Raw genomic sequence first — 72,089 nt, forward strand, 5'->3', positions numbered from 1 at the left:
CACAGGAAATTTATTATTCACCTCCACTAGGGAGATAACCTAATCCCAACCAACCAATATAGAAGCACAATGTCCAAGAAGTTCAATCATTTTCTCTATCCAGTCCATGTGTGGCTCCTTGTTGCCTAGCAACTTATGCACTAAAAAGAAAACTTAGCTTGTTCCACATTCATACCCAATAAATAATGTTGGGTCTGAGTAAAGATAACCAGGGGAAAAGAAGCCTCCATTCAGAACATGCAGTAATGGAAGACCAATAGGATTTCAGTTTAGAAACCTTATGGAATTGACATTACCAAGGCCCCTGATCCTGGTGATGGGATTTATTTCTCTGTGAGACCCTGATTTTTTTTTTTTTCTGGAGGAAACTCCATTATCCACTGTTTTCCTCAATACCTGGTCCAATATCTTAAGTGTTTTTTTTTTTTCTTTTCCATTATTTTTTCTTACCATTTCTGAAGTACATCAAGGAAAAAAAAAGTATGTCCAATGCAATACTAACAAAGAAGTTTTCTTCATAAACTGCTTTGGTTAAAAAGAATTATCATATTTTTTTCTGTATTTTGGATACCTGGATCTGTTACAAAATTAAAGAGATAAATAATATTAGAGTAAATTTTATGTTTTAATACCCTATATGGCCATGAACATTGAGTTATGGCATAGAGTAGATCTAAGTGGGATAAAGTAACTTTTGTGGATTCTACATCACTAAAAGACTAAACCTAGAGAATATTTTGCCCTCTCAACAACCTTCTTGATAGCATTCTTGACCTCTTTGTTCCTCAAGCTGTAGACCACAGGGTTCAGCATGGGGATGACCATAGTATAGAACACAGATGCGATTTTGTCTGTATCCATGGAATGACTTGAACTTGGCTGTACATACATGATGATGACTGTCCCATAAAATATGGAAACTGCAACAAGATGAGAAGCACAGGTAGATAAAGCCTTTTGGTATCCCTCACCTGACTGTATCTTCAAAACGGTAATAAATATGAACATGTAGGAAATCAAGATAACTAGAACTGCAAAAAAGATATTAAAGCTTGAAATAAGAACAAGAATCAGCTCATTAGTGTCTTTATCTGAGCAAGCCAGGGTCATGACTGCTGGAATATCACAGAAAAAGTGATGGACTACATTGGACATACAGAAAGAGAGATAGAATGTGTCTCCAATGTCAATAGCAGCAGTTAGAAAAGCAAAGACATAGGAGCCTATGGCCAGACGAGCACACACACTCATTGTCATGGTGGTGGTGTAATGCAGGGGTTTGCACACTGCTGCGTAGCGATCATAGGCCATTGAAGCTAAGAGGTAACTTTCCACAGTCGCAAAGAGAACAAAAAAGAACATCTGGGCGGCACACGCATTGTAGGAGATGACCTTGTCTCCTATAAGTAATCCAGCCATGACCTTAGGAGTGATTGTTGAGGAGTAACAAAAGTCTACCAGGGACAGGTTACTGAGAAAGAAGTACATGGGAATGTGGAGACGAGAGTCGAACAGGATCAGCACGATCATCCCCAGGTTCCCAATCAGAGTGACGAGGTAGATGAGGGTGAACATTAGAAAGAGAGGAACTTGCAGCTCTGTGTTATTGGTTAGTCCCAGCAGGACGAATCCTTTCACCTCTGTATTATTCTTCATGGATGTGATTTGCATATCACAAGATGCTCTGTGGCTCTGTGGCAAAGAAAAGTAAAGGAACACAGTGATGAACAAAAACCAGTTGCACAATAATCGAAATGTACAAGCATTTTTTTTTATTAGAGCAATATTTTTGTTCTTCAACATTCTTCATTTCTAAAGCATGGGCATGGCAACACAATTTAGTGATAACTTATCTCTAGAGTAATACACTTTTGGATAGGATGGGTCCTTACAGATCATCTCCAACTTCTAGATTTTATAGATGAGTAAACTAAGTTACAGGAAAGGCTAACGAGTTGTCAAAGTTCATATGCCTGGAATCTCCTATTTCATATCTTTTAAAAAATGTTTAGGGGCGCCTGGGTGGCGCAGTCGGTTAAGCGTCTGACTTCAGCCAGGTCACGATCTTGCGGTCCGTGAGTTCAAGCCCCGCGTCAGGCTCTGGGCTGATGGCTCAGAGCCTGGAGCCTGTTTCCGATTCTGTGTCTCCCTCTCTCTCTGCCCCTCCCCCGTTCATGCTCTGTCTCTCTCTGTCTCAAAAATAAATGAACGTTGAAAAAAAAATAAAAAAAAAATGTTTAATGTTTATTCAATTTTGACAGAGAATGAGAGAGAGCAAGTGGGGGAGGGACAGAGAGAGGGGGACAAAGGATCCAAAGTGGGCTCTGTGCTGACAGCAGCGAACCTGACCTGGGGCTTGAACTCACAAACCACGAGATCATGACCTGAGCTGAAGTTGCATAATTCACAAATAAATACATAGTAACACAGTGGACTAAATACAGCATTAGAAGCATGTACAGTCAACAAAGCCAATTCTGAACAGAAGGTATAGCATTGGATGTAAAGTATTCGACTCTGAGAAGCATGTGTGTGCAATCACATATCACCTCTACCATTTACTGGGAGACATTTGTCCTAACTTAACTTTTCTAAATCTCTGTCCACCAGCAAAATGGCATTGGTAACCGCCTCAAGGGATTATTGTAAGAGTTAAAAGAAATGATGTATAAACAGAGTTAGCACAATGTGGGTGCTCAAGCCTGATGAGTACTAGCTATAATATTAGCATAGAACAATCATCTCCATGTTGGTTTAGGAAAGTCAAGTGGCAGATGTCGGGGCTGGGTTTTAAAATCTGGTGGCCTTAACCTTTGATTTGCCATTTTTGCACATTCTGTCTATGAAAATATTTTGTTTCCTCCACATTTCTCACTCCGTGCTCATGGCTGGGTCAATCATTTTGTGTGAGAACCTGGGGATCTTCAAGTTTTCTTTTTCTTAATGTCTTTCTTGAGATCCACGTTTTACCTTGTGGTGAAGTACTCCCCTTTAACTTAGACTCATTCTTACCATCATTACTATCAACACTTAGCTGGATCACAGACACGGAAGGGTGAAAATTCGTGGCACGGGGGTTAATACTAATCTGTAGATCTATTCATGAAGAAGCACAAATCTTTGTATTTTTAGTTGCAGCTTTGTGAAAGACATTCATTCTTTGGTAACCACTATTCTCTACCATCTTCCTCGTGGCTCCTAAACATATTCTTTTACAGATCTTCACCTTAAAGTATTTGTGTTTGTCAACACCTCATCCACATAGTAATATAATAGATTGTCATGATATCACACCTATATCTGTGGTCTATGATGACTAATAGTTCTCCTGAGGTTAGTAACAGCTTAAATTTCCCGCTTACATGTAGTGTATCTCATAGATCAAGAGACAAATATATGGATAATAGATGATACTGATGATGATGATGATGATGATGATAGGAAAATAGAAATAGAAGAAGAGGAAGGGATATAATCGTGTAGGCATACTCACACACCATATACCTATAACTTTACATTTAAGAAAATGGAAGATTCAAGAAGTCATGTGTCTTCTTAAAATTCTACAGCTAGTATGCGATATTTAAGATACAGACCCATGTCTAACTGATCTTAATGCCGGTAGCTTTCACCGCTGCCTTGTCAGATTTTCTAGATGAACAAATAGTAACAGAGTAAGTTGTAGGGAAATAATAGTGAAGAATGTGTAAGGGTTTTGGTAGCTTCCTGATGATCTTTCTGGAGTCTAAAGAAGTATCATTTCACCTTATCTGGTTAGTTATCCCTTCAGTGACAAGTCAACACATTACCACCTACTCAATCAGAATACCATCTATCACAGTTTTTTGCTATCCTCTTAAGAAATTACAATGCTGATGACAATGTTTTGCCTTTGATGCCTACACTTATGCCAATGTTCAGAAATAGTGTCCAAGCAACCAGATAAGAGATCAATAACTCACAGAAGATGTAGCCACCCTGCTATTTCTGCATCAATCACATATTTCACTGCAAATGTATATTGAATCTAGAAGCTTACCTTGCTCTTGAAAAGAAGGGAAAGACAGTTCTGAATTGTGAGTCTGCAATCAGGAACTCAGCCCTAGAAGAATGTTATAAATAATGTAGGAGAAATTCTGTCTCATGTTCTGGTGAAGACATTCCAAGTTTCCTGAAGCATGAAGACATGCAGAAAGGATCATTAATGTGAGTCTCCTAGGAAGCCTGCATTTAACAATTGCATTTACCATGGATTTCTCTGGGTATGTGGAAATTATTTACCTTCTGCTCATCTCAGTTTCCTTCTTTATGATAAAGAGATAATAAAGTGATCTCTCCCACATACTTTACAGAATTGTATCTGTGACCAGCAAGTGAGGGTGGGTGCATGAAAGACCTTAGTAAAGGCTTAACTTTTCAACATGAATCAATTTTGTTTTTATTTCAGGGTGTTCTCCCTGTCTGTCATTGCAGACTCACTGAAACTACCCAGTTGGGGCAGAAGCTGGTATCGCCAACAGTTGTAGCTTTCAGTTCAATAAATTATGACCAAGTAGGCTCTGCTCAGAATCTGGTCCTTTTAAATAAGGGCTGGCAGAATCATGATGGGATTCCAGCATCTAATGAACAAGAACAAGTAGAAAATTATACAGGGATGGAACTCTTGGGGGAACAGAATCCCCATGAGGGCAATCACTTCTTTTCATTGTTCTTACTAAGGAGGAAACAACTGAACTGTGTGTAGGGACATAATTTGATATGTTGAGTAGCATATATGTTTATTGGCAGTCTTGCTGCCCTTTCTTCCTCTACCCCATTTAAAAAATTCAAGTGCCTTTTACACACGTCGAGTAGCTTTGTTTAATCCATTTATAATTATTTTGATTTTTGATGTTTGACATGTATTTTTTTATTGAAGTATAATTGATAGACAATGTTAATTAGTTTCAGGTATACAACATAATGATTAACAACCCTACACATTATACTATGCTCACCACAAGTGTAGCTACAATGTGTCACCATACAACTATTACGAAACCATCAACTACATTTCCTCTGATGTACCTTTTATCCCCTTTTCTGAAAATTACTTTTGTTTTTTATCTGCCACATTTTGTATTATGTTTTTCGCCTTTCTGTTTTTGAGATGCGACAACTAAGTCTTAGAAATTGTAAATATTGATAAATAGCATCCAGGTTTTGTCCTTCTTGAGTTCACAAGGAACAAATATGGCACATGGGTCAAAGAGATGGAGATTAAATTCTGCCTTAATTCTGGGTGGTCAATTTGAAAGTTTGGTTCAAACCTGTAGGAAGATGGGTTGCTCTTCTCCAATTTACCCTTCTGTAGTCAGTGCTGATGGTGCTCTGCCCACATACCCTTGGTGCTCCTCACCGCTGTACAGGCCAACACTTACTGTGGGAAAAAAATGAATCTGACACTTGTATCTTTTTAAAGATTTATTTATTTAAATTCAAGTTAGTTAACATACAATGTAGTATTGGTTTGAGGAGTAGAACCCAATGATTCATACTTACATATAACACCCAGTGCTCATCCCAACAAGTGCCCTCCTTAATGCCTATCACCCAGTTAGCCCATAACCCTACTCATCTGCCCTCCAGAAACCCTCAGTTTGTTCTCTGCATTTAAGAGTCTCTTCTGGTTTGCCTCCCTCTCTGTTTTTATCTTATTTTTCATTCCCTTCCCCCATGTTCATCTGTTTTATTTCTTAAATTCCACATATGAGTAAATTCATTTGATATTTGTGTTTCCCTGACTGACTTATTTTGCTTAGTATAATACACTCTAGTTCCATCCACATTGTTGTCAATTGTAAGATTTCATTCCTTTAGATTGCTAAGTAGCATTCCACAGTATATATACACCACATCTTCTTTGTTCACTTGTCAGTCAATGGACATTTGGGCTTTTTCCATAATTTAGCTATCATGATAGCACTGCTATAAACATTGGGGTTCAGGGGCCACCTGGGTGGCTCAGTTGGTTGAGCATCCTGCTTTGGTTCAGGTCATGATCTCGTGGTTCACGAGTTTGAGCCCCACATCTGGCTCACTGCTGTCAGCCTGTCAGTGCAGAGCCCACTTCAGATCCTCTGTCTTCCTCTCTCTGCCCCCCCCCCCCCACTTGCACTTGCCCCAAAATAAGTAAATAAATACAAATTTAAGAAAAACATTGGGGTGCATGTGCCCCTTCAAATCAGCGGTCTTGTATTCTTTGGATAAAAACCTACTAGTGCAATTGCTGGGTCATAGGGTAGTTCTATTTTTAATTTTTCGAGGATCATCCATAACTGTTTTCCAGAGTAGTTGCACCAGTTTGTATTCCCACCAGCAATGCAGAAGGGTCTTTTACTGCATCCTCACCAACATCTATTGTTGCCTGAGTTGTTAACTTTAGCCATTCTGACAGGTGTGAGGTGATATCTCATTTTGGTTTTGATTTGTATTTCCCTGATAAGGAGTGAAGTTGGGCATTTTTGCATGTGCCAGTTAGCTATCTGGATGTCTTCTTTGGAGAAGTGTCTATTCATGTCTTTTGCCCATTCTTCACTGGATTATTTGTTTTTTGGGTGTTGAGTTTGATAAGGTCTTTATAGATTTTGGATACTAACCCTTTATCTGAAATGTCACTTGCAAATATCTTCTCCCATTCTGTCAGTTGCCTTTTAGTTTTGTTGATTGTTTCTTTTGCTGTGCAGATGCTTTTTATCTTGATGAGGCCCCAACAGTTCATTTTTGCTTTTGTTTTCCTTGCCTCTGGATACATGTCTAGTAAGAGGTTGCTGTGGCTGAGGTCAAAAGGTTGCTGCCTGTTTTCTCTGTAGGATTTGGATAGTTTCCTGTCTCACATTTAGGTCTTTCATCCATTTTGAATTTATATTTGTGTATGGTATAAGTAAGTGATCCAGTTTCATTCATCTAAATGTTGCTGTCCAGTTTTCCCAGCACAATTTGCTTACATGACTCTTTTTTCCATTGGATCCTTTTTCCTGCTTTGTCGAAGATTAGTTGGCCATACGTTTATGGGTCCATTTCTGGGTTTTGTATTCTATTCCATTGATGTTTCTTTTTGTACTGGTACCATACTGTCTAGATGATTACAGCTTTGTAGTATACATACCTTGAAGTCTGAAACTGTGGTGCCTCCAACTTTGGTTTTCTTTTTCAACATTACTTTGGCTATTCAGGGTCTCTTGTGGTTCCATACATTTTTTAGAATAGTTTGTTCTAGCTCTGAGAAGAATGCTGGTGTTATTTTGATAGGGATTGCATTGAATGTGTAGATTGCTTTGAGTAGTATCAATAAGAATAATATTTATTCTTCCAATCCATGAACATGGAATATTTTTCCATTTCTTTGTGTCTTCTTCAATTTCTTTCATAAGGTTTCTATATTTTTCAGTGTACAGAACTTTTACCTCTTCGGTTAGGTTTATTCCTAGGTATCTTATGGGGTTTGGTGCAATTATAAATGGGATTGATTCCTTGATTTCTCTTTCTGCTGCTTCATTATTGGTATACAGAAATGCAACCAATTTCTGTATGTTGATTTTTATATTCTGCGACTTTGCTGAATTCCCATATCAGTTCTAGCAGTTTTCTGGTCGAGTCTTTCCAGTTTTCCATGTAGAGTATCATATCATCTGTGAAGAGTGAAAGTTTGACTTCTTTGCCAATTTATATGCCTTTTATCTCTTTTTGTTGTCTGATTGCTGAGGCTAGGACTTCCAGTACTATGTTGAACAACAGGGGTGAGAGTGGACATCCTTGTCATTCTCCTGAACTTAGGGGGAAAGCTTTCAGTTTTTCCCCATCAGGATGATATTAGCTGTGGACCTTTCATATACGGCCTTTATGATGTTGAGGTAGGTACATTTGTCCCTACTTTGTTGAGAGTTTTTATCAAGAATGGATGCTGTATTTTGTCAAATGCTTTTTCTGCATCTATTGAGAGGATCATGTGGTTCTTATCCTTTCTTTTATTAATGTGGCGTATCACATTGATTGATTTGCAAATATTGAACCAGACCTGCATCCCAGGCATAAATCCCACTTGATTGTGGAGAATAATTCTTTTAATATACTGTTGAAATCAATTTGCTAGTATCTGGTTGAGAATTTTTGCATCAGTGTTCATCAGGGATATTGGCCTGTAATTCTCCTTTGGTCTTGGAATCAAGGTAATGCTGGCTTTGTAGAATGAGTTTGGAAGCTTTCCTTTCATTTCTATTTTTTGGAACAATTTGAGGAGAATAGGTATTAGCACTTCTTTAAATGTCTAGTTGAATTCCCCTGGGAAGCCATCTAACCCAGGTCTCTAGTTTGCTGGGAGATTTTAGATTACTGATTCAATTTCTTTGCTGGTTATGGGCCTATTCAAAATTTCTATTTCTTACTGTTTCAGTTTTGGCAGTGCATGAATTTCTAGGAATTTGTCCATTTCTTTCAGATTTCCCAGTTTGTCAGCATATAATTTTTCATAGTACTCTCTTATAATTGTTTATATTTCTGTGGTGTTGGTTGTGATATGTTCTCTTTCATTCATAATTTTATCTATTTGGGTCCTCTCCCTTGTCTTTTTGATAAGTCTGACAAAAGGGTTTATTGGTTTTGTTTATTCTTTCAGAGAAGCAGCACTTAGTTTCATTGATCTGTTCTACTGGGTTTTTTGTTTGTTTGTTTCTATATCATTTATTTCTGCTCTAATTCTGATCTAATCTTTATTATTTCCCTTCCCTTATTATTATTTGCTGTTCCTTTTCTAGCTCCTTTATGTTAGGTTGTACATTTGAGACCTTTCTTACTTCTGGAGATAGGACTGAATTGCAATACACTTTCCTCTTAGGATTGCCTTTGCTGCATTCCAAAGGGTTTGGACTGCCTTTTTTTCTTTCATTTTCCTTTGCTTCCATATATATATTTTTAAGTTTATTTATTTATTTTGGAGAGAAAGATAGACACCTCACAGGAATGGCACAGAGAGAGAGAGAGAGAGAGAGAGAGGAGACTGATGTGGGGTAGAACTCCCAAACTGTGAGATCACGACATGAGCTGAAATCAAAAGCTGGATACTTAACTGACTGAGCCACCCAGGCACCCTGACTAATATTTCTTTGTCTGGTGTACCAGTTTAATAACCATTCATCCAATGAAGGACATCTTCATCACTTCAAGACTTACCCATTATGAATAAAGCAGCTATAAATATCTATGTGCAGATTTTGAGTAGATGGAAGTTTTCAGCTCTTTTGACTAAAGAACAAAGAGAAATTGCAAGATAATATGGTAAAAGTATGTTTACTGTTTTTTAAAATGTTTATTTTTTATTTTTGAGAGACAGCAAGAGAGACTGTGGGAGGTGCGGGGGGCGGGGGGGAGGGGACAGAGTATCCAAAGCGGGCTCTGTGCTGACAACAGAGAGCCCGATGCAGGGCTCGAATTCACAAACTGTGATATAATGACCTGAGCCAAAGTCAGACACTTAACCGGCTGAGCTACCCAGGGGTCTCATATGTCTGGTTTTGTAAGAAACTGACAAACAGTCTTCCAAAGTAGCTGTACCATTTTGCTTTCCCACCAGCAGTGAATAAGAGTTTCTGTTGCTCTATATCCTCCCCAGCATTTGGTATTGTCAGGGTTCCAGATTCGGGCCATTCTGATAGGTGTGTGGTGGTATTTCACTGATTTTTTTTTTAATGAGGTATAATTCACATACAACTTTAGCTTTAGGCATAGAACCTAATGATTCGATATCTGCATACATTGTAAAATGAGCATTACTAAAAATCTAGTGAACCTCCATCATTAAACACAGTTACAGATTTTTTTTCTTGTTTTAAGTTATATTCCCTCATGACATATGCTGTGGATCATCTTCCCATATGCTTATTTGTCTTCTGTATGTCTTGTTTGGTGAGGTGTTTGTTACGGTCTTTGTCTTTTAATCAGCTTGTGTTTTTTTGTTTTGTTTTTTTTTACTTATTGTTAAGTTTTAAGAGTTCTTTGTATGTGTGGGTAACAGTCTTTTATCAGATGTGGTTTTTGCAAATATTTCCCCCAGTCTGTGGTTTGTCTTGTCATTCTCTTGAAGATATCTTTCATAAGCAGAAGTTTTAAATTTTTATGAAGTCCAGGTACTCAATTGTTTTCGTTCATGGATCATGCCTTTGGTGTCATCTCTAAAAAGTCATTGCCAAACCCAAGGTCATCTAGGCTTTCTTCTGTTATCTTTCAGGAGTTTTAAAATTTTGTATTTTATATTCAGGTCTATGATCCATTTTGAGTTAATTTTTGTGTAGGAGGTAAGATTTGTGTGTAGATTCACGTTTTTCCATGAGGATGTCCAGTTATTCCAGCATCATTTGTTGAAAACGTTATCTTTGCTCTTCATTGGATTGCCTTTGTTCCTTTATTACAAATTAGTTGAATATATTTATGTAAGTCTATTTCTGGGCTCTCTATTTTGTTCCACTGATCTATTAGTCTATTCTTTTGCCGATACCTCACTGTCTTTTTTTTTTTTTTTTAATCATGATAAGTGTACTGTTTAATCCCCATCACCTATTTCACCCACTCTCCCCCCAACCTCATCTCTGGTAACCATCAGTTTGTTCTCTGTACTTAAGTGTCTGTTTCTTGGTTTGTTTCTCTACCTTTTTTCCCTTTGCTCATTTGTTTTGTTTCTTAAATTGCACATAAGAGTAAAAGCATATATTTGTTTTTCTCTGACTGACTTATTTCACTTAGCATAATACTTTTTAACTCCATACATGTTGTTGCAAGTGGGAAGTTTTCATTCTTTTCTATGGCTGAATATATATATATATATATATATGTATATATATATACCACTTTGTTGTTAACCACTCATCAGTCAATGAACATTTGGGTTGTTTCTATAATTTGGCTATTGTAAATAAAGCTGTAATACCTCATCATCTTGATTATTAAAATTTTATAGTAAGTCTTGAAATTCAGTAGTGTCAATTTCTAATTTTGTTCTTTCCCTTTAATGTTGTGTTAGCTCTTCTGGGTCTCTTACCTTTCTCTATAAACATTAGAATCAATTTGTTGATATTCACAAAATAACTTACTGGGATTTTGTTTGAGACTGCAATGAATCTATAGATAATATTGGGAGAAATGACATCTTGACAATGTTGTGTCTTCTTATCCATGAAAATGGAATATCTTTCCATTTACTTAGTTATTCTTTGGATTTACTCAACAACATCAGAGTTTCGTAGTTTTCTTCATTAGATTATGCATATATTTTCTGAGATTTATAACTAAGTATATCCTTTTTGGGGTGCTAATATAAAAGGTTTTGTATTTTTTATTTCAACTTCTGCTTGTTCCTTGTCAGTATATAGGAAAGTGATAGAATTTTGGGTATTAACTTGGCAGCATACAACCCTGCTATAATCAATTAGTACCAAGAGGGTTTTTTATTTGTCTATTATTTCAGATTTTTCTGCATAGACAATCATATCACCTGTGAACAAAGACAATATTTATTTCTTCCTTCCCAAAGCCTCCATATTGTGTGATTCCATCCATATAACATAGGGTTGGAAAACAAAAAAGCTCAGTGATTTCCAAGGGTTGGAGGAGTAAGAGTGGCTGTCTATAAAAGGAATGGAAATGGAAATTTTAGGATGATAATATATTCTTTAGGGTACTGAGCTGATGAACACATGACTCTGTACTTGTTAAAACTCATAGAACTGTACATAGCAAAGGTAAAATTTAATATATGTAAATCAAGAGAATCAGCCAGGAGCACAGGAGAATCCCAGAAGTGAATATAGACTGTGAAAAAAAAATCTAAATGTACTACAAATGTATGAGTTAACCTCACTGAAGGGAGACAAGGAAAGAAATGCATTAACTTAAGTAATGCTGGAAATCAGTGTGCTGATCAGAAACTGCAAGGCTAAAAATAAAAGAAACTATTTTAAAATGTTGTACTTTACTTACTATTGTATATGTGCATTTAGTAAAGTATATGTTTCTCATGGGGGGGGATGGGTTAACAATTATGGAACTGCTCTACTTGTTAATTTGTCACACAAATAAATGGATAATGAGATTGTTGAGACCCAAGTTTCTCACTATTATAAATGGAAATTATAGATAATACAGGGGGAATGTTGGATAAACAGATTAGAATCAGAGGCATCAGTATGCACTAATGTTCAGTTTAATATAGATACGAATGATAGGTAGGGGAAATAGTATAATTATGAATGTATACAGACTAATATGCTGCCTACTTCTGTCAACAAAAAGACCTAGAAGAAGTGGAACTCCAGTATCAGCAAGCACACTCAGCATCCAAGTCTTGGCTTTTAAATACCATTCTCTAGTAAAATAATTAAGGGGTCTTAATAGAAATCGTCAATTCTGTGTTAGGGGCAGAGAAAATACAAGATGAGCACAGAGCATCATGTAATACCATAAAGTAAAGACGTGCTCAAAACACAAAAGAATGAACCAATGTCAAAGGGACACAGGAGTTAACTGAAAGAGTCTTGGATGGTGAAAGTGGAACAATTTGAACAAAAATAAGTAACCTTGTATTGGTTGTTATGTAACATATAAAGCCAATAAATGAGCACACATTCAGATAAATAAATGATTGGGTAAGTAAATAATTGAGGGAAAAGAAGCAAATATTGTTTTTTTTTTAATTTTTAAAAAATGTTTATTTATTTTTGAGACAGAGAGACAGAGCATGAATGGGGGAGGGCCAGAGAGAGAGGGAAACACAGAATCCGAAACAGGCTCCAGGCTCTGAGCTGTCAGCACAGAGCCTGACGAGGGGCTCAAACTCACAGACCATGAGATCATGACCTGAGCTGAAGTCGGACGCCCAACCGACTGAGCCACCCAGGGACCCTGCAAATATTGTTAACAGAAGAACTTCAAATAAGTTATTTAAATATTGCCCTCTCCAGAATGTGGAGCTTGCTTCTCCAACACCTGGAGTGTGAGCTGAACTTTGTGACTTATTTCTTTAAAATAGACCTCAGAAAAAGGGAGGAAAAGTAACTCCACAAAGGAGAAACCTTGCAATCTTCATGGATGACATGTGATCAAGGTTAATGTTATCAGGGATAAATAATCTTGATAGCATGTACCCTTGATACGATGTGATGAGAAGAACATTTCACCTTAGTGGTAGTACTCTATGAAAACTATAATCCCGATCTCATCATGAGAAAACATCAGAAAATCACTACTGAAGGACATTTTATGATATACCTGATGAGTACTCTTCAAAGCTGTCAAAACCATCGAAAACAGGGACAGAGAGTTTGTCATAGACCAGAAGAGACTAACGAGGTATGACAGCTAAATATAAGAAGAGGAAAAGGATGCTACTAATGAAATCTGAATAAAGTCTGAAATTTCAAAAATAATATGGTGTCATGCTTGGTTTCCTAGTTTTACAAATTTTCCAGGTAATATAAGATTACATTGCAGGGGAAACCAGCCAAGAGCTGTATTAGTTGCCTATGGTTGCTATAACAAATGACTGCAAACTTGGAGGCTTAAATAATATGTATTCATTCTTTCACAGTCTAGAATCCAGAAATCCAAAACCAGTTTTCCTGGACAAAAGTCAGTGTATTAGAAGAGCCATGCTCCCTCCATAGGCTCTAAGACAAAATCTAGTTCTTGCGTCTCCCATTTTCTGGGGACCACTGTCGTCCACGGTTTGTGGTCACATTACTTCAATCTGTTTTCAAGGTCACATTGTCTACTCCTCTTTTACCTGTGGTCACATCTCTCTGACTCCCTACATATACATGGCATTTCCTCTATGGTCCACACAGAAAATCTGGGATAAAATCCTTAAGTTAACCACATATGCACAGTCCTTTTAGAGCATATAAGGTAACTTTTGGAAGGTTCTAGGAATTAGGTTGTGAAATGTCTTTGCAGGCCATTATCCAGACTGTCACAGAGTTATACTGAACATTCTACACTGTTTTGAAAAATTTCTGTAACTCTGAAATAGTTCTAAAATTAAATAATTATTCAAAATAATAATTAGAAATGTTTTCAATAGGAGAAGCCTCACCATAAACATAGAAGTGAATGTTTGTGTTATACTACACTGCCCCCCCCATAGTAGCTTGAGAATATTAGTATATTCAAGCACAGTCTTACAAATACCAAAATAATAAAGCTTCCTAGGAGTCTTAGAGCATAATTCAAACAAAGAGGTGAAAAATATTGGACATAAATTTCTATTCTAATACATAAATTAAAATTTTAAATCATTATTATTAAAACCTAGCAACATTCCATTTAATTCTGGGAAATTTCCTACTCCAATGTGTGTGTATCCTCATGGGCACATGCATGCACTTCTGTTCATGGTCTCATTTGTGCCCCTATTTTATGTGTTTCTGCATTAATGTGGTAGAAAAAAAATGCATGTAGAGTAAATGAATAAACCCATATCTTTACTAAGTTTTTGACAAGGAGGCCCCAAGGCATCTTAACCATTCTTGTTCAGTATTGTATTTCTGTATATATATTTTCTTTTTTCAGGACAAGAGATATTGAATAAGTAAGGATACAATTTCAGACTCTTAATTTCACTGTGGTCTTAACAAAACTAGATTCATTTACATTGTACAATGTTAAAAATCACAATCCTAAAGATAATTTTGCCTCTGAAACGACCTTCATGAATGCATTCTTAACCTCTTTGTTCCTCAGGCTATAGACCACAGGGTTCAGCATGGGGATGACCATGGTGTAGAACACAGATGCCATTTTGTCTGTGTCCATGGAATGGCTGGAACTGGGCTGTAAGTACATAAAAATGAGTGTCCCATAGAAGATGGAGACTGCAGAGAGGTGAGAAGCACAGGTAGATAAAGCCTTCTGATATCCTGTAGATGAGTGCATCTTTAGGATGGTGATAAATATGAATATGTAGGAAATCAAGATGACCGTGAGAGCAAAAAAGCTGTTGAAGCCCACTACATAAACAAGAACCAGCTCACTGACACGTCTATCAGAGCAAGAAAGAACCATGACTGCAGGAACATCACAGAAAAAATGATGAATCACATTGGACATACAAAAGGAGAGTCTGAACGTGTCTCCAGTGTGGATAGAGGCATTCAGGAAACCACAGGTGTAGGAACCTATGGCCAGACATGCACACACACCTGTCGTCATGGTGGTGGTGTAATGGAGGGGTTTGCACACTGCTGCATAGCGGTCATAGGCCATTGAAGCCAACAGGTAACTCTCCACAGTGGCAAAGGCTGCAAAAAAGAACATCTGAGCAGCACACGCACTGTAGGAGATGACCTTGTCTCTTATAAGTAATCCAGCCATGACCTTGGGAGTGACAGCTGTAGAGTAACAAAGGTCCACCAGAGACAGGTTACTGAGGAAAAAGTACATGGGAGTGTGGAGACGAGAGTCCAACAGAATCAACACTATTATCCCCAGGTTTCCAACCAGAGTGATGAGGTAGATGAGGGTGAACACGATAAAGAGGGGAACCTGCAGTTCTGGATCACTGCTTAGTCCCAGCAAGATGAACTGCATCACTTCTGTCCTGTTATCCATCAGTATTGAGAACCACAAATGCTATGACAACGAGAAGAAAGAAATGAGTGATAAACCAAGGACTTATATTGAAAAGTGTATACATACAGTATGTGTTATTTCATTAGAGCAGTAGCTTGTATATCAAGTTTCTCCAGATAAAAAAAAATTAGCTTGACAACAAAAGTTAGCGCATTAATGATGTGTAGATTTGCAAACTGTTGAATCTGAAGTATGGAGCATCTCCTCAATTCTAAAGTTTTAGAAATCTGTAAACTGAGACGTAGAGAATTAAATAACTTGATCAAGATGGCTCGTCCAGAAGGAATGTCTGGCCGTTCACTTCCCCCAAGCCTAGTGAAAGCAGGTACTTGCCCATGACTCACCCACCAGGAACTGCTGCAGACTCTGTAGAGGTACAGACGGTCCCCAACCTACGATGATTCGATTTAATGATTCTTCCACTTTACGATGGTGAAACAGTGACACACGTGCGATAGAAGCCATACTTCAGATGGTTATTTTTCCAGGTTAGCGATACCTGGTACAATCTCTCCTGGCATAGGGTAGGGGCAGTGAGCCAAGCTCCAGGTCGGCCAGGCAATCATGAGGGTCAACAACTGATGCATCTCCAACCATCCTGTACCGACACAGGCATTCCGTGTTTCACTTTCAGTACCGTATTCAATAAATTACACGAGATATTCAATGCTTCATTATTCAATAGGCTTTGTGTGAGATCATTTTTGCCCATCGGTGCACTAATGCAAGTGCCAGGAACATGTTTAAGGTAGAAAAGGCTAAGCTATAATGTTCAGTGGGTCAGATGTAGTAAATGAATTTTCTCTCTTTTTTTTTAAAGGACTAAGTGTTGTGTGATCCCATCTTTTTAGTTTTATCTATTTAAGTAATCTCCACACCCAACATGGGAACTCACAATCCCGAGATCAGGAATCTCATGGTCTTACAACCGAGCCTTCCAGGCGCCCCAGTGAATTTTCATCTTATGATATTTTCAATGTGCACTGGGTTTATTGGCATATCAGCAATTGGGACATAACGCCATTGTAAGTACAAGAAGTTCTGTGTATTCATTACATCTTCTCAAGAACATTATGAGTTTTATTTGTTATTTCTTGCATTTGACTTATGATACACAGAGGGGTGTCTGGCCGGCTCAGTCAGTAGAGCCTGTGACTCTTTCTCTCAGGGAGTAAGTTCGAGCCCCTGGGTGTAGAGACTATTTAAAAAAAAATCTTAAAACAAGTGGAAGGAAAGTAAATTATGATGCACAGAGGTTGAGTAACTTTTTATATTTAAAATGAGTATTAATTGACAAGCCGTGCTTTGGACCCCAGCCAATTTTTGAACCCACACTATTCTTGAGGTGATAGTCTAAATCATGTTTAAATCAAGTTGAATTGAACTCAATGCAATTGCTCATTGTCTCCATTCGTCCAAATTCATTGTTTGAGGTTCCCCAGTGAAGTATCAAGAGACACATGCATAGTGCATGAGGTGGTCTACCTGCAGCCCGAAGGGCCAGGACAGCCATCAGAGGCAACCTGAGGGGAAGGCACAGAATCACATGGACCTTGGGCTCTAGGATGAGGTGCATATCAGCCCTTGTCAAACTTACTGACTCATGACTCCCAACTTACCTGAGCCTCCTATTTCCACCTGCAAACAAATAAGACAATAATGAGACCACATTATAAGAATTAGGAGCATTAATCCTTATGAGAATTAAATGAGGTAATGCCTAAAAATAGAGTGAAATCAGGCATGCATGATGTAAGAAGTCTCTTCAATTTGCCTTTTCTCACACATGAGGGCCTCGAAGATTTTCTGCGATCTCCAGGGTTTCTGTCTTTCCTTCATCCATGTGATTGGCTGCCCCAACAGTTCCACGCAAACCTTCTCGTGCCTCATCTCTTCCTTGAGATCCATACAGTACCTTGGATGAGAGTCCCTGCGTCTGTCACTCCGTCTCTCATGCCTGCCATCTCATAGCAGAATCAGAGATCAAGGGTTAGTGGTTCCTTGTTTGTGGTCTCTCTTCAACCTGCAGATCTGTTTTGGTGGCAAGTACCACGTTGTAAAATATTTCATTTGAATCTGTTCTTCCATAAGAACAGTACTGTAAATCTGTTCACTTGACTTTGAAGCCTTGAAAGGGCGTCTCTCCTCTGCTAACTATTAACATCTTCCTCCTAAACTTTGGCAATTTCCCTGTACAAGCCTGTGTCATGTGGACATCGTTTGCCAACCTTAACACACGTACCTACTTGGAGCCTGTACTACATTCTATAAGCAATAATAAAGGCTTTATATGTCAGATGTGTGTGCATACAGGAGGTAGTATTATTATGCCTCCTTCACCATTGTGGAGCGTGAGGATTTGAGAAGTTATGCGATGCTCTAAAATACACAGCTAGCATGGGAAAGAGTCAAGATTCGAGAGTTAAATCCACTTTCTGTGTAATCAAAAGGCTCTGCTTTTAGCCATTCGCTGTCAACATCTGTGGTTGTACTGCTGACGATAAGCTTGAAATTATAGGGGAAAGTTATAGGGAAATTATCGGGGATCTTGTTAATTCATATGAGGGATTTTGTAGTTTAAAGGTTATTTCACTCTTGCTCTTCCTTGTTTGTGTCCAATGAGAGGCCAGCATTGAGTGACCAGGATGAAATCACCACTCGATCAATTAGAGAATCATCTGTGGCTGTTTTGTTCATATCTTTAGCAAAGCAGGACAATGTTCCTTAAGTATCAATAAACTCCCTTCTGAAGGAAGTTTTGACATGTATATGCCAGTCTCACCTCCGTAGTTTGGAAAAACATTGAAAAGATCGATTTCTGTTCTCAAATAACTCGAAATAAGCAGAGCTGCCCTACTGCTTTGCATGGATTACACTTCTCATTAAAAATGTTTACGGGGGGGCGCCTGGGTGGCGCAGTCGGTTAAGCGTCCGACTTCAGCCAGGTCACGATCTCGCGGTCCGTGAGTTCGAGCCCCGTGTCGGGCTCTGGGCTGATGGCTCAGAGCCTGGAGCCTGTTTCCGATTCTGTGTCTCCCTCTCTCTCTGCCCCTCCCCCGTTCATGCTCTGTCTCTCTCTGTCCCAAAAATAAATAAACGTTGAAAAAAAAAAATGTTTACGGAATATGGATGCTTGCCGTGAGCAGGAAGAGCCAATGTTGCATAGTGGGTCTGAATCAGAATCTCAGCTGTAGAATAATGCATAAATCCTACTACAGGAGCTCTCTCAGGACATGGTCACAAGGCTCCAAGGTCTCCGAGGCAGGGAAAAATGGAGGAAAGCATATTAATATGGTTCAATTTCTGAACCTACCATGCATTCCTTCTGTGTCCTTAGAGGAATCACTGGCTTCCTCCTTATTTGTAAAATAAAGATGATATGATTCCCTCTGACATAATTCAGACTTATGTCTGTAAATAACAAGCAGGGAGGGTCTGTAAAGCTTCTGAGTAAGAAATTATCATTATTAAAGTCAATCGATGTGATTTTTCTCTTGGGGTGTTTCCCCTGAATGTGGTTGCAGGCTGATAGAGAATCCACGATAAGACTTCTGTGCACTAGCAAGTTTAACATTCACATGAATAAATGATCACCAAATGGGTTCAGCATGCAGACTGGTGCCTCTACAATGATGTCATGTGGAGTCATCTTGGGATTTCATTGGCTGATGCATGGGGACATGGAAAGAATTATAGAGACACAGGGACTTCTGGGAATTTCCCCTGGGAGAACATTTCTGGCACCTCATCCCGCTTTCCCAGGACAGAAGTAATTCAACTGCCTGTGGGGGCCATGCAGGTAATTTTCACTGAACACACATATTTTTGTATTACTTGGTAGTCCCTATTATTTTTGTCAGTTTATAATTATGTATTATTTTTCATGCAATAATATCCATAATCCCAGTGGGTAGTTGTAAGATCCTGTCAAATTTACAAGTGAGCACTAGCACCTAAAGAAATTCATAGGAACTGCTTTTGGTAAGCCCATTCTCCTATCCACTGTCCCAGGCAACCTATAAACTGTTTTGTCTAAATAAATTTGCCTTGGCAAGAGTATCCTAACTGTAATTCTAAACTATGTACTCTTTGAGTCTATAATCCTTCACTTAGCATTTGAGACCCATCTACATTGCTACCTGTGACAAAGGGCAATATTTTTACTGTAGAGTAGTATTTAACTGTACGGTCATTACCGATTGTTTATCCCTCTCTTCAACTGAGGAACATCTGTGTTGTTTCTAGTGTTTGGTGATTATGAATAAAGACGATCTCTGAGTAGGCATTTTTCCAAAGAAGACCCATAGATGGCCAACAGACACAGGAGAAGATGTTCAACGTCACTTTTCATCAGGGAAACACAAGTCAAAACCACAAGGAGATACCACCTCACACCCGTCAGAATGGCTAAAAGTGACGACACAGAAAACAACAGGTGTTAGAGAGGATGCAGAGAAAGGGAAACCCTCTTACACTGCTGGTGGGAAGGCAAACTGGCTCAGCCACTCTGGAAAACATTAGGGAGTTTCCTCAAAAAGTTAAAAAATAGAACTACCCTATGATTCAGCAATTGTACTACTAGACACTTACCCAAAGATTACAAAGATACGGACTCGAAGGGGCACAGGCACACCAATGTTTACAGCAGCCTTATCAACAATAGCCAAATTATGAAAAGAGCCCAAATGTCCATCGACTGGTGAATGGATAAAGAAGATGTGGCACATATATACGATAGGACATTGCTCAGCCGCGTCAAAAAGAATGAAATCTTGCCATTTTCAATGATGTGGGTGGAGCTGGAGCGTATTAGGCTAAGCGAAATAAGTCAGAGAAAGACAAATACCGTACGATTTCATTTATATGTGGAACTTAAGAAACAAAATATATGAACATAGGAGAAAAAAAGAGAGAGACAAACCATAAAACAGATTCTTAACGCTAGAGAACAACCGGGGGCTGCCGGAGGGAGGTGGGTGAGGGATGGGCTGAACGGGTGATGGGTATTAAGGAGGGCACGTGTTGGGATGAGCCCTGGATGTTCTATACAAGTGACGAATCACTAAATCCTACTCCTGAAACTAATATCACACTGTAGGTGAACTAACTGGAATTTAAATAACTACTCAAAACAAAAACAAACAAGAAACATGATCTAAACCTTTACCTAACGTTTTTTTCTTTCAATGAAGAAACACTCGTTTTATTTTTTATTGAAGCATAGGTGGTACCCAATGATACACTGGTTTCAGACCTACAATATTGTGATTTGACTGTTGTACACGTTATGCTCTGCCACAACTCTAGCTCCCATCCATCACCACGCCACCCTTGTAACACTGTTTACAATACCACTGACTGTATTCCCTACGTTGTAGCTTCCTTCTCCTGGTTTATTCATTTCCTAAGTGGAAGTCTATATCTCCCATTTCCCCTTTGCTCACTTTGCCCTTCCCCCACATGTGTCCCCCGCAGGCAACCACCGGTGTGTTCTCTGGATTTATGGGCCTGTTTCAGCTTTTTGTTTGTATGTAACCTCTCTCTGGTGGACCCCATTTACTTCCTAACTGTTACTACCAAGGTGACGGCTGGGTTTCTCACAGAGGACAAAGTCAACTCCTCTGGTGACTGTGTTGCTCATGTGTTCTTCTGTGCGGCTTTTGCCAGTGTAGAGTGTTTCTTGCTAGCGGTCATGACTTTCGATCGGCCTGCAGCGGTATGTAAGCCCTTACATTATACCACCGCTGTGACCACCAGCTTGTGTGCTCAAATGGCAGTAGGCTGCTATGTCTGGGGTCACCCACTCTGGATTCACCTTCTGCCTCTTCTGCCATTCCAATGTGGTCCATCAATTTTTCTGTGATATCGCCCCAATCTAGGCTCCTTCCTGTTGTGACAACTACATAAATGAGATCGTGCTCTTTATCTTAGTAGATTTCTAAGTTTGTTTTGCCCTGATAGTAATCTTGACCTCCTATCTGTTCATATTCATTGCCCTCCTGCGGATGCGCTCAGCCAACGGACAGAAGAAAGCCTTCTCCACCTGTGCCTCACACCTCACTGCAGTCACCCTCTTCTATGGAACTGTCACGTTCGTGTACTTACAACCCAGTTCTAGTGATTCCACAGACAATGACCAAATGGCATTTGTGTTCTGTGTAATTAGAGTCCTCATGTTGAGCCCTACTGTCTACAATCTAAGGAATAAAGAAGTGAATAATGCTTTCAGGAAATCCACTAAGAAGATGAAGATTCCATTCAGCCCACAGATTAATTAGAGAGATTATAAAACTGAATAGATAACCAGTTCTCTATTGTTGTGTAGCAAAATATCACAATGCCTAGTGACTTAAAACAACAGTTTATTATTTCTCATAATTCTGTGGTTGGCAGGGCAGTTCCTTTGCTGCTTCCACACAGGCTCATTCACGTCTTCTGCATAGTCAGCTGGGCTGAAAGGTTCAAGATGGCCTTCCTCACGTTTCTAACTGTTGATTCTGGTTATGCCCTACCTCTTCTCCACAGAAGGATGGACATTTCTTTCATCCTCCAGAGGATGCACCAGCTTTCTTACATAATATTCTCATTGTAAAAATAAAAGAGAATGTTTCTCAAAACACAGACTCCTCTATCATATTATACTAATTAATGGTATCAAAATGTTGGCCCCAATGCAAGCATGAAGAAAGACTACACTTCTAGAAGAAAACAGCTGCAAAGGATTTGTGCCCAGAGTTAACCTACCACAATTAAAAATTAGGCTAAAGTACTGTAACAAAGAAAGCCAAACTACAGTGGCTTAAATACAAGAGCAACTTATTCTCAACTAGTGGATGAGAATTCAGCAGGATATATATGAATTATCTGGACATGATGTGTCTTGATCATTCTGGGGCCAAGTTCAGTCCACATAGTCTCTATCTACCATCTCCCAGAATATTGAAAGTCTTTCCTCATCATAACTATTTTATCTGCAGGAAAAGAGGAAGAGACGGATTGAAGGAAAAACAATTTCTTTTCAAGAAAGTGATATCGTAGCTGTATGCAATACTTCTGAGTACATCCCATTGGCAAGAATTCAGTCATAAGGCCACAAAAATGACCTGGAAAGCTAACTTCAAAATTTAATCTTTAGCTGAAAGTTAATGTACTTAGCTGAAATTCCCATACTTTTGAAGAAGAAAAGAATGTTTTTGGAGGAAAACCAGCATCCCACCACACAACTTGTACCTGAATCTGAATGGCTAGCCTTGTCTCCAAAATTGGGTCTCTGGCTTGTGTTTGCCCTTAGTGAAAGGTCTTTTCCTAGACCTCACATTGCTTTATCAAGAGCCCTTTTCTTGACCACACCATCTAAGATAGCTTTTTATCTCTTATCGACTCTTACGTTTTTCATAATTTAAAATAAGTCTATGAAATTAATATTTTATTTGTTTGATGGCTTTTTTTTGTTTCTTCCAAATCACATAAGGTATTTTATATTGATCCAAGCTGGCCGGGTTGTTTTTATTATGTTTAAAATAATGAGATGACATGATATGATGGTGTACTGGATGTGGAGTGGGAGGAAAATGGTGGCCTAGCTACCTAAGCGCTAGAAGGACTACTATGTGAGGTGTGCCAGGCATGAAAGCAAGAAGTTTGGGTGAGAAGAGGGCATGGATTTCACTTGGGGCATACAAGACTTGAGATGCCTCTCAGATACCACAGGGAAGGTTTGGGACTGGAATCGTATAAATTTAGAGTTTTCAGCATGAGAATGAGAGCATAGGTAAGAGAATGTAGGTAGAGAGAAGCTAAATGTTTTCAAGGACTGGCATCTGGAACTTTCTTAAAATATCACCAAGATGAGGAGCCAGTGGAGGTGTCCTGGGAACCTAGTGGTGGGAAAAGCATCAAGAGGGAACGGCTGTGTCAAAGCTGTTGGTAGGTCAAGCAATATCAACACTTAGAACTGGCAATATGTCATAGTGATATGAAGTTGGTGGATGACTTTGAGTGGTTTTGGTGGGATGGTGGGGTTACAAATCTCATAAATGTTTACTCAACAATCTATTCCATGATTATTCTTTGCTTTACATAGTTTCTAAGTATTTTCCCAACCTGAATGATGGAGGAAATGTATGTTGTCTTTTCCCAGAGCATCTAGAAAGACAGGGTCTTGAGACTTTAAACTTTGAGAAGAGAGAAGATGGGTGGAACCTAACAACATGGTGGGAACAGAGGGTTTTAGGAGAGAGCTGGCTGGGAAGAGATGTTTGACAGTAGATGATGCTTCATGAACCTGAGGCTAAGTTATATCAAATTCTTACTTTGCATCAATTCATCATTCTGGGCTTCACTTCCTGTCCATTTTGTCTGAGTACCAGGTTACTGTGTATTTTGTTCTCTGGAAGAATTAAGGAGAGTGGGTGGTTTATGTCACCCTGGGAAAAACAGTGTAGAGACAGGGAGAGAGGAGGCACAAGAAGTGGTGTCGTGCTTGAAGTGAGGAACAAGTGAGACAAAGGCAAGGACTTGGAACAGGAACTGAGAGACTAAAAGAGAACTTATGTGCACACAGTCTCTACTCACAGATGCTTCAAAAACCATTTAGGAAGGTCCTCAGCCTCCTGTAGCTAGTTGTTATTTCATTTACCAGTTATAGGAAAGAAGGCTGGAGGGTTTGGGGTCATTTGAGTTCCAATGGAGAGTGAACTGGGCTCTTTGGAGAAAGGGCTGATGACTGGGTTGGGACCGGAATAGCACAACAGGAGCCCGGAGTGCCTTACAGTTCCAGCAAGTAAGGAGGAGTTCAGAAAACAGAAGGGTTGAGCATCTCACAAGGAAATGAAAGTAAAACTGGAAGAGCCCCCAATGGCCAAAGACGGAGCGATCTGAACAATAAAATAAATAATACAGTACAAATTGTACCCCAAAGCACAAAGCAGGTATATGTAAGTCCACATAGATGTAAATAATAAACAAACAAAAAATTTTTTTTCTTATAGAAAAATTCTAAATTACATGTTGAGGCTTCCCCTAAGAGATGGGCAATCCACATTGATTGTGGCCTGAACTTAGTGACGTGATTCTAAAGTATAGAACTTGCTGGTGGAAAACGATAGCATTATACTGAAGAACCTGGAAAACATATCTTGTTTTGGTGATTAAGGTTACTATCCCCAGTGACAAGTCACAGTAATATGTGTCCCCTGATAAGGTGTGATGACAATGGCAATTCTTATTTTTCTGAAAACCTATAATCCTGACCACACACACACAAAAATCAGACAAACACCAATTGGAAAACCTTCTAAAAAACAAACATTGGAAGACCTTCTACTTCTGAGCTGTTAAGGTCGTGAAAATCCAAGAAGGACTGAGACACTGTGACCAATCAAAGGAGATTAAGGAAATGGGACAATATATTCAGTGCTGTACTCTGAATCTGTAAGAGTAAAATGACATGAGTTGAAAAATAATAATCTCAATGAATTTTTTAAGTTTAGATAACAGAACTGTATCAATGTTGGTTTCTTAGTTTTGACTAATGTATTATGATAAAATAAGATGTTAACAATAGGAGAAACTGGGTGAGAGGTATAAAGGACATATATTATACAATACCCCAGCTAATATTTTGAAATCTAAAATCATTTTCAAATTTCAGATATATTTAAAGTAATTATTAAGAAATGGTTCCAATGGGGCGCCTGGGTGGCTCAGTCGGTTGAGCGTCCGACTTTGGCTCTCGCGATTTGTGAGTTGGGGCCCTGCATGGGGCTCTGTGCTGACAGCTCAGAGCCTGCAGCCTGCTTGAAATTCTTTGTCTCCCTCTCTCTCTGCCCCTCCCCTGCTCATACTCTGTCTCTCTCTGTCTCTCAAAATTAAATAAATGTTTAAAAGAAAAATTTTTAAAGAAATGGTTCCAGAAGAGAAACTATTTTCATAGACTTCAGAGCAGATACTTGTGTTGCCCCGCACAGACCCCACTAATGTCAACATATCCCTCTTCGGACATTTATGCACCGTTTTGCAAATCTTGGGAAGTTGGATGCTTTTAAAATTATAGAGATGGGAAAGGAAGATGGGTAAAAATTCCTTTGGAAGGCTTTATTATAAAATTCAGCTCACTTCTAATTCAAATAAAATATGCACTGACCATAGATTATATTAGCATATTGAGGTAGGTTATGTTAATTGTAAAATATTGTCATGCTTACATTTTCTATGGATGTTTAGAATCATTGGAGTTGATTGAGTAATCATTATTTATGAAGGAATTTTACAAATTGAACAGTTAGGAAACTTTGCAGACTCATATTTTGTGTTATTATAATTTATTAAAAACAATTTATTTCATGCATTTTCATTTAATGAGAAACTCCTAATAGAAAAGAATTAAAGTAGTTTTATATGATCTATTTGATAATGTGGTTTTCAAAAGGTTATTTGTGCAAAAGAGTGAAATGCAAATAGTCAGTGAAAGAATATAGAAAAAAAAAAAAAGCAAGCACATCTCCTAAAATGCTCTCAAATTCTTTTTTAAAGAATTACATAATGCATTATCAAGCTAAAATTAACAATTCAGGGAACAACAGATGCTGACAAGGATGTGGAGAAACAGGAACCCTCTTGCACTGCTGGTGGGAATGCAAACTGGTGCAGCCACTCTGGAAAACAGTGTGGAGTTTCCTCAAAAAATTAAAAATAGAACTACCCTATGACCCAGCAATTATACAACTAGGAAATTATCCAAAGGATATAGGAGTGCTGATTCATAGAGGCACTTGTACCCCAATGTTTATAGCAGCACTTTCAACAATAGCCAAATTATGGAAAGAGCCTAAAGGTCCATCAACTGATGAATGGATAAAGAAGATGTGGTTTTCATATACAATGGAATACTACTTGGCAATGAGAAAGAATGAAATCTGGCCATTTGTAGCAACGTGGATGGAACTGGAAGGTATTATGCTAAAGGAAATAGGTCAGTCAGAGAAAGACAAATAACATATGTTTTCACTCATATGTGGAACTTGAGAAACTTAACAGAAGACCATGGGGTAAAGGAAAGGGAAAAAAATAGTTACAAACAGAGAGGGAGTGAGGCAAACTATAAGAGACTCTTAAATACAGAGAATAAACTGAGGGTTGATGGGGTGGGAGGAGAAAAGGGGAAAAAGGATGATGGACATTGAGGGCACTTGGAATGAGCACTGGGTGTTGTATGTAAGTGATATATCATGGGAATCTACCCACCAAAACCAAGAGCACACTGTATACACTGTATTTTAGCCAACTTGACAATAAATTATATTTAAAAAAGAATTACATAATGTATTTTTATCTATAATTATCAGTGGCTCAACTATATTGATTTCTGGGCTCAAAGCTTAATTAATTTATTTATTCATTAATTTAACAAATGTTTACTGAGAAATTATTATGACCAATTTAAGTATTGGGGATAACGTTGTTAATAAAGAAGATTCGCTGTCTTGTGTGGTGTGTGTCCTAGCTGGACCAGTAAACAAGTAAACAAGCTAACAAACAAATAAATAGAAATTGTTGTATGGAAACCAATTTGACAATAAATTTCATATATTTCAAAAAAAAAAAAAGAAATTGTTGAGTACTGATCGGGACTATGAAGAATAGAGCAAGTTGAGAACAGTGTCCATAGGAGGTGGGAGGGCTGTGATATGCTAATATTTAAACAAAGACCTGAGGGAAGTGAGGAAGCTTTTTGAACCTCAGCAAGTATAGCAAATACAAAGGCCCTGAGGCAGGAGGGAGGTTGGGTTTTCCAGGAACAGCAGGGAACTCAGTGTGAGGGGAGAGGAGGCAGGGTATAGGAGAGGGGCAAGACATGACGTAGCTCATCTGAAACTAAAGTATCCCTGCCTGAGTGTCATTAGCCATCTCATAGTATTTTCAGCAGGAAGATAGATAACATTATCCTTACTCAGTGCCTTTATTGTTTTACAAAATATAAGAAAAGATAAACAGAAAAATTGGAAAAATCTCTTGTAATATACAGACTGACTTTTCTTTTTCTGGCCTTCTTGCTTTTGAAAATTGCCCTGTGACAAATCTGTTTCTAACAAACACTAAAGACAGAAGTATTGATTCCTTTAAAATAGTGTATGCATGTAGCTCTGAATAAAATGTGCCACAAAAGTATATATTTTTATTTAAAAATTTATGTCATGTCTTACTTCATTTGGGACCTCTGTTTTGCCACCTTCGGTCATTTTTCTTCTTATTCAAGTATAATTAACATACAGTGTTATATTAGTTTCAAGTGTACAATGTAATGATTTGACACTTTTATACATTTCTCGGTGCTCATCAAGGTAAGTGTACTCTTAATCCCCATTTTGGACTCTTGAAAAAATTTCAACTACAGAAATAAATAACGTCAGACATAAATTCATATTCTAATATTTAAATTGACTATTTTAACTTTTCTATTAAAAACTAGCTACACTACATTTAACTCCTTTAACTAATTCCCCACTCCTGTGTGCATCTGCACATATGGGATTCTTCCATATGCTTCTATTCATGGATTTTTGTGTGCCATGGTTTACATATAGAGATGCATTGTTATATGGTAAGGAAAATAATGAACATATAATTAATAAGTTTTACTACAAGCAGGGCCCCCAAAATTTTAAGGTTCCCATTGGCCATCCTCATTTGGATATCGTGTATTTGGACATACACTTCTTTTTCCAGATGATAGACTTTTGAACAAGAGATCGTATTGCCTCAGTAATTTAGGTGGAGTGGGGGGCATTAAAATGTGACTAACTGCATGTTGGAAATCTGAGAGGATTTACACAGATCATTGTGCATGCTATGACTTTAGTAGAAAGCCTAGAGACAGTTTTGCCTTCTCACCCACCTTCTTGAAAGCAGTTTTAACCTCCTTGTTTCTTAAGCTATAGACCAGGGGGTTCAGCATGGGAATAACCATAGTGTAGAACATGGATGCGATTTTGTCTGAGTCCATGGAATGGCTGGAGGTGGGCCGGGAGTACATAAATATGGCTGTCCCATAGAAGATGGAGACTGTAGTGAGGTGGGAAGTGCACGTGGATAAAGCCTTCTGATAACCCTGAGTTGAGTGCATCTTCAGGATGGTGATAAATATGAGCAGGTAGGAAATCAAGATAACAAAGACAGCAAAAAAGATGTTGAAGCTTGCTACCACAATAAGAATAAGTTCACTGACATGTCTATCAGAACAAGATAGAGCCATGACAGCTGGAACATCACAGAAAAAGTGATGGATCAGATTGGACTTGCAGAATGAGAGACTGAACGTGTTCTGAATGTGGATGGAAGCATTCAAGAAACCATAGATGTAGGAACCTATCGCCAGACATGCACACACCCTTGTCGTCATGGTGGTGGTGTAATGGAGGGGTTTGCACACTGCTGTGTAGCGGTCATAGGCCATTGAGGCCAAAAGGAAATTTTCCACAGTGGCCAAGGCTCCAAAAAAGAACATCTGGGCAGCACATGCATTGTAAGAGATGACTTTGTCTCCCATAAGGAGCCCAGCCATAACTTTGGGAGTGACAGCTGTAGAGTAACCAAAGTCCACCAGAGACAGGTTACTGAGGAAAAAGTACATGGGAGTGTGGAGATGAGAGTCTAAGAGAATCAAAACAATCATCCCCATGTTTCCAAACAGCGTGATGAGGTAAATGAGGGTGAACATGATAAATAGAAGGATCTGTAGCTTTGGGTCATTGGTTAGTCCCAGCAGGATGAATTCAGCCACTTCCGTGTTGTTCTTCATGATGTTGTTTGGGAACTGCAATATGCCCTGTAGTGATGAAAATAAAGGGAGAGTCATAAACAACAAAGCAAGTGAAGTGAAATTGAAACAGATACATAGAAAGATAGATACACAGAAAGATAGATAATAGATGATAGATAGATAATCTAGATAGATATCTCAATGATAGATTGGTAGGTAGATAGATGATAGATAGATGTGCATTATTTCTTTTTTTTTTTTTTTTTTTTAAATTTTTTTCAACGTTTATTTATTTTTGGGACAGAGAGAGACAGAGCATGAACGGGGGAGGGGCAGAGAGAGAGGGAGACACAGAATCGGAAACAGGCTCCAGGCTCCGAGCCATCAGCCCAGAGCCTGACGCGGGGCTCGAACTCCCGGACCGCGAGATCGTGACCTGGCTGAAGTCGGACACTCAACCGACTGCGCCACCCAGGCGCCCCTAGATGTGCATTATTTCTTTACAGCAGTAATTCTTCATATTATTCAGATCTCAGGTGTGAGCTTGACAATGAAATGTAATGCATGAATTCTCTATACAGTCACACATTGCTAAAACTGAAGGATCTTCATGGATCAAGTTTCATTTTCTAAATTTTGTAAATTTGTTAACTGAGATGTGAAGAGTAATGTCTTGATCAAGATGGCAAGTCTGAAATCAAATATATCTGTCATTTCAGTTCCATGGATCATTAAATGTTTATACTTGTATGTTGGTCTAGAAAGAAACTACTCTAGACACTTTGTGTGTATTCATTCATGTTTTTCAACAACCCTATGGGATTGACTAGTTCTTTATTACCCCCATTTAACTTGTGAAGCACAGAGATTAAATCACGTATTTAAGTTTACAAAATTATTACTGCCAAAGCCAAGTTTTGCACCCACGACTGGTTCTTCAGTCCACTGGTCTTAATTTAAGTAAAATTGAACTTAACTCAATTTACACATACTCATTGACTTCATTGTTCCAAACTCAGTGTTCGTGGCTTTCTACTTAAGTAACTGAGACATACAAGCATTATGGATGTAGTGGGATAACTTGAGCAGTAGGGCATGTATAGCCAGAAGAGGCAATTCTGAGGGCAAGGCACAATGTCAGGTGTAGAGCTGAGGCTCTAGGAAGTGGTGCCTATCAACCCTATCATTTACCACCCAAGAAACATTGATTCCAACCTCAGTACCAGGACCTGATTTCTTCCATACACACAGTGCAGATTGTAACGAGATCTACTCCAAGATATTGTTGAGTGATACAAATGAGATAGTGCATTATAAACAAGGGGTAAAATGTTGGATGTTTAGCATGGCCTGACCAATGTTACTGTAGTAATATTTCTAGGACGGAATGATAACCTTTCTGTTTGGGAAAGGTGGGTGGTGATTTGAGGGATTCAGGTGTGGATGAGTTCTGAGGCCTTGTAGCCTCTCCTTGGTTTCCTTTTTCTCACACACTTGGTCCACTGATTATTTTGTTCCTTCCAGTGTTCCTCAGTCTGTCCTCTGCCAGCTCAAGTTCTGTTCTAGTCATTCCAAATGAGCCATTCTTTTGCTTAATTTCTTTCTTAAAATCCATATTTTAGCAAGAGTCAAAAGAGTGTCTTTTCTTGAACTCACTCTTCCTTCCATTACTATCATCTCATAGTTGAATCACCAAGATCAAGGGTTGAAAGGTCCCAGTTTTTGACTGCCTTGAGCCTGCAGGTCTGTTTTGGTGGGGCGCTCCACGTTTTTAATTTATGTGATATGTTCTTGTGTAGGAACTGTCTCTTAAATCTTTTAACTTTGAATTTGAAGCCTTTAGAAAGACATCTGTCCTCAACTAATCACTCTCTACCATGCCCTCCTGATTCTGTCACATCCTCCCTCACCAAACCTAGACCCTGAGGTCGTTGTGTCTTACAAGCTTTGACAATCATAACATCTCAGAATAAGACATGTTCTACAAACAGTAAGAGCTATATACATATACATTTCTATTCATGCATGTGGACATATATTTATGCATGTGTTTGTATATATGTGTAAAAATGTATCATTACATTTAAATTCACTGAGATGTTGTGAGGTCAGTGTAATTGTTATTCCCCCTTTATCGTTTGAGAGGTTATGTAAAGCTCTACAATTACATAGCTTGAATGAGGAAGATTCAAGATTCAAATGACCCTGTGACCAAGTCAAAAGCCTGTGCTTTTAGCGACCTTATCATTGGCCTCTGTAGATGTGCTAGCAATATTAATAAGGACCAGATAATGCTGGAGAGATTACAGTGGAGTACTAATCTTGTTAATTGAATTATAACACTTTGTAGTTTATAGAGAGGTTATTTCACTGTCTTCTGTTTTTTTTTAACCTCCAGTGACAGGACAGAGATAGTAAATAAGATGAATTTAAAAGTTACTGAATCAGGGCATCACTTAACTTTTTTGTTTGGCTGATCTTTTTAAAGAAAGCAGTTGATGTTATTCCATAGACATCACTAAACTCGCCATTGATGGAAATTTTGATACTAAAATCCCAGCCTCAGCTCACTGCTTTAGGAGTAATGTTCAAATCATCTATTTCGGTGCTCAAATATAACTCATAGTAGGTAGAGCACCCCGTGGATTTTGCATGAATTATACTTCTTACTAAAAAAAAAAAAATACACGCAACATAGAAGCTTACCTCGCTGGCAGAAAAGAAGAGAGAGGCAATCCTGAATAGTGAGTCTGAAATCAGACTTTTTGCTATGAAATAATGCATATATCCTGTTGGAGATGTTCTCTATCAGGTACTAGTGAAAATTCCAAGACTTCTAAGACAGGTAAAATTAGAAGAAAGATCCCAACATGGAGTCACAAACATGATCCAAGTCCTAAACCCACCCTTAGTTCTGACTACGCTTTTGGAGTAGCCGCTTGTTTTCTCCCTATTTGTAAAATAAAGGAAAAAATCACCTCTCCTACACAATTCACAGAATTGTGTCGTGATGAGCAAAGGAGAGAAGCTCTAGAAAACACCTTGCTGAGGGGTTCTCATCTGGAACTCAATCAATATTTCCATGTGGAGATGTTTTCCCTGGCCATGATCGCAGGCTGGAAACAAATTCTCAGGTCCAAGGTCAGGGAGGAAGGTCTGCATGTACCAGCAACGATAGCAGTCAGCTGAATAAATGATGGCCAGAGGGGCGTGGCACATGGCCTGGTCCCTCTGAAATGATGTCATGTTGAGTCCTACTGGGATTTCAGGGGCTATCTCATGGAATCAGGAGGGAGATAGACACGGAGTTCTCTCCTGCATGTCCCCCAGGAGGGCATCTGTAGCTCTCATCCATCTTCTCAGGGAGAAGCAGTTAAACAGCCTGTGGGGACCTAACTGGATCTGATCAGGGTGCACACATGGTTTTATATCACATGTTCTTTCTTATATTTCACCCATTTTCTAACTGAAGTAGAATTTAGAAACAACAATGATACCCCTAGGTTTGATTGTATAAATCTAAGAGTTTGGCCATATTTACAAGGTCACATAGCCACCAGCACCATTGTGATATAGAAGAGTTCCATTGTCTACACCAAACCCCAAGCTTCTTTGTGCTCAACCCCTTCTCCCACCGGCTGTCCCTAGAAACCACGTAACGGCTTTTGTCCATGTAATTTTGCCTTTGCAATAATGTCCTGTAAGTTGAGTCCTAGTGTGTGTAGCCTTTGTGTCTGGATTCCTTCACGTAAGATGTATCTGAGATTCATCCATATTGTTGCCTATATTAATTTCCTAAGACTGCTCTTAAAAACTACCACAAAGAAGGTGGCATTAACAGAAATGTATCGTCTCACATTTCTGGATACTAGAAATCTGAGGTCCATGTGTCGATGGGGTTGGTTCCGTTGGTTACTTGTGAGTTCTGTAAGGGAGAATTTGTCTCATATCTGTCCCCGAGCATCAGGGTGATGTCCTGGCGTTCGTTTTCATTCCTTGGTCTGCTGACCATTCTGACCTCTGTCTTCCTCTTTACTTGGTGTTCCCCCCCTTTTGCCTGCATCTGTCTAAATATTCCATTTTTTAAAGGGGCACGAGTCCTATTAGATTTGGGGCCTACTTTACCCCAGTGGGACCTCATCTTAAGTATGTAAATCTGCAACAATCCTATTTCTATACAAGATCACATTTCGGAGTACTGAAGGTTAGGAATTCAACAGATGAGACACTGAACTGGACTTCGGACTTCTCAGAAGGGTATTTTGTTACTTAAATTGTTAAACCTATGTTTCTATCAGGGGATGTAGATTTGGACTTTCTATTCCTTCTTCCTGCTAATCTTACTCTGCTCATTTATTTTTTGTATTTTGTTCATAAATACAGTAGATACTTGGTTTGTGAGTATAATTCGTTCCAGAAACATGCTTGTAATCCAAAGCACTTGTCTGTCAAAGCAAATTTCCCCATAGGTAATAATGGAAACTCAGATAATTAGTTCTACAACCCAAAAATATTCACGTAAAACTGATTACTATACCATAATATAATACAAAATAATTTTAAAAAATACAAAATACAAGGATAAATAAACAAATTAACCTGTGCTTACCTTTGAAAACCTTCGTGGCTGAGGGAGACATGAACGAGGAGGATTATTGTATAGGACGACTTTCACTATCACTAACTGATGTTGACTACAGTACAGTATTAATAAACTCTTGTCATATACTGTATTTAATATAACTGGCAATAAGACAGCAGAGGAAAGGGTTTATACCTTCAAGCAGCCTGACCAAAACCAAGCAAAGCATTCCTAAGCTTACTCTTGTATGGAAAATCAAAGAACTGTCCATAGGTGCTTTGAAGCGACAAAAATTACATCAGTTTGGGGCACCTTCCAAAGTTCTGAAAAATAAATAATTTTTGCCAAACACCACAGCATGGGACCCAGCATCCAAGCATGAGAGACGATAACTCACAATCTCACAGCGGCGAGCGAGAGAGAGAGAGAGAAGAATCATTGGCTCGGTTGTGATCATGACGTCATTCATTTATCAAGTTAAAATTTATTAGAAATGTTTGCTCGTCTTGCAGAACACTTGGAGAACAAGTTACTTGCAATCCAAGGTTTTACTGTAGTATACTTTTTTACACCGAACAATAGTTGACACACAATGTTACACTAGTTTCAGGCATGCAACCAAGTGACTAGAAAAGTCTGTATGTTATGTGCTCATCACGAGTGTAGCTACCATCTGACCCCATACAATTCTATCACAACACCTTTGACTATATTCCCTATGCTGTAACTTTATTCCTTATGCTGTACCTTTTATACATTCCATAACTGGAAGCCTATATCTCCCACTCCCCCTCACCCCTTTTTCCCATCCTTGCCTACCCCTTCCTTCTGGAAACCGTCTATTTGTTTCTTGTATTTATGGGTCTGCTTCTTTTTTTGTTTGTTCATTTGTTTCTTTAGATTTCACATATAAGTGAAATTGTATGGTATTTGTCTTTCTTTGACTAACTTATTTCACTGAGTGTAATACCCTCTAGGTCAATCCATGTTGTCACAATGGCGAGATCCCATCTTTTTTTATGGATGAATAATATATATATATATATATATATATATATATATATATATACACATATATACAGATATATATATATATCACTTCTTCTTTATCCATTACTCTATCAGTGGACACCTGGATTGCTTTCAGATCTTGGCTATCATAAGCAATGCCACAACAAACATTTTTTTGAGGAAGTGCTATAGTTCCTGGAAGTGGGTGCACTAATTTACATTCCCACAAATGGTATATGAGGGTCCTTTATCTCCACATTCTTGCCAATACTTATTTCCTGTCTTTTTTTTTAAATGAAAAATATTATTTATTGAGTTATAAAGGGCATATAATATATTAGTTTCAGGTGTATAACATAGTGACTTGACATTTGTATATATTGCAAACTGATTGCCACAATAAGGCTAGATATTGTCTGTCACCATACAACGCTAATACAATATTATTGACTATATCCCCCATGTTGTAAATTATATTCCTATGACCTATTTATTTTATAACTGGAAATTGTTTTTCTTGATCCCCTTCACCCTTTCCCCACTGATGCCCCCTAAGTCTTCTTTCTCTCTGTCATCCCCAATGTATTCTCTGTATGAGTCTGGGTTTTTTGTTGTTGTTTTACTTGTTTTGTTTTTAAAATTCCACATATAGGAGGATCCTGGGAAGATGGTGACGTAGGAGGACGCTGGGCTCACCACATCCTGCTGATCACGTAGATTCCACCCACATCTGCCTAACTAACCCAGAAAACTGCCAGAAGACTAGCAGAATGGAGTCTCTGGAGCCAAGCACAGACGAGAGGCCCACGGAAGAGGGTAGGAAGGGCGGCGAGGCGGTGCGCGCTCCACGGACTGGCGGGAGGGAGCCAGGGCGGAGGGGCAGCCTGCTGGCCAAGCAGAGCCTCTGAGTCTGGCTTGCAAAAGCGGAGGGGCTGGATGGAGTGTGTTCCGACAGCAAGAGGGACTTGACATCTGGAAGGTTATAAGCTAACCACTCTGCTCAGAGAGTGGGAGGGCTGGAGGACAACGGGAGAGAGAGTTGTTGAGCCCCGGATGACAGAGCTCAGCTTGGCGGGGAACACAGACGCTCGCCAGCGCCATCTCCCTCTCCCATCCCCCAGCCAAAATCCCAAAGGGAACCGGTTCCTGCCAGGGAACTTGCTTGAACCGCGCAAACACCCAAGGCAGTGCTTCTGCGGATCCATCCCTCCAGCGGGTCTGACTCCCTCCCGGTGCCGCAGGGCCCCTCCCCAAGCGGATCACTGAAGGAAAAGCGAGCTGAGCCTACTCCTCCCACCGCCGTGCACCTTGCCCATCCACCCCAGCTAATATGCCAGATCCCCAGCACCACAAGTGTGGCAGTGTGCAAGTACCCCAGATGGGCCACGCCACCCCACAGTGAATCCTGCCCCTAGGAGAGGGGAAGAGAAGGCACACACCAGTCTGACTGTGGCCCCAGCGGTGGGCTGGGGGCAGACATCAGGTCTGACTGCGCCCCGCCCACCAACATCAGTTATACACCACAGCACAGGGGAAGTGCCCCGCAGTCCCGCACCACTCCAGGGACTATCCAAAATGACCAAACGGAAGAATTCCCCTCAAAAAAACCTCCAGGAAATAACGACAGCTAACGAACTGATCAAAAACGATTTAAACAATATAACAGAAAGTGAATTTAGAATAATAGTCACAAAATTAATCGCTGGGCTTGAAAACAGTATAAAGGACAGCAGAGAATCTATAGCTACAGAGATCAAGGGACTAAGGAACAGCCAGGAGGAGCTAAAAAATGCTATCAATGAGCTGCAAAATAAAATGGAGACAACCACAGCTTGGATTGAAGAGGCAGAGGAGAGAATAGGTGAACTAGAAGATAAAATTATGGAAAAAGAAGAAGCTGAGAAAAAAAGAGATAAAAAAATCCAGAAGTATGAGGGGAAAATTAGAGAACTAAGTGATGCACTAAAGAAAAATAATATATGCATAATTGGTATTCCAGAGGAGGAAGAGAGAGGGAAAGGTGCTGAAGGTGTACTTGAAGAAATAATAGCTGAGAACTTCCCTGATCTGGGGAAGGAAAAAAGCATTGAAATCCAAGAGGCACAGAGAACTCCCTTCAGATGTAACTTGAATCGATCTTCTGCATGACATATCATAGTGAAACTGGCAAAATACAAGGATAAAGAGAAAATTCTGAAAGCAGCTAGAGATAAACGTGCTCTAACATATAAAGGGAGACCTATAAGACTCGTGACCGATCTCTCTACTGAAACTTGGCAGGCCAGAAAGGAATGGCAGGAGATCTTCAATGTGATGAACAGAAAAAATATGCAGCTGAGAATCCTTTATCCAGCAAGTCTGTCATTTAGAATAGAAGGAGATATAAAGGTCTTCCCAAACAAACAAAAACTGAAGGAATTCGTCACCACTAAACCAGCCCTACAAGAGATCCTAAGGGGGATCCTGTGAGACAAAGTACCAGAGACATCACTACAAGCATGAAACCTATGGACATCACAATGACTCTAAACCCATATCTTTCAATAATAACACTGAATGTAAATGTACTAAATGCGCCAACCAAAAGACATAGGGTATCAGAATGGATAAAAAACAAGACCCATCTATTTGCTCTCTACAAGAGGCTCATTTTAGACCTGAGGACACCTTCAGATTGAGAGTGAGGGGATGGAGAACTATTTATCATGCCACTGGAAGTCAAAAGAAAGCTGGAGTAGCCATACTTATATCAGACAAACTAACTTTAAATTAAAGGCTGTAACAAGAGATGAAGAAGGGCATTATATAATAATTACAGGGTCTATCCATCAGGAAGAGCTAACAATTATAAATGTCTATGTGCCGAATACGGGAGCCCCCAAATATATAAAACAATTACTCACAAATATAAGCAACCTTATTGATAAGAATGTGGTAATTGCAGGGGACTTTAACACTCCACTTACAGAAATGGATAGATCATCTAGACACATGGTCAATAAAGAAACAAGGGCCCCGAATGATACATTGGATCAGATGGACTTGACAGATATATTTAGAACTCTGCATCCCAAAGCAACAGAATATACTTTCTTCTCGAGTGCACATGGAACATTCTCCAAGATAGATCATATACTGGTCACAAAACAGCCCTTCATAAGTTTACAACAATTGAAATTATACCATGCATACTTTCAGACCACAATGCTATGAAGCTTGAAATCAACCACAGGAAAAAGTCTGGAAAACCTCAAAAAGCATGGAGGTTAAAGAACACCCTACTAAAGAATGAATGGGTCAACTAGGCAATTAGAGAAGAAACTAAGAAATATATGGAAACAAATGAAAATGAAAATAGAACAGTCCAAAAGCTTTGGGATGCAGCAAAGACAGTCCTGAGAGGAAAATACATTGTAATCCAGGCCTATCTCAAGAAACAAGAAAAATCCCAAATACAAAATCTAACAGCACACCTAAAGGAAATAGAAGCAGAACAGCAAAGACAGCCTAAACCCAGCAGAAGAAGAGAAATAATAAAGATCAGAGCAGAAATAAACAATATAGAATCTAAAAAAACTGTAGAGGAGATCAACAAAACCAAGAGTTGGTTTTTTGAAAAAATAAACAAAATTGATAAACCTATAGCCAGGCTTCTCAAAAAGAAAAGGGAGATGACCCAAAGAGATAAAATCATGAATGAAAATGGAATTATTACAACCAATCCCTCAGAGATACAAGCAATTATCAGGGAATACTCTGAAAAATTATATGCCAACAAACTGGACAACCTGGAAGCAATGGACAAATTTGTAAACACCCACACGCTTCCAAAACTCAATCAGGAGGAAATAGAAAGCTTGAACAGACCCATAACCAGCGAAGAAATTGAATCAGTTATTCAAAGATCTCCCAACAAATAAGAGTCCAGGACCAGATGGCTTCCCAGGGGAGTTCTACCAGACATTTAAAGCAGAGATAATATGTATCCTTCTCAAGCTATTCCAAAAAATAGAAAGGGGAGGAAAGCTTCCAGACTCATTCTATGAAGCCAGTATTACTTTGATTCCTAAACCAGACAGAGACCCAGTAAAAAAAGAGAACTACAGGCCAATATCCCTGATTAATATGGATGCAAAAATTCTCAATAAGATACTAGCAAATCGAATTCAACAGCATATAAAAAGAATTATTCACCATGATCAAGTGGGATTCATTCCTGGGATGCAGGGCTGGTTCAACATTCGCAAATCAATCAACGTGATACATCACATTAATAAAAGAAAATATAAGAACCATATGATCCTGTCAATCGATGCAGAAAAGGCATTTGACAAAATTCAGCAATGTTTCTTAACAAAAACCCTCGAGAAAGTCGGGATAGAAGGAACATACTTAAACATCATAAAAGCCATTTATGAAAAGCCCACAGCTAACATCATCCTCAATGGGGAAAAACTGAGAGCTTTTTCCCTGAGATCAGGAACACGACAGGGATGTCCACTCTCACCGCTGCTTTTTAACATAGTGTTGGAAGTTCTAGCATCAGCAATCAGACAACAAAAGGAAATCAAAGGCATCAAAATTGGCAAAGATGAAGTTAAGCTTTCACTTTTTGCAGATGACATATTATACATGGAAAATCCGATAGACTCCACCAGAAGTCTGCTAGAACTGATATATGAATTTAGCAAAGTTGCAGGATACAAAATCAATGTACAGAAATCAGTTTCATTCTTATACACTAACAATGAAGCAACAGAAAGACAAATAAAGAAACTGATCCCATTCACAATTGCACCAAGAAGCATAAAATACCTAGGAATAAATCTAACCAAAGATGTAAAAGATCTGTATGCTGAAAACTATAGAAAGCTTATGAAGGAAATTGAAGAAGATATAAAGAAATGGAAAGACACTCCCTGCTCATGGATTGGAAGAATAAATATTGTCAAATGTCAATACTACACATTCAATGCAATCCCAATCATAATTGCACCAGCATTCTTCTCGAAGCTAGAACAAGCAATCCTAAAATTCATATGGAACCACAAAAGGCCCCGAATAACCAAATTTTGAAGAAGAAGAGCAAAGCAGGAGGCATCACAATCCCAGACTTTAGCCTCTACTACAAAGCTCTAATCATCAAGACAGCATGGTCTCGGCACAAAAACAGACACATAGACCAATGGAACAGAATAGAAACCCCACAACTAGACCCACAAACATATGGCCAACTAATCTTGACAAAGTAGGAAAAAATATCCAATGGAAAAAAGACAGTCTCTTTAACAAATGGTGTTCGGAGAACTGGACAGCAACATGCAGAAGATTGAAACTAGACCACTTTCTCACACCATTCACAAAAATAAGCTCAAAATGGATAAAGGACCTGAATCTGAGATAGGAAACCATCAAAACCCTAGAGGAGAAAGCAGGAAAAGACCTCTCTGACCTCAGCCGTAGCAATTTCTTACTTGACACATCCCCAAAGGCAAGGGAATTAAAAGCAAAAATGAACTACTGGGACCTTCTGAAGATAAAAAGCTTCTGCACAGCAAAGGAAACAACCAACAAAACTAAAAGGCAACCAACGGAATGGGAAAAGATATTTGCAAATGACATATCGGACAAAGGGCTAGTATCCAAAATCTATAAAGAGCTCACCAAACTCCACACCCGAAAAACAAATAACCTAGTGAAGAAATGGGCAGAAAACATGAATAGACACTTCTCTAAAGAAGACATCCGGATGGCCAACAGGCACATGAAAAGATGCTCAACGTCGCTCCTCATCAGGGAAATACAAATCAAAAGCACACTCAGATATCACCTCACGCCAGTCAGAGTGGCCAAAATGAACAAATCAGGAGACTATAGATGCTGCAGAGGATGTGGAGAAACAGGAACCCTCTTACACTGTTGGTGGGAATGCAAACTGGTGCAGCCACTCTGGAAAACAGTGTGGAGCTTCCTCAAAAAATTAAAAATAGACCTACCTTATGACCCAGCAATAGCACTGCTAGGAATTTACCTAAGGGATACAGGAGTACTGATGCATAGGGGCACTTGTACCCCAATGTTTATAGCAGCACTCTCAACAATAGCCAAATTATGTAAAGAGCCTAAATGTCCATCAACTGATGAATGGATAAAGAAATTGTGGTTTATATACACAATGGAATACTACATGGCAATGAGAAAGAATGAAATATGGCCCTTTGTAGCAGCATGGATGGAACTGGAGAGTGTGATGCTAAGTGAAATAAGCCATACAGAGAAAGACAGATACCATATGGTTTCACTCTTATGTAGATCCTGAGAAACTTAACAGAAACCCATGGGGGAGGGGAAGGAAAAAAAAAAGGAGGTTAGAGTGGGAGAAAGCAAAAGCATAAGAGACTCTTAAAAACAGAACAAACTGAGGGTTTATGGGGGGTGGGAAGGAGGGGAGGATGGGTTATGGGTATTGAGTAGGGCACCTTTTGGGATGAGCACTGGGTGTTGTATGGAAACCAATTTGACAATAAACTTCATATATTGGGAAAAAATTCCATATATAAATAAAATCATACAGTATTTGTCTTTATCTGACTTATTTCACTTAGAATAATACCCGCAAGGTCTATCCATATTGTTGCAAATGGCAAAATTTCATGCTTTTTAATGGCTGAATAGTATTCCATTATATGTAAATTACATATCATCCATACACATCTATACACACACACCCCACACACATCTTTACCTATTTATCCATTGGTGAACACTTAGGTTGTTTCCATATCTTGGCTATTGTAAATAACGCTGTTATGAAAAGATTTTTTTCAGGATAGTGTTTTTGTTTTGTTAGGATAAATAACCAGTAGTGGGATTCTGGGATCATATGGTAGTTCTATTTTTAGTTTGTTGAAGAACTTCCATACTTTTTTCCATAGTAGCTGCACCGATTTACGTTCCCGTAAACAATACACAAGGTTCACTTTTTTCCATACCCTCACCTACATGTGTTGTTTCTTGTCTTTTTGATAAATAAAGCCAATTTAACAGCTAAATATGTTATTTAATTGTGGTTTTGGTTTGCTTTTCCCTGAAGATTGTGATGTTGAGCATCATTTTATGTGCCTGTTGGCCATCTGTATGTCTTCTTTGGAAAAATGGCTGTTAAAATCTTCTGCCCATTTTTTGATTGAATTGTTTATTTTTTGTCATTGAATTGCATAAGTTCTTTATGTACTTTGGATATTAAGCTTTTGTCAGATATATAATTTGTAAATATCTTCTCTCATTCAGTACATTGGCTTTTTGCTTTGTTGATGGTTTCTTTCACTTTTCAGAGCTTTTTAGTTTGGTATATTTTCTGTTTGTTTATTTTTACTTTTGTTCCCCTTCCCTTTGGATTCAGATCCAAAGGAACATCACTAAGACTGATGTCAAGGAGCTTACTGCTTATGTTTTCTTTCTTTCTTTTTTTTTAAAGGATAAAAGCACATTTATTCATAACATTATTTTAAAATATTTTGGAGTTCTTGATATGGGGCCTGATTAATATTTATGATTTAAAAGTTGTATTTTATAGTGGGGAGCAAACCTGGAGTGAGCAGAATGTTCTCCAAGTCAAATTCTTGGATAACTAGAGAATTCTAATATATTGATGTACATGCAAGTATATTTATTGAAAACTAATCATACCGTAGCTCTTGTCTTTGAGGCTCTAGTACATTTCTTTTTATAAAATTTTATTTCTTATTTTTAAAAATTTACATCCAAATTAGCATATAGTGAAACAATTATTTCAGGATTAGATTACTTAGTGCCCCTTACCCATTTAGCCCATCCCCCCTCCACACCCCCTCCAGTAACCCTCCGTTTGTTCTCCATATTTATGAGTCTCTTCTGTTTTGTCCCCCTCCCTGTTTTTATATTCTTTTTGTTTCCCTTCCTTTATGTTCATCTGTTTTGTCTCTTAAAGTCCTCATATGAGTGAAGTCATATGATTTTTGTCTTTCTCTGCCTGACTAATTTCACTTAGCATAATACCCTCCAGTTTCATCCACGTAGTTGCAAATGGCAAGATTTCATTCTTTTTGATTGCTGAGTAATACTCCATTGTAAGATGTGTATTATACACATCTTCTTTATCCATTCATCCACTGATGGACAGTTGGGCTCTTTCCATACTTTGGCTATTGTGGATAGTGTTGCTATAAACATGGGGGTGCATGTGCCCCTTCGAAACAGCACACCTGTATCCCGTGGATAAATACCTAGTAGTGCAAATGCTGGGTCATAGGGTAGTTCTATTTTTAGTTTTTTGAGGCACCTCCATACTGTTTTACAGAGTGGCTGCACCAGCTTGCATTCCCATCCTGTCTTTTTTGCTTTGAAAATATAGTTTTCAGCAAATAGTGCTGGAACAACTTGACAACCACATGCAAAACTGAATCTAGAAACCTACTTTACTTACACCCCACACAAAAATTAAGTCAAAATGGATCACAGGCCAAAATGCAAAATGTGAAACTAAAATTCCTAGAAGAAAACATAGGGGAAAAAACCTAGATGTCCTTGGGTATGGTGAGTACTCTGTAGATACAACAATAAAGTCATAATTCATAAAAGAAATAATTAGTGCTCACTTTGGAAGCACATATAAGAAAAGAAATAATTAATATACTGGACTTCACCAATGTTAAAAACTTTTGCTCTGTGATGAACAATGTCAAGAGAATGGGAGAACAATCTACAAACTGGGAGAAAATACTTGCAAAGGACACATCTGGTAAAGGACTATTATGCCAAATATAAAAGGGACTCTTAAGACTTAATAAGAAAACAAACAACTGGATTTTTAAATGGGCCAAAGCTTTAACAGACACTTCAACAAAGAAGATATACAGATGGTAAAGAAGCATTTTAAGAGATGATCCACATCATATGTCATCAGAGAAATGCAAATTAAAACACCAATAGATTTCACTATACACCTATTAAAAATGGCCAAAATCCAGAACACCAAAAACATCAGTGGCGGCGGAGCAAAAGGAACTTTCATTCATTGCTGGTCAAAATGAAAAGTGGGACAGCCACTTTGGAGGACAGTGTGGACATTTGTTAAAAACCTAAACATACTCTCACCATATGATGCAGCAATCATCGTTATTGGTATTTACCCAAACGAGTTGAAAACTTATGTTCACACAACAACTTGCACGTGAATGTTTACAGCACCTTCATTCATGATTGCCCAAACTGGCAGCAACCAAGATGTCTTTCATTAGGTTAATGGATAAATGAAAGGAAAGACATGGAGGAATTTTAAATGCATACTACCGCATGAAAGAAGCCAATCTGAGAAGGCTGGTTTCCAACTATATGATTCCAACTATATTAAACTCTGGTAAAGGCAGAACCATGGAGACACCTGAAAGATCAGTAGTTGCCAGTGGTTTGGGGGTGGGGGTGGGGAGGATGACTAGGCAGAGAACAGGTGATTTTTAGAGCAGTGAAAACACCCTGTATGATGCTACAATGACAGATTCAATTCTTTATACATTTGCCCAAAGCCATAGCGTATATACCACCAAGACAGAACCCTAAGATAAGTTATAGAATTTAGGTGATTCTTTTGTCTTTTTGAAAATTATAATGTGAACGTGTTGATTCTGCAAAATGACTCAGTCAAGACAGAGATTCATTTAGATTTGATATGTATGTACCTCCCAATGAAATGTGCCAAAACAGTACATACTTTCATTTAAAAGTACATGATTCTGCTTCTACTCAGAATCTTAAAACAGTTGTTCAATAAAAGAAATAATTACAATTAAATATGACTTTATATTTAATACCTCAATTAACTACTTAAATTATTTTTATTCAAAACTTGTCACACTCCATTTACCTCTGACAAAATTTCTACTCCAATGTGTATGTGCCTACATGGGGCATATACATGTGCTTTGTTCCTGGGCTTGTTTTGACCCCTACTTAACATGTATGTTTGCGTTGGGTAGAAAAAAATATAAGTGCAACAAGCGAATAATTCAAATATCATTAGTCAAGTTTGACAAGTGGGTCCCCAAATTTTTAATGCTTCTTATTAACATCCCCATTCAGGAATTACATTTCTGAACATGTTTTTTTAAAGTTTATTTATTTATTTTGAGAGAGAGAGACTGCCTGAGAGAGAGAGAGAGAGAGAGAGAGAGAGAGCCAGCAGGGGAAGGGCAGAGAGAGAGAGAGGGAGAAGAGTGAGAAACACAAACAGGCTCTGTGCTGACAGCAGAGGGCCTGAGACAGGTCTCAAACTCACAAACCGTGAGATGATCACCTGAGCCAAAGTCAAACACTTAACCAACTGAGCCATCTGGCGCCCCTGAATATGTTTTCTTTTTGCCAAACAATAGACTTTTGAAGAGAGAAGGATGTCGCTTCAGAAGTTTAAATGCAGCATGGGTCTTAAAAAGTAGCTCATTGCATGGGGAAAGTCTGAGTGGAATTAAACAAGATTATGCACACTGTAATGTTAAATTCCTAATCCTGTAGAAAAATTTGCCTTCTCCACCACCTTCTTGAATGCACACTTGACCTCTTTGTTTCTCAGGCTATAGACCACAGGATTCAGCATGGGGATGACCATAGAATAGAACACGGAAGCCATTTTGTCTGTGTCCATGGAATGGCTGGAACTGGGCTGTAAATACATAAAGATGACTGTCCCATAGAAGATGGAGACTGTAGTGAGGTGGGAAGCACAGGTGGACAAAGCCTTTCGGTGCCCCTGAGCTGACTGCATCTTCAAGATGGATATAAATATGAATAGGTAGGAAACCAATATAACCAGAAGAGCAAAAAGGGCATTAAAGCTTGACATAAAAACAAGAACCAGTTCACTAACGTGTTTATCAAAGCAAGAGAGAGCCATGACAGCTGGAACATCACAGAAAAAGTGATGGATCAGATTGGACTTACATAAAGACAGACTGAATATGTCCCCAACATGGAAAGAGGCATTCAGAAAACCACAGATGTAGGAGCCTATAGCTAGAGAAGCACACACACCTGTGGTCAAGGTGGTGGTATAATGGAGGGGCTTGCACACTGCTGTGTAGCGGTCATAGGCCATTGAGGCCAAGAGGTAATTTTCCACAGTGGCAAATGCTACAAAAAAGAACATCTGAGCAGCACACGCATTGTACAAGATGACCTTGTCTCCCATAAGTAATCCAGCCAGGACCTTGGGAGTGACAGCTGTAGAGTAACAAAGATCCACCAGAGACAGGTTACTGAGGAAAAAGTACATGGGAGTGTGGAGACGGGAGTCCAAGAGAATCAGCGCCATCATCCCCAGGTTCCCAACCACATTGATGAGGTAGATGAGGGTGAACATGATAAAAAGGGGGATCAGCAGTTCTGGGTCACTGGTTAGTCCCACCAGGATGAATTGTGTCTCTTCTGTCCTGTTATCCATCAATGTGATCAGGGAATTATGAGATGTCCTGTTAAAGAGAAATAAAGGAGAAAACAAAAAGAAATTCTAATGACATTGAAATATATAAATACCACGTGCATTATTTCATTAATAATTTGTACTTCAGAATGATCCTGGTCTAATGTTAAGGGCTTTACATATAAATATGTGTGTTAGAGTGTGTGTGTGTGTACAATGGATAGTATTATTTTAATTTTACCATTGAAGGAATTAGGGATTTGAGGAATTATGTGATATTTTACAGTGATATCACTAGTATGAAAAAGATTCAAGTTTGAAACTCAGTTTTGACCTAACCAGAATCTGTGCACTTTTAACTCCTTCACTCGGAATATTTAAAGGTGCCAATAACAATAAGGATGAGATTAGGGAGAAAAGGTTACACTGCAGTTTGATCTTACTAAATCACTCAATTCCCTTTGTAGCTTAAAGAAGAGTCACTTCACACTTTCTTTCACCTCCAATGAGAGACCTTCTGATAGTGAACAAAATGAAATTACCATATACTCAACTAGAGCATCAACTATCTTATTTTTTTAAGGGAAGCCACAGGGTATTTTATAAGTATCATTAAATCTCCTGCTAATGGAATTTTGAATTTATACTCCAGCTTCAACTTACTATTTTAGAAAAAAATGTTTCAAAACATCAATTTCTCTACTCAAACAACTCATAGCATGTTTAGCTTTCATACTCCTTTTGAGTGAATTACACTTTTCAGTAATAATGTATATGGAATATAGTGGCTTACCTTGCTCCTTGAAGAGAAGAGACAGTCAGTCCTCAACAGTGAGTGTGAAATTCATGAGAAAATCATCCAAGAAATAACCCACACAAACTGTAGAGAAGCTATATGTTCGGTAGTGGTCAAAAGTTTCCAAGTTCACCAAGGCAGCAAAAAACGAACGGAAACACACCAACAAGGACCCAGGAACCTGGGCTCGGATTCTGAGTCTACCATTAATTCATGCTGTGCCCTTGGAGAAGTCACTTACCTTCTCCTTATTTGTAAAATAAACATAGTAAAAATACTTCTCCCACATATTTTACAGAATTGTGTCTGTAAATAGCAAATAAGGGAAGGTCTATAAAATAACTCAGTAAGGGGTTACCATTTTAAAGCCACTCAATACAACTTTTGTCTCGAGGTGCGTTCCTTGGTCATGGTTGCAGGCTGACAGCAACTCTTCAGGGAAGGAGAAAGCCTGAGGGCAATGGTGCCCACTGACATTCAGATGAATGTAGGATGATCATGGAGCCCAGTGTGCAATCTGATCTCTCTAGAATGATGCTATGTGGACTGTTGTTGCTATTTCAGAGGCTGATATAAGGGCACCAAAAATGAGTTATTAAGATATGGGGCTCAGGGGAAGCTCTTTCAAGAGCATCTATGGCTTTTCATCCCACCTTTCTACGGAAGAAGCAATTAAACTACCTACGGGGACCTCCTACATGTATTGAGTGGGTATGCACAGTTGTCATTACTTGGTATTTCTTTTTTTCCCTGAATGTATGATTTAGCTATTTTCAGCCTACAATGGGTCATATGGGAACATTCCACACCATCTTTGAAGACTTTCTGTAACTCTAAAAAAATTATACATTCAAATAATTAGATTTCAACAAGAGAAACATCCCTATAAAGGAAAAAAGTGAGTCTTGTAATAGGCTACACTGTCCCACAAGTAGTAGCATGACATTTCTGTACATTGAAGAAAAATTTTACAAATATGGAGATGTTGCAGCCTGTAATTAGACAGAGACCAAAAAATGGAGCCATGAGTGCACATTCCCAGAGGTAGCTTCAGTATAGAATGGGGCTCCCTGCGGGGCAAATTAAATGCATAAATGTTGCGCATTACTTTGGGACTTTGAAAGTACGCTATGTTTATTACTGACAGTTATTTTCTGGTTTATCTTCTATATGGATATTTTGAACCATTTCAGTTAGGTGTATGTTCCAGAGTGCATGAAGTAATTTTCCAAATTAAATCATATAGCAAATACTAAATAGCATTTATCTTGTGCTTCCTTGACACCTTGCAAGCCATACTTCTGAGTAAAAATTATAAAATGGTTTGAGGTCACACAGCCGTTGAGATTTCCAGGCAATCATGCCAAAAGTGACGGCTGCAAGCACTGAGTGAGAACGTAGATGAAAATATTTCAGCAAAGTGGAAAATAAGCTATAATACAGGAAATGCTCTAGGAGCATATCTAGATAGTTGCTACAGAGAATTCCCAAAGACTCAAGGACCTAACATATGGTCCAATTGGACTCAATTTATTCATTTGTTAGATAATTATTTATTGAGAATCTACAATGAATCACATACTCATTTTAGTGTTGGTGATCATGTGGTAAATACAACGGATAAAGTCACTGTTCTTATGGAGTTAGTTCTAGTTAGGAGAGAGTTCACAAAGCAAAAGGCCAATAAATATACAACAGGCGAGTGTTTGTAAGGATGACAAAGAATAATGCAGGGTGAGAAGTTGGTGTATGCAGGAAGGAGAAAGTGACGAATTTTTAAAGGTAGGCAGAGAAGGTCTCTAAGATTAAGGAGACCCTGAATGGACTAAGAGAAGATTTCTTTCAGAAGGAACAGCAAGTACAAAGACCCTGAGGTGGAAGTGTATTTGAGTTGTCCAGAAAAACCAAGGAAATCACTGTGGATGAAGCGAGGGAGAAGTCCGGGAGAGGGACAAGAGATGACCTAACAACACTGCAGTATGAAAAATAGGAAACATTAGCCATTTCAAAGCATTTTTAGACAGAAAAGTGTGCATTCTTGATAGTCTCTGTTCATTTTTTAAGCATTATGAGAGTTTGAGGTTGCATGTGAATAACGGAAAATGTGTTTATTTCCCTCCATTTTGTGTGTGTGTAGTCTGGATCTTTTGTCCTTTTAAAAAGTGTAATGTGAATATGTTGACTCTACAGAATGACTCAGTCAAGACAGAAATATAACTCTTTTTATTCTTTTAAAATTGTTAACATTTTTATTTGTTTTCGAGAGGCAGAGAGAGACAGAGCATGGGCAGGGGAGGGGCAGAGAGAGAGGGAGACACAGAATCCGAAGCAGGCTCCCGGCTCAGCTGTCAGCACAGAACCTGATGCAGGGCTCAAACCCATCAACTGTGAGATCATGACCCGAGCTGAAGTTGGACATTTAACTGACTGAGCCACCCAGGCGCCCCAATACGACTCCATTTACATGCAATATCTATGTGTCTTTCAATAAAATGTGCCAACAAAGAAAATACTTCTATTTAGAATTACGTACTTTTTCTTCAGTTAAGATTTTACAACAGGAATTCAGCAAAAGAAACAAATATTATTAGACACAAATTTATATTCTAACCCCCAAATTATTTAAAATCATTTTACTCAAAACCACTGACACTTCGTTTACCTCTGCCAAATTTACCACTGCCATGTGTATATGTCCTCAGAGTCATTGAGGATGTGTGTATGTGTCTCTGCTCATAGACTCGTTTTTCCCACTGATTTACATGTATGTTTACGCAGGCATGTGGTAGAGAAAATGCATGTGGAACAAGCGAATAAAACAAATGCCATTAGTAAGTGTTTTGAGAAGCAGGACCCCTGGCTTTTCATGGCTTTCTTTGAGCCATCCTAGTTCAAGTATTATATTTTAGATATACTTTATTTTTACAAGACAGCAGACTTTTCAAGTGTTAGGGATATAACTTGAGGAATTAAATGCAGGGTAAGTCTTAAAAATATGAATGGGATAAACCGAGAGAAATGAAACTAGATTATTGTGCATAATATAATATTAAAATCCAAGGACGAGAGATGATTTTGCCTTTTCCAAAACTTTCTTGAAAGCATTCTTGACCTCTTTGTTCCTCAGGCTGTAGACCACAGGGTTCAGCATGGGGATGAGCACAGTGTAGAACATGGATGCCGTTTTGTCTGTGTCCATGGAATGGCTGGAACTGGGCTGTAAATACATAAAGATGACTGTCCCATAAAAGATGTAGACTGAAGTGCAGGTGGACAAAGCCTTTTGGTGCCCCTGAGCTGACTGCATCTTCAAGCTGGTTATAAATATGAATAGGTAGGATAGGATTATAACGAGAAGAGCAAAAAAGACATTAAAGCTTGACACATACACAAGAACCACCTTACTAATGTGTTTATCAAAGCAAGAGAGAGCCATGACTGCTGGAATATCACAGGAAAAAGTGAAGGACCACATTGGACTTACAGAAAGAAAGACTGAACGTATTCCCAACCTGAATGGATGCATTCAGGAGACTACAGATGTAGCAACCCATGGCCAGAAGAGCACACACGCTCATCGTCATGGTGGTGGTGGGATGGAGGGGCTTCACACTGCTGTGTAGAGGTCACGGGCTGCTGAGAATAAGAGATAACGTTCCACAGTTGCAAAGGCTGCAGAAGAGAACGTTTGAGCAGCACACGCATTATAGGAGATGACCTGGTCTCCTATAAGGAATCCAGCCGTGACCCTGGGAGTGCCAGCTGCAGAGTAACCAAAGTCCACCAGAGACAGGTTACTGAGGAAAAAGTACATGAGAGAGTGGCAATGGGAGTCCAGTAGGATCAGTATGATCATCCCCAGGTTCCCCCAAACACTGATGAAGTAAATGAGGGGTGAACACAATAAAAAGTGGAATCTGAAGTTCTAGAGTATTGGTCAGATCCATCAGGATGAAATCTGTCACTTCTGTATTAGCGTCCATGGGAATTACTAAATTCTTTGTAGTAATGAGAAAGAAAGGAATATTTGGTGAACAGAAAATAGATGGCACTGAAATTTATTTATTTACTTATTTTATTTATTTATTTATTTATTTATTTATTTATTTATTTATTTATTCATAAGTATGTTTATTTATTTGAGAGAGACAGAAACAGCACAAGCAGGGAAAGAGGCAGAGAGACAAGGAAAGAGAATCCCAAGCAGGCTCTAAGCTGCTGGCACAGAGCCCTACACAGGGCTCAAACTCAGAAAACTGTCAGAGCATGACCTGAGCTGAAACCAAGTCAGATGCTTAACCAACTGAGCCACCCAGGCCCCCCTGCACTGAAATTTAAATATATAAATACCTCATTTACTTCACCATTTAATTATGGCAATAATTTATTCTTCATGATTCTCTGATATAAAGCATAGATTTGAACAAAAAACTTAGGACTTAGATAAATGATCTATATGGTTACATACTATTGAAGCCAAAAGATCCTTACAAGTCCCATAGCCAACTTCTTACTTGTGCCAATGCACAAAGAGAGGCACAGAAAGAGGTTACGATTTATCCAAGGTCACATATTTGCTGTACTTACATTTCCTAAGTCAGATTTCCTGAGTTTATTGACAGCTAAAGTTTATACAGTGCTCACATCAAGTACACGCTTATGTCTAATGTTGACATATGCTTAATCCTCTCAACAAACCCACAAATGACTGTTTGTGCAAGTCTACATCAGTATCAACCAATAGAGTCAAGCCTTGGACCCAGGCAAAGTGATTTCCTAGGCCCAGGCTCTTAACTGAAGTTTAATTGAATTTATTTTAACTGAGTTCACATTTATTCATTGTGTCCATTAGGCCAAACTCAGTACTTGTAGGTGTTAAGTAGAATAGCTATGTATATACAAACTAGATGTACTGGGATAACAGCACAACTACAGTAGAGGCATGTACAACCAAGAATTCCAGTTGAATTCAATTCTGAAGAAGGTATGGCATTGGGTGTTAGAGCTTGGGCTCTGAGAAGAGGTTCATAAGCATTCAGAAAGCAGCCCTACCATTTTCAACCAAGGAGACATTGGTCCTAACATAACTTCCTTGAGCCTCATTTTCTTTATAAAATGAAGATGGTGGGGCACCTGCGTGGTTCAGTTGGTTAAGCCTCCAGCTCTTGATCTCAGCTCAGGTCTTGATCTCAGGATGGTGAGTTCAAGCCACGCTGGGCGTGGAGCCCCCTTAAAAAAATAAATAAATAAAGATGGTAATGGGATGATTCAAAAGGGATTTTTTACAAAATCTAAATGAGGTAATTCATTTTTAAAAAGCACAATGTGGGCATTCATCACAATCCTGATGAGTTACTACGTTATTATTAGGATGGAATGATGGTCTCCATCTTGGTTAAGGACAGGTGGGGGTGGGATGCAGGGCTTCACGATGTGGAGGCAGTGTGAAGTCTGGTAGCCCCCAGCCTCTTGTACAGTCACAGAGATGGAGAGTTGAAGGGTCATGGACCAGGAATTTCATTCTAGTCTGCAGATCTGTTATGTGGTCACCTCCATGGTTTTGCTTTTTAATTTTTAATTTGACCTTGGAGCTTTTGGTAGCATGTCCATTCTCTGGTAACTACTTTTCTCTATCTCCTCTCTACCTTCTATTTCCTCCTGGCCATTTTGCAACTTCACTTTACATTCCTGTCCCTAAAGGCACTTGTGTGTTTATAAATTTCTAACATACATGATAATATAACCTACAACTTTTAAAGCAAATAGAATGTGCTGCATTCTATGACCACTAATAAGGGAATGACATATTCAGATATAGATATGTTTCACTTTAATCTTCATGATAACATTAAACGTCAGTCGGCACTAGTATCCCTATTTTACAAATAAGAAAAGAGGATTTGAGAAGTTACTTCCTAAAATTACATGTCTAAGAGGAAGCAGCTCTGAGAATCAAATGTATCTATGATCTATTTTACAACCTACGCACTGAATGACTGCTCTGTCGACTTTTCTAGACGTCAGGAAAAGGGTGAGCTTCGGGGGTAAAGAATATTAAAGTGGAGTACAGATCTAAATAACCTCATGAAGATCTTCCTGGCGTCTAAAGAACTGTCCAATCAAACTTTGCTTGTGAGCCTCCCCTACAATGACAGGAAAAGATAGAAAATGGGAGGAAATTACCTCCTGTTCAATCAGAGTATCATCCACCTTCCGTCTTGGCCCATCCTCTTTAGCAACATAACAACGTTTCATAAGTGCCACTGAGCTTCCTACTAACAGAAGTGGTTTTTAATTGGACATAAAGTCCCAAGCGTTTCAGAAAAGATGTTCATGGTATTCTATTTTGAGCTCAAATAACTCATAACATCAGCTTCATTACTACTTTTACATGTATTACACTTCTCACTAAAAATGTGTGTGAAATACAAAAGGTTACTTACCTGGTCTTGGAAAACAGGCGATGGAAATCCTGAATGTTTAGTCATTGATCCGAAACTCTGCGGGGGAAGAATGTAGCAATCCCATCAACAAAGCTCCCTCCCAGGAGCGAATCAAAAGGTGCCCTTAGAGTTGTCCCTTACCTGATGTCAAACTTAGTTTCTTTATTTGTGAAATAGAGTGTTATTAACACATGGGCATGATTCGCAGGACTGTGGCTGTGAATAGCAAATAAAAAGGCTATAAAACAACTCAGTAAAGGGTTATCACTTGGACTGCATTCAGTATAATTTTCATGCTAGGGGTTTTCCTGACGATGGTTGCAGACTCACAGAAATTCCACAATTTGGGGGAAGATCAGCATGTGTACTAACAACCATTCGCATTCACACGAGTAAATAAATTACCCAGATGCCTTGGTATATCGTTTGTTCCGTTCAAAATGATGTCAGGCAGAAGAACCATGTTGGGATTCTAAAAGATAATAATGAATAAGAACCAGAAACCTGGAGATCTCAGGGGAACAGGCCCTTGTGAGGGCAGCTCTAGGACTTTCTCCTACTACTTAAGGGAGAGGCAATTAAACCATCTGTGAATACCTAGCTTAATGTGTTGAGTGAACACACAGATGCATTTACATTTTTTTTGCCATTTCTTCCTTATTCTCAGTTTAGCATAATTCATTTATAGCAAATTTCATGCATTTTAGTGTATAGTCCTGAAAATTGGTTAAATGCATATGATCGTGAGCCACCAACACAATCAAAACAAAGACTAGTACCATCTGTCCTCCAAAGTCCCTGTGTTCCTTTGTGGTGAAGCCCTCCTGCCGCCCTCAGATCCTGAAACTGATTTTGTTCTTGAGACTTTTCCTCTGGAAGAAATGTCATATAAATGAGGTCATACACTATCTAATTTGTTGAGTCTGGCTTGTTTCACTCAGCATAAGCTGTATATGAGATTCATCCATTTCTTGCACGTATCAGTGGTTTGTTCCTTTTTATTGTTGAGTAGTATTCTATTATGTGGACCTAACCACACCGTTTATTTCTAGATTGTATTGATTACAGTTACATCAGCTATAAACATTTGCATACAGAACTATTGTATAAACATAGGTTTGAGTAAATACCTTGAAGTGAGATTGTTAGCAGATATGGTAGATTTATGTTTAACCTTATCAGACATTGCCAAATGATTTTTTAAAGTTTATTTTTATTTTTGACAGAGAGAGAAAGTGCGGGGTGGGGGGGGGGGAGAGCACACAAGTGGGGGAGGGGCAGAGAGCGAAAGAGAGAGACACAGAATCTGAAGCAGGATCCAGGCTCTGAGCAGTCAGCACAAAGTCTAGCATGGGGCTCAAGCCCATGAACCATGAGATCATGCCTGAGCAGAACTCAGACGCTTAATCTACTGAGCCACCCAGGCGCCCAGCCGAACAATTTTTTTGAGTAATGCGCCATTTTGTATTTCCATTGGTAGTCCATGATAATCTCAATTTCCTCATGTCATTGCTAAACCTTAGTACTGTCTACCCCAAGGTAGAGTATTCCTGACAGAACAAAGAGCCTGAATGAAAATTCTAAGGCTGTGAGAAATTATGTTGGTTATGGAGCAAGAGAAGTCCATTAGCCCCACAACAGCATGTGGCAGAACTATTGCAGAAGGGCAAATCACAGCTGCCAGGAGCTGTGATACTGTTTGGGGAAAATAAGGGACAAGTCAAACATTAAAAAGGGATATTCAGGAAATGATACAGGGGCTTTGAAAAGCTCTGACATATTTCTGGGTATGCACACGTAGTATGCAGGTAAAAACAGATCTGATGCCAGTTACTTATTCCTGGCTGATCTTATGGTTCCCCGCCAAGAAGAAAGCAAAAACCAGAGAAGATTTGTCAACTGCCCAAACTTTGAATAAATTCCCCAAACCATTCCCAGAACCTTCCTTCAAAATGGGTCTAAGAAAAACTTCCGGCACATCATTCGCTGACCACTGATACAGTGGCTACCCATAAGAGCACAGGCTTATAAATAAGAACAAGAGTTGAAAAGATTGGGTTGAAACTTCAAAGGCTACACACAGAAGGGAAACAGACTCTAAAATCAGTGTAGTTCGATCAATGAAACAAGAATGAGTATCAAACAACAACTCTGGGGATGGTCAGCATTCAAAGTTTCTATACTATGTGATCTGAAGGGCCCATTTTTTCAGCCAAAAAAAAAAAAAAATTGTAAGGCATGAAAATAAGGAGAAAAATGTGGTCCAAACAAAGGGGAGAACAGTCAATAGAAACTCTCTGAGGGAGGTCAGATATATTCAAAGAACTGAAGAAAACAAGGAGAGGAAAATATGATGCCAGTGATTCATCTAATAAAGAATAGCAATAAACAAGATGAAAGTTATAAAAAAGGAAGAAGCTGTAATTTTGGAGTCCAAATTTTAACTGCATCAAAATTCAATTGTTTTTCCATATCAAGCAATGCCATGAATACAATTTTTAAAAAGACAAATCACAAATTGGAAGAAAGTGTTTGCAAATACAATAGCTGATTTAAAAGTTCATTTTGAGACTGTAGACATCTTGCAACTCAATTATGAGAAAACAAACATTTCGATTAAAAAGGGGGGAAAGGTTTGAAGAGATGTGCTAACAAAGAAAGCGTATGAGTGCTAAGAAGCACATGAAAAGATACAAAATATCAATAACCAGAAATACTAAAACCAGAAGGAGACACCAGTTCACACACATTTGTATGGCTGCCATTGAGTAAACAGATAATAACAGATGCTTGTACAGCTGTGGTAAAGGAGAGTCCACTTACCTCACTGGTAGTATTTGAAGTTGGGGTTACTGGAGAGGCTGGAGAATTGGGACAAACTCTTGGTAGAATAAAGAGGTCGAATAAAATCCTCTGCGGTCTCATTATACAAAAAAAGCAAATAACTACTGGAGGAAGGAAGTCTGTTTCAGGCACAAAGACAATATCACTCACAAGATATATCTGTCTTTAGAAGGTCAAGGAGTGAGGTGCTAGGGGACTGCTCTGGAAACTTCTGAAGACATTAAGGACAGAAGACTTTTTATTTTAGTTTTTGTATATTTTTAGTGTTTACTTATTTTGAGGGAGAGAGAGAGAGAGAGTACAAGCAGGAGAAAGGCAGAAAGAGAGGGAGAGAGAGGATCCCAAGCAGGCTCCACACTGTCAGCACAGAGTCTGATGTGGGGCTCAAACTCACTACCCACGAGATCATGACCTAAGCCAAAATCAAGAGTCAGATGCTTAACGGACTGAGCCACCCAGGCACCCCCATAAAGACTTTTTAGAGTTCCAATCAAAATTCCTGGGAGGAAGCAGCTGAAATTCCAGTGATTATAACAACTCTAGAAGCTCCGTGTATCTAAGGGATAAATTTATCCTCTCCATCCACTGCAAGTGTGGGTCCTTTCAATCCAATAGCTTATGAACTAAGAAGAAAAGTTAGCTCATCCCGTATACACATCCAGTATATAATATTGAACTAGGGTAAAGATAATAAGGAAAAAGCCACCAGCTCATTCATAAAAGTGAACAAAGGAAGACAAAGTTAATTCCAGAATTTTGCTGAGTTGACAAAGGCCCTTCCACCATGAGGATGATAGATAATTCTTCATTATATCTTGATTTTATTTTTGTGACTAACTCTATTTGCCATTCTTTTTCTTAGGACCTTGTTCAGCTTTTTGGAAATTGTTTTCTTACCCATTATTCTCTATTTACAACTTGTGAAATGATTTTGAAGGGTCTGTTCTCCTTGAGGAACATCATTTGTCAGACTTCCACCCATGCATTTTTTAATTTCCACAGGTGGTTTAAGACTTTTTCAATGAAGGCATAACCTTCTTAGAGATGCAGCTCCTTAAAAAACCTGGATGTTTCTTATCAGTTTGCTCCCATATTCTAGTCACCACACCCCAAATTATTTTCTAGATATAACTCTCTAGATTATTTTATTTATTTTCCTCCTTACTCCTATATCTTTCTCTCTTATCTTAATAATGCCTGTGATTTTAAAGGACACATGGATGCTGATGTTTATAGCAGTGCTATCAATAATAGCCAAATTATGGAAAGAGCCCGAATGTCCATTGACTGATGAATGGATAAAGAAGTTGTGGTGTTTATAATACCATGGAATATTATTCAGCCACAAAAAAGAATGAAATTTTGCCATTGGCAATGACATGGATGGAGCTAGAGAGTATTATCCTAAACAATATAAGTCAGTCAGAGAAAGACAAATACCATATGATTTCTCTCATATGTGGGACTTAAGAAACAAAACATGAACATAACGGGGAAAAAGAGAGAGGCAAACCATAAAACAGACTCTTAACTAAAGATTACAAGCTGAGGATTGCTGGAGGGGGGGCAGGGAATGGGTTAAATGGGTGATGGGTATTAAGGGAACTTGTTGTGATGAGCACTGGGTGTTATATAGAAGTGATGAATCTCTAAATTCTACTCCTGAATCTAATATTACGCTATATTTTAACCAACTGGAATGTAAATAAAAACCCAAAACTACTAAAAATACTATAAAGAAAGGAAGAAAGAAGGAAAGACTATGACTGACATATTGTTGGTGACTAATAGATTGTGGTTTAAAATTACAATGATTTTTACTTGCTTATGTGGTATCCAAGATTGGATCCTGACCAAAGGGGAGAAAGAAAGGACGTTATGGGAAAAAGAGGTAAAGTTTGAATAAACTCTGGACTTCACTTAACAGTAAAGTACCAATGTTGGATTCTTTGCCTTGAAAAATGCAACATGATAATGTAAGACAATAAAACTTTAGGTGCAAAGTTTTGAGGGAAACTAGGTGAGTGGATATCCAGGAGTTCTTGGTGCTACCTGTGAAACTTTTGTGTAAATCCAAAACAATTCCAACATTAAAAGTTTATGAGAAATAATTTAAACAGTGGGCTCTCTAGATGGCATAGAAAGGGCTCAACAGAACTTCTCTTCAGTGAAACAACATTATCACTGGTGGAAAATTTTTTTTAACCCCAACAATATGAAATCCTTTGAACTTGTCTTAAGGACATACAGCAAATGGAGAAACATGTGCTTGAGGAGATCTACGCAGTCTCCTAAGAACAGCATTGTGGCATTTAGGCCATGACCCACTTCCATCACCTTCCCCAGCTCTGTGCGGTAGAAGTTATGTTACAGGAAAATGTGTTCAAGAAGGCAGGGGTACTTTCTAATTCCAGGTTCCATTGTGGACTACAGTATCATTCTCTGCAGGGCGGGACACAGGCATCTCTCTTTCTCTCCACGTCCATATTGCAGAAGCATTATTCCCAATGAGCAAGGCTGGGAGCAGGGGACAGAGGCTGTCATCTCCCATCCAGTTAATAGGGTAAAAGCTTTGCCCAACATACAGAAGGCTGAGAGTTTAGGGACCCAATGGCCTCTGCCTCAATTTGTTTGTTGGGTAGTGATTTCACATTGGGAAGGACAGGCCAAGAAACCTAGGACTATGGTCTTCCCCCTAGCACTTGCTTAAAGAAGAAGAGTATCATTCTGGGAGAGCTGGATCCTGTCTCCTCCTCCAGGACTAGTACAATGGCACAGAGTTTCTATCCAAAGAGTAGGCAGTCCATGAAGACAAGAATTCTGAAGCTTTACCTGAGGTGAATGACTTTATTTAGAGCAGGTGAGAAGTTCATGCCTAAGAGTATTATGGAAAACCATGGAGCATTTGGTGATAAGCAATTAAAAGAGGGTTGGAAAATTTCATGATACTGGTAGCAAAACATAAAACGGCAGAGCATCCAGTAGATTTCAAGAGAGAACAGGAGCAAGAGATAGTCAAGAAAAGTCCTCCTAAAATCATACTCATGCCTAAGGGTCCTGAGGGCTGAATACATACCTTACATTGCATCCACTTAAGAGTCATGAAAGCAGGATGTGGAGAAAATGCAAAAGCTTTACCAAACCACACAGTGATCCATAAGCAAAGAGCCTTGAACCCTTAGCACACTTGAGCACAACCTTTGACTAAACACTGGATGAAGAATAAACTACTCTAATCCAGGTATAACTCTAAAGGAGTAGTGTCTGAAAAAAGTCATGCTTATCCCTGTTGATCTGGAAGACGTTGTGCATTCCCAAGGTCACACTCCCTGGAGAGTCATAGGAAGGAAAACTTCTAGTCCCTGGATGAACGTAGGGCAAAATTATAATGTCGCTGAACTGTGAAAGCCATATCCAACACACAGAAACATCCAATGGTAAAATGTGAAAATTGGTGTCTACCTGATTCGGGAGATTTAAGAACAATTTTTTATGTGGAAATGGTGCATGAGTCCCAAGAGTAATCCATTGGCAGGCAGGCTAAAAGATAAATAGGGGAAAAGGTAGGGTCAAGGACATCAGAACCCGCATACTTCAGGGGAAATAGATACACTTTGCTGAATTAGTTCTGCAAGTCATTAGCCACATAAATAAATGACTGGAGAGTGAGATTAGCAGGACAGAGGGATAGGAAATCAATATCCATGTTCCCTGACAGAAAAACAAATTTAAGACTATAAGTAACGAAACACCCTTATGAGAAGTGCAAAGTCCAGTTCGATGTCTTGTGTGTTGAAATCTCAACCCTGAGTACTTCAAAGTGTGTTCTTATTTGGAAATAAGATTGTTGCAGATTTACTTATTTAAGATGAGGTTCCACTGGGGTAGGGTGGGCCCCAAATCTTATAGGATTAATCTAATCTAATAGGACTCCCTTTAAAAAGGGAAAATTTAGACAGATGCAATCACAGGGAATAATACCATGTGAAGAGGAAGACAGAGGTCAGAATGGTCAGCAGACCAAGGAATGCAAACGAACACCAGCACATCACCCTGATGCTCAGAGACAGATATGAGACAATTTCTCCCTTACCGAATTCACAAGCAACCAACGGAACCAACCCCATCGACACATGGACCTCAGATTTCTAGCATCCAGAAATGTGAGACGATACATTTCTGTTAATGCCACCTTCTTTGTGGTACTTTTTAAGAGCAGTCTTAGGAAATTAATATAGTCAACAATATGGATGAATCTCAGATACAGCTTATGTGAAGGAATCCAGACACAAAGGCTACACACACTAGGACTCAACTTACAGGACATTATTGCAAAGGCAAAATTACATGGACAAAAGCTGTAACGTGGTTTCCAGGGACAGCAGGTGGGAGAAGGGGTGAAATATAAGAACATGTGACACAAAACCATGCGTGCACCCTGATCAGATCCAGTTAGGTCCCCACAGGCTGTTTAATTGCTTCTCCCTAAGAAGGTGGATGAGAGCTACAGATGCCCTCCTGGGGGACATGCAGGAGAGAACTCCGTGTCTATCTCACTCCCTCCTGATTCCATGAGATAGCCCCTGAAATCCCAGTAGGACTCAACATGACATCATTTCAGAGGGACCAGGCCATGTGCCACGCCCCTCTGGCCATCATTTATTCAGCTGACTGCTATCGTTGCTGGTACATGCAGACCTTCCTCCCTGACCTTGGACCTGAGAATTTGTTTCCAGCCTGCAATCGTGGCCAGGGAAAACATCTCCACATGGAAATGAATATTGATTGAGTTCCAGGTGAGAACCCCTCAGCAAGGTGTTTTCTAGAGCTTCTCTCCTTTGCTCATCACGACACAATTCTGTGAATTATGTAGGAGAGGTGATTTTATCCTTTATTTTACAAATAGGGAGAAAAGCGGCTGCTCCAAAAGCGTAGTCAGAACTAAAGGTGGGTTTAGGACTTGGATCATGTTTGTGACTCCATGTTGGGATCTTTCCTCTAATTTTACCTGTCTTAGAAGTCTTGGAATTTTCACTAGTACCTGATAAAGAACATCTCCAACAGGATATATGCATTATTTCATAGCAAAAAGTCTGATTTCAGACTCACTATTCAGGATTGCCTGTCTCTTCTTTTCCGCCAGCAAGGTAAGCTTCTATGTTGCATGTATTTTTTTTTTTTTAGTAAGAAGTATAATTCATGCAAAATCCACGGGGCGCTCTACCTACTATGAGTCATTTGAGCACCAAAATAGATGATTTGAACATTACTCCTAAAGCAGTGAGCTGAGGCTGGGATTTTACTATCAAAATTTCCATCAATGGGGAGTTTAGTGATATCTATGGAATAACATCAACTGCTTTCTTTAAAAAGATCAGCCAAATTATATACCTTCTCATATCCTCAGGTGTCTTAATGGTAAAGTGGGAATAATCAAAATTCTACTTACCTCAGAATGAATTTAAATGAAATGGTATATTTTATACATGTATATTAACACATGCATAAATATATGTACACATGCATACATAGAAATATATATGCATGTAGTTCTTACTCTTTGCAGGACGTTCCATATTCTGAGATGTTATGACTGTCTCTGGTTGACAGACCTAATGACTTCAGGGGCTAGGCTTGGAGAATGAGGATGTGAAAGAATCAGGAGAACAATGGTAGATAATGATTTGTGAGGATAGTTGTCTTTCTAAAGGACCTCAGATTATAATTAAGATTTAAGACACTGTTCCTACACAAGAACATATCACATAAAAATTTTTAAACATGGAGCTCTCCACCAAAACAGACCTGAAGACTCAAGCGAGCCAACAAACCAGGACTTTTCAACTCTTGATCTTGGTGATTCAACTATGAGATGATAGTAATGGGAGGAAGAATGAGTTTAAGAAAGGACACTCTTTTGACTCATGCTAAAATAAGGATTTTAATTTCTGTGATGTTGGCTGTGATCTGTCTTCTTTCATTTGTGAGTTTTGTCTATTTGGGTCCTTTCTCTTTTCTTTTTGATAAGTTGGCTAGGGATTTATCAATTTTGTTTATTCTTTCAGAGAACCAGATCTTAGTTTCATTCATCTGTTCTGTGATTTTTTTTTGTTTCTATATTATTCATTTCTGCTCTAATCTTTATTATTTCCCTTCTTCTGCTGGCTTTGGGCTTTGTTTGCTGCTCCTTTCTGCCACCTTTAGGTTTAAGGTTGGGCTGTGTATTTGAGACCTTTCATACTTCTTCAGATAGGCCTGAATTGCAATATACTTCCCTCGTAGGACTGTCTTTGCTATATCCCAAAGGTTTTGGACTGTTGTACTTTCATTTTCATTTGCTCCCAGGTATTTTTTTAGTTTCTTCTTTAATTTACTCATTAACCCATTCATTATTTAATAGGATGTTCTTTAACCTCCATGTATTTGAGGGCTTTCCAATTTTTTTCTTGTGATTGATTTTAAGTTTCATAGCATTGTGATCTGAAAATATGTATGGCGTGATCTCGATCTTTTTGAACTTGGTGGGGCATATTTGTGACCCAGTATGTGATCTGTTCTGGAGAATGTCCCATGTACCCTCAAGAAGAATGTGTAGTCTGCTGCTTTAGGATAAAATGTTCTGAATATATCTGGTAAGTCCATCCAGTCCAGTGTGTCATTCAAAGCCATTGTTTCCCTATTGATTTTCTGCTTGGATGATCTGTCCATTGATGTAAGGGGGATGTTAAAGTTCCCCACTATTATTGTATTATTATCAATGAGTTTCTTTTTTTATTTTTAGAAGAAGTTTACTTTTTAATGTTTATTTATTTTTGAGAAACAGAGAGAGAGAGACAGAGTGTGAGGTGGGAAGGGACAGAGAGAGAGAGAGAGAGAGAGAGAGAGAGAATCCAAAGCAGACTCCAGGCTTTGAGCTGTCAGCAAAGAGCCCAACACAGGGCTCGAACTCATAGACTGTGAGATCATGACCTGAGCTGGTGTTGGGTGCTTAACCGACTGAGCCACCCAGGCGCCCCATCAATGCGTTTCTTTATGTTTGTTATTAATTGATTTATATACTTGGGTGGTTCCAAGATGTGGGGATAAATATTTACAATAGTTAGGTCTTCTTTTTGGATAGATCCCTTAATTATGATACAATGCCCTTCTTCATCTTTTATTACAGTCTGTTTTAAAGTCTGGTTTGTCTGACATAAGTATGGCTACTCCAGCTTTCTTTTGGCATCCATTAGTATGATAGATAGTTTTCCATCTCCTCACTTTCAATCTGCAGGTGTCTTTAGGTCTAAAAGGAGTCTCTTGAAGACAGCATATAGATGGGTCTTGTTTTTTTTTTTTTTTTATCCATTCTGATACCCTATGTCTTTTGATTAGAACATTTAGTCCATTTACATTCAGAGTTATTATTGAAAGATATGGATTTAGTGCACATCCTGAAGATGTGCTCAGGTGAGGGATATCAGAAGGCTTTGTCCACCTGCACTTCCCACCTCTCTACAGTCTCCATCTTCTATGGGACAGTCCTCTTCATGTACGCCCAGCCCAGCTCCAGCCCTTCCATGGACTCAGATAAAATTGCATCCGTGTTCTACACTGTGGTAATTCCCATGCTAAACCCCCTGGTGTATAGCCTAAGGAACAAAGAGGTGAAAAACGCATTCAAGAAGGTGGTTGAGAAGGCAAAGTTGTCTCTAAGCGTTGCCTCTTAAAGTTATAAGATCCACAGTGACCTGTGTTGTTCTTCTCAGATCCCCAATAGGCAATGATTCACATTTTTAAAAATCAAAGTATAATTAACATATAATGTTATATTAGTGCTGGTGTACAACATAATGATTCAACAATTATATGCTACTTAGTGCTCACCACAATAATTGTAGCCACCATCTGTCACCAAACAACATTATTACCATCTTATTGGCTGACTATATTCCCTATGCGGTAGTTTTCGTTTCCATGACTTACTTATTTTGTAAGTTTATTTTGAACGTTATTTATTTGTTTTGGAAGTTTATTTATTTTGGAAGTTTAACTCTTTTTTTAAACGTTTATTTACTTTTGAGAGAGAGGTAGAGTGCAAGTGGGGGAGGGGCAGAGAGAGAGGGAGACGCAGAATCCAAAGCAGGCTCCAGGCTCTGAGCTGTCAGAGCAGAGCCTGACGCGAGACTAGAACTCACAAGCTGTGAGATCCTGACCTGAGCCGAAGTCGGAGGCCCAACCAACTGAGCCACCGAGGTGCCCCTGGAAGCTTAACTCTTAATCTCCTTTATCCCTTCCATCCATCCTCCTATCCACCTCCTCTCTTGGCAACCACCAGATCCCTACATTTGAGTAAGCTTTTTTTTGTCGCTTCTTGTCTCTTTTTTTTTATCCTTTGTTTTGTTTCTCAAATTCCACATATGACTGAATCCACACATGACATATTATTGTCCATACTGCACCTAAATTACTGGAGTGATGTCATTTCTTATTCAAACGTCTCTCATCTGGAAAAGAAAGTGGTATGTTCACATATGTGATACCTGAACAAGGATGGCCAAAGGGGCCTTAAAATTTTGGAGCGCTGTTTTTAATCAACCTTATAACTTTATGTCTTATTTAGTCTACCATGTGGCAATGCATACCTCTATGTAAACCGTGGCACACATAAGCTCATGAAGAGAAGCATATGCAAGAATCCCATATGTGCACAGACACAAAGGAATGGGGAATTTGCTAAAGGTGTTGGATGCAGTGTTTTCTAATTTTAAAAAGTTTGAGTAGTAAATTTAGATATCAGAATATAAATTTGTGTCCGACACTATTTTTTTCTCTAGGTGAAAAACTATTGGGACACCAGGCAGCTCAGTTGGTTAAGTTTCCATCTCTTGATTTTGGCTCAAGTCATGATCTTATGGTTCGTGAGCTCAAGCCCTGCATTGGTCTCAGCCCTGACAGTGTGCATTTTTCTTGGGATTCTCTCTCTCTTCCTCTCTCTCTTCCCCTCCACTGCTCGTGGGCGCGCACGCTCTCTCTCACAAAGTAAATAAATAAACTGGAAAATAAAGAAAAACAATTTCAAGACCAAAATCAAGAAAAACATGACAAAAATTTTAATTTAAATCCAAATTAGTTAACATATAGTGTAATAATGATTTCAGGAATAGAATTTAGTGATTCATCATTTACCTATAACACCCCAATGCTCATCCCAACAAGTGCCCATCACCCATTTAGCCCATCCCCCCACCCGACACCTTTTGAGCAACCCTGAGTTTGTTCTCTGTATTTAAGAGTTTCTTATGGTTTGTCCCCCTCTCTATTTTTTATCTTATTTTTACTTCCCTTCCCCTACGTTAATCTGTTTTATTTCTTAAATTCCACGTATGAGTGAAAGCATATGATGTTTGTTTTTCTCTGACTGATTTATTTCACTTAGCGTAATACACTAACTCTAGTTCCATCCATGTTGTTGCAAATGGCAAGATTTCATTCTCTTTCATCGCTGAGTAGTATACCACATCTTTTTTTTATCCATTCATCTGCCGATGGACATTGGGGCTCTTTCCAATTTGGCTATTGTCAATAGTACTGCGATAAACATTGGGGTGCAATAACATAGTTTTTTAAATAAAGTTATATGCTTTGGGGGGCATGTTTATTCAGATCTATAAACATACAACATATCAAAGGAATTAATTTTTCTATCTTCAGGAGCGTGTGGTAGAAACAGGATGGTCACAGGATCATTTTCAAAAGCAAGAAGACCAAAATACAAGGGAAGAAAATGGTCAGTGGATAGTAAAGACATTTAAAAAAATTTTCCGTATAGGGCTACCAACTTTTCAACTTTGTAAGATAAATACACTGAGTATGATAGTGTTATCTATTTTTCTGTCTGGAAATACTATGAGATGGCTAGTGTCCCTCCGTTAGTTTCATATGAGCTACATCGTGTCTTCTGCTCCCCTACTCGCTCCCTCCTCTTCACTCACACTGAGTTCTCTACTGTTGTCAACGCTCAGAAAGCCCCCTCACTTCCCTCGAGTCTTTGCTTAAATGTTACTGTATCCTAGTCACCCCACCCCCATGGACACTGTGCCCAATTTACTTTATTCTTCATGGCTGTGATCAACTATTTCTATTTATTTCTTTGTTTATTCATTTTCATTTCTCTATCTACCTAGAATGTACATTGCATGAGAAGAGTGGATTTGTGTCCCTTACTAACAACTTCATCCCCAATAATTGAGTTATGGCCAGGTTTGTACTAATTTCTCAACAAACATTGGTTAAATTAATGAATAAACTACTCGTTGGAGTCCAGCAGTAACTATGTCTGAACCATGGATAATTATAGTTGCTTACCCATTATATAGTTCTTTAGAAAGGAATTTTAGAGCATTTCAAAAGATGCCGTTTTCTTTTTTCTTTTTTTAACATTCTCTCATTCTCTATTTACATTTCCCACTTTTGGACAAATAACTTTTTGGAAACCACACTGTCAAACAGATCATATAAAAACCATTTTAATTCTTTTCTATGAGGAATTTCTCACTAGATGAAAAATAACACATGAAATAAATTACATTTAGTGAAGTGTAATAACAAAATCTGATACTGCAAAAAGTTTCTTAACTGACTCAATTTGTAAAATTTCTTGATAAATGATGATTATTCAATCAACACCAATGATTCTAAACATCCATAGAAAATGTTAGTATGGAAATTCTTTACAACAATATTACATATCCTACCTTAATGTGCTAATATAATAGATAATAATGGTGTATTTTATTGGCTTTTAGGAGAGGTATTTTTATAAGAAACCTACCAAAAGGAATATATACCCACCTTCCTTTTCTATGTCTATAATTTTAGAAACACTCAACTTCTCAAGATTTGTGAAACTGCTTGAATGTCCTAAGATGTCTGTGTGGTGCAACAAAAATATCTAGCTCTGCTCTCACCGCTGTTGTTTCACACAGTGTTGGAAGTTCTTGCATCGGCAATCAGACAACAAAGTGAAATCAAATGCAACAAAATTGGCAAAGATGAAGTCAAACCTTCGCTTTTTGCAGATGACATGATACTCTACATGGAAAACCTGGCAAACTCCACCAAAAGTCTGCTAGAACCGATACAGGAATTCAGCAAAGTCACAGGGTACAAAATTAATGTACAGAAATCAGTTGCATTCTTATACACTAATAATGAAGCAACAGAAAGTCAAAGAAACTGATCCCATTCACAATTTCACCAAGAGTCATAAAATACCTAGGAATGAACCTAACCAAAGACGTAAAAGATCTGTATGTTGAAAACTATAGAAAGCTTATGAAGGAAATTGAAGAAGATACAAAGAAATGGAAAAACATTCCGTGCTCATGGGTTGGAAGAATAAATATTGTTAAAATGTCAATACTACCTGAAGCAATCTACACATTCAATGCAACCCTAATCAAAATTGTACCAGCATTCTTCTCGAAGCTGGAACAAGCAATCCTAAAATTTGTATGGAACCACAAAAGATCCCGAATAGCCAAGGTAATATTGAAGAAGGAAACCAAAGCATGAGGCATCACAATCTCAGACTTTAGCCTCTACTACCAAGCTGTAATCATCAAGACAGTATGGTATTGGCACAAAAACAGGCACATAGACCAATGGAATAGAATAGAGACTCCAGAGTTGAACCCACAAATATATGGCCAACTCATCTTTGACAAAGCAGGAAAGAACATCCAATGGAAAAAAGACAGCCTCTTTAACAAATGGTGCTGGAGAACTGGACAGCAACATGCAGAAGAATGAAACTAGACCACTTTCTTATACCATTCACAAAGGTAAACTCAAAATGGATGAAGGACCTGAATGTGAGACAGGAAACCATTAAACCCTAAAGGAGAAAGCAGGAAAAAAACCTCTCTGACCTCAGCTGCAGCAATTTCTTACTTGACACATCTCCAAAGGCAAGGGAATTAAAAGCAAAAATGAACTATTGGGACCTCATCAAGATAAAAATCTTCTTCATTGCAAAGGAAACAATCAACAAAACTAAAAGGCAACCGATGGAATGGGGAAGATATTTGCAAATGACATATTGGACAAAGGGCTAGTATCCAAAATCTATAAAGAACTCACCACACTCCACACCCAAAAGCCAAATAATCAGTGAAGAAATGGGCAGAAGACATGAATAGACACTTCTCTAAAGAAGACATCCAGATGGCCCACAGACACATGAAAAGATGTTCAATGTCACTCCTCATCAGGGAAATCCAAATCAAAACCACACTAAGATACCACCTCACATGGGTCAGAGTGGCCAAAATGAACAAATCAGGAGACTATAGATGCTGGAGAGGATGTGGAGCAATGGGAACCCTCTTGCACTGTTGGTAGGAATGCAAACTGGTGCAGCCACTCTGGAAAACAGTGTGGAGGTTCCTCAAAAAATTAAAAATAGACCTACCCTATGAGCCAGCAATAGCACTGCTAGGAATTTACCCAAGGGATACAGGAGTGCTGATGCATAGGGGCACTTGTACCTCAAAGTTTATAGCAGCATTTTCAACAATAGCCAAATTATGAAAAAAACCTAAAGGTTCATCAACTGATGAATGGATAAAGAAGATGTGGTTCATATATACAATGGAATACTACTTGGCAATGAGAAAGAATGAAATCTGGCCATTTGTAGCAATGTGGATGGAACTGGAGGGTATTATGCTAAGTGAAATAAGTCAGGCAGAGAAAGACAGATACCATATGTTTTCACTCATATGTGGATCTTGAGAAACAACAGAAGATCATGGGAGGGGGAAGGGGGAAAATAAAAGTTACAGAGAGGGAGGGAGGCAAACCATAAGAAACTCTTAAATACTGAGAAGAAACTGAGGGTTGATGGGGGGGTGGGGGAGAAGGGAAAGTGGGTGATGGGCATTGAGGAGGATACCTGTTGGGGTGAGCACTGGGTGTTGTATGGAAACCAATTTGACAATAAATTATGATATATATATATATGTATACACACACACACACACACACACACACACACACACACACATCAGTCAGTGCTACAGAAGCTAAACATGAGAGAGGCATGGTCTGCCTGGGGTCAGGGATCATCTGTGACTTATTTACTAGGTGGCCTTTTTTTTAAAGGACTTTTGTTTAGTAAATAAACTAAGGTTGGCAAATAAATAAATGAATAAATAAATAAATAAATAAATAAATTTTAAGTTCTCTGAAAGAATACACTCAGATTGGTTTTATTTCTTTCTTACGTGTTTGTAGAATTTACTGGTAAAGATATCTATACTTAGAATTTTTTTGGAGAGAAAGTTTGAATTTCAGATCCAATTAAAAAAATACAGGGTGGGCGCCTGGGAGGCGCAGTCGGTTAAGCGTCCGACTTCAGCCAGGTCACGATCTCGCGGTCTGTGAGTTCGAGCCCCGCGTCGGGCTCTGGGCTGATGGTTCAGAGCCTGGAGCCTGTTTCAGATTCTGTGTCTCCCTCTCTCTCTGCCCCTCCCCCGTTCATGCTCTGTCTCTCTCTGTCCCAAAAATAAATAAACGTTGAAAAAAAAAAAATTTAAAAAAATTTAAAAAAAAAAATTAAAAAAAAAATACAGGGCTACTCAGATTTAAAAAAAAAAAAAAATATATATATATATATATATATATATATATATATATATGGATATATCTGGGTCTGAAGTCTATAAAAATGGTAGGTCCTTTTCTGGAACCATTTCTTAATAATTACTTTAAATATATCATTACATTTAAAAAGGATTTTATTTTATTTATTTATTTATTTTTCAACGTTTATTTATTTTTGGGACAGAGAGAGACAGAGCATGAACGGGGGAGGGGCAGAGAGAGAGGAAGACAGAATCGGAAACAGGCTCCAGGCTCTGAGCCATCAGCCCAGAGCCTGACGCGGGGCTCGAACTCACGGACCGCGAGATCGTGACCTGGCTGAAGTCGGACACTTAACCGACTGCGCCACCCAGGCGCCCTAAAAAGGATTTTAAAGTTTCAAAAAAGTTTCTGAGATATTACAGACAAGTCCCACATATCTCTCACCCAGATTCCCCTAATGGTAGCATCTTCCCTTATCATAATACATTAGTCAAAACTAAGAAGCCATCATTGATACACTACTATTCTCTAAAATTCAAGAATTTACTTAGATTATTATTTTTTAACTAATATCATTGTGCTCTTACAGGGTCCGACCCTGGATATAACACTGCATATATTGTCCTGTCTCGTTAGTCTCCTCTGATCTGTGACAGTGTCTCAGTTCTTCCTGGATTTTTCACTACATTAATAGCTTTGAGAAGTACTACTCAGGTATTTTGTAGAAAGTCTTTCAATTTGCGTTCACCTGATCTTTTTGTCATGGTTACAAGGAGGTTTGGTCTTTGAGAAAGAGTGACAAGTCCCATTCTTATCACCTCCTATCAGGGGACATATATTACCTACATGACTTGTCACTGAGGATCTTAATCTTGGTCATCTAAACAAGATATGTTTTCTGGGTGCTTCAGATAATGCTACCTTTCTCCCCCTGCAAATTCTACACTTTAGAAACATGTCACTAAGTTCAGGTCACGGTCATGGTGGAAGGGACTACACTCCACCTCCTAGGGGAAACTTAAATATATTATTTAGGGTTTTTCTATAAGAAAACTTTATTTATTTACTTACTTAATTTCTTACTTACGTCAGTATGTACTTACATTGATCTGCTTTAAAATTTGGGGTACAGTTTGTACTATATTATTTATTTTATTGTTCAGATCACTCCATCTTTGACCATTGGGGTCACTTGCAGTTTTACTCTTGTTTCCTTGTGAGCTGCTCAATCTTTCTGTTTTTTGAACTCCTCCTTACTTTCTGGAACTATAAAACATTCCAGGCTCCTGTTGTGCTATTCCGGTCCCAATCCAGTCATCAGCTCTCTCTCCAAAGAGTCCAGCTCACTCTCCATTGAAACTCAAATGAACCCAAACCCTCCAGCCTTCTTTCCTTTAACTGGAAAATGAAATAACAACTAGCTACAAGAGGCTAAGGACCTTCCTAAATTTTCTGAGGCATCTTGGGGTAGGGATTGTGTGCATATAAGTTCTCTTTTAGTCTCTCGGTTCCTGTTCTAAGTCCCTGCCTTTTTCTTACTTGTTCATCACTTCAAGAACCACACCTCCTCCTGAGCCTTTTTTTCCCCTGTGACTACACTGCTTTTCCCCAAGGTGACATAAACTACTCATTCTCCTTCATTCTTCCTGAGAACCAAATAAACAGTAACCTTGTACTCAGACAGAATGGAGGGGAAGTGAAGCCCAGATCGATGAACTGCTGCAAAGTAAATATTTGATATAAAACTGACCTTCAGGTTCATGAAGCATCATCTACTGTCAAACATCTCCTCCCAGTCAACTCTCTCCTAAAACCTTGGCTTCCCACCATGTTGTTAGCCTCTGTCCATCTTCTCTCTTCTCAGAGTTGAAAGTCTCAAAGCCCTATCTCTCTCGCTTCTATGGGAAAAGACAATATGCATTTAC

At 38.7% G+C, this 72,089-nt stretch overlaps 3 protein-coding genes and 2 pseudogenes across 3 annotated transcripts; all 5 read right to left on the bottom strand.

Moving 5' to 3' along the window:
- Positions 1 to 711: 711 nt before the first annotated feature.
- On the bottom strand, positions 712 to 1,659 carry LOC112865039 (olfactory receptor 5B17-like). The gene has a single exon (XM_025928090.1). The coding sequence runs from the start codon at positions 1,654 to 1,656 to the stop codon at positions 712 to 714; it is 945 nt and encodes a 314-aa protein (XP_025783875.1). The 5' UTR covers positions 1,657 to 1,659.
- A 13,032-nt stretch (positions 1,660 to 14,691) lies between these two features.
- Positions 14,692 to 15,630, bottom strand: LOC112864930 (olfactory receptor 5B3-like). Its single transcript, XM_025927938.2, has one exon. It carries the CDS (start codon positions 15,628 to 15,630, stop codon positions 14,692 to 14,694), a length of 939 nt encoding a protein of 312 aa, XP_025783723.2.
- Positions 15,631 to 28,538: 12,908 nt separating this feature from the next.
- LOC147576456 (olfactory receptor 5B2-like) lies at positions 28,539 to 29,329 on the bottom strand (annotated as a pseudogene).
- A 16,199-nt stretch (positions 29,330 to 45,528) lies between these two features.
- On the bottom strand, positions 45,529 to 46,476 carry LOC112865081 (olfactory receptor 5B2-like). Its single transcript, XM_025928112.1, has one exon. It carries the CDS (start codon positions 46,471 to 46,473, stop codon positions 45,529 to 45,531), a length of 945 nt encoding a protein of 314 aa, XP_025783897.1. The 5' UTR covers positions 46,474 to 46,476.
- Positions 46,477 to 50,297: 3,821 nt separating this feature from the next.
- LOC112864932 (olfactory receptor 5B2-like) lies at positions 50,298 to 51,234 on the bottom strand (annotated as a pseudogene).
- Positions 51,235 to 72,089: the final 20,855 nt, after the last annotated feature.

Source organism: Puma concolor, chromosome D1 (genome assembly GCF_028749965.1).
Source record: "Puma concolor isolate L17-30 chromosome D1, mPumCon1.1.hap2, whole genome shotgun sequence".
Lineage (NCBI taxonomy): Eukaryota > Metazoa > Chordata > Mammalia > Carnivora > Felidae > Puma > Puma concolor.

What these genes read in the sequence shown, in the direction of transcription:
- LOC112865039 (XM_025928090.1), bottom strand. Translation starts at nt 1,656, where the DNA reads ATGAAGAATAATACAGAGGTGAAAGGATTCGTCCTGCTGGGACTAACC.
- LOC112864930 (XM_025927938.2), bottom strand. Translation starts at nt 15,630, where the DNA reads ATGGATAACAGGACAGAAGTGATGCAGTTCATCTTGCTGGGACTAAGC.
- LOC112865081 (XM_025928112.1), bottom strand. Translation starts at nt 46,473, where the DNA reads ATGGATAACAGGACAGAAGAGACACAATTCATCCTGGTGGGACTAACC.